General features: G+C 45.4%; 2 protein-coding genes across 2 annotated transcripts in view; one reads left to right on the top strand and one right to left on the bottom strand.

Annotated features, from left to right (window-relative positions):
- The window catches only part of PLCG1 (phospholipase C gamma 1), a gene marked incomplete in the record, with an annotated part of 173,941 nt that extends 168,926 nt beyond the window's left edge, over positions 1–5,015 (top strand). The window contains 1 exon segment of the mRNA XM_073606385.1: positions 4,418–5,015. Within this exon segment, the coding sequence (XP_073462486.1) occupies positions 4,418–4,460 (43 nt within the window).
- Positions 5,016–22,764: 17,749 nt separating this feature from the next.
- Positions 22,765–55,536, bottom strand: ZHX3 (zinc fingers and homeoboxes 3). The gene is made up of 3 exons (XM_073606384.1): positions 55,381–55,536; positions 28,427–31,308; positions 22,765–23,228 (listed from the first exon to the last, which is right to left on the bottom strand). The coding sequence occupies exons 2-3, from the start codon at positions 31,173–31,175 to the stop codon at positions 23,218–23,220; spliced, it is 2,760 nt and encodes a 919-aa protein (XP_073462485.1). The 5' UTR covers positions 31,176–31,308; positions 55,381–55,536; the 3' UTR covers positions 22,765–23,217.
- Between the last annotated feature and the right edge of the window lie 16,553 nt (positions 55,537–72,089).

Here is a 72,089-nt window from a genome sequence, read left to right as displayed (position 1 = left end):
AGCTCTACACTTATCCCATGTGGCTGCAGGCACTGTGGAGCGGACCATCCCCAAAGTTTCCCTGCAGTCTTCTGGGACACATCTCAGGTCCCAGAAGACTGCAGGACTATTAACAAAGTGCAGCAGGCATCCGGCTGTGAAGACGAAAGCAGCATAGCCGGCTGCCCACAGTTAGGATGCTGGCACCAGGAACTGGAAAGCTTGTGAAAAACTTGCCCAGGTGAGGACGGGGCTGGATCCCTGGACAGGTAAGTGTAATTTTATTAAAAGTCAGCAGCTACAGGATTTATAGTTGCTAACTTTTAATTTTTTTTTCTCCAGAGTGAACCATTTCTGGACCACCCGCCTTCAATGGCAAAGCGACCTGCTAATTGGCTGTGTCCAATCACAGCCCAGGGCCCTGTGTTGACCGCGCAATTACCAGTTAAAGTAGTGCAATGCTCAATAGCAATAAAGAGGGTAAAACCTTCCGGAGCTGAGGTGGCTAAGGAGTGCTGTAAGTATGGCAATTAACAGGGCCAATAAAATATCAGTGCCGGTGTTCTATCACTAGTAGGGTACAATACCCAAAAAGCAGATTAAATAAAGCATGTTTATGCGCCTTTTGTGAACTGAGATTTAAAAGATAGGAGCTACATAAGGTGTGGTATTAAAGCGGAGTTCCACCCAAAAGTGGAACTTCTGCTTTAAGTCCTCCTTACCCCCTTCTATGCCACATTTAGCATGTAATTTTCTCATTCATTCATTGACAGACACAGCCTTCTTTCTATCTTCATAACGATAGGGTTATATCGCCTCCGCAGGAGTAGGACTAGGCAAAACAAAAAAAAACACTTGGCCACTCCCATGGGCTGTCCACTATATATATATATATATATATATATATATATATATATATATATATATATATATATATATATATATATATATAGTTTCTACACAGACTTTCTCCGATTTCAGTAGGCGTTTATACTATCGGAAGTCTGCTTTGGTCCGGACAGAACGTTGATTTATCTGAGCCTGACCGGGCTTCAGCTCTGGCCAGCGTGTTTCTTCCCCTGGATAGACTCCAGAAGTGGCATGCGGCGTTTGTTTCATTTACTATCCGGCAGGTGGGCTCCTCTGCGGATCCACATGTGGATGTCGGGTCTGATGATATCTACCCTTTTTTGAGGCAAGGTCATTTGCACAGTTCCATGTAGGCTCCCTTCGGGGAAATCCTGGCATAATGGGTCAAATACCCAAGGTCTCTGAACAATCGGATTCAGCTGAGTCAGGAAACCAGAGGTTTCCTAGTCTGGGGGCTTCGTTCTCCGGTTCTTCAGTGGGGAAGATCCTTTCTCCCCTTATATTGAACAGGGTTACCACCAATACCAGTCTGTCCGGGTGGAAAGATGTCCTGGGACTGAGCTCGGCTCGGGGTCGTTGGACAGTGGTGGAATCCGGACTGCCCGGAACTTCAGTTGATCAGACTAGGTCTGGATCACGGACGGCTCAACTTCGGGGGGCTCCCAGTATGGATCCAGTCGGACAAGGCAACAGCGGTGGCTTATGGCCCTCACCAGGGTGGACCAAAAAGGCTGTTGGCGACCCTGGCTGTGGCTAGTATCCTCCTCCGGTGGGCAGAACGTCTAGTTCCGGCCCTCTCCGACGAACGCATTCCAGGAGTGGAATGCGGTCAGATGGATACCTCAGTTGGCTAGGGTTGGGCCGGGGGTGGGCCTTTCTTTGGGCCGAGTTTCATCAGACCTTGTTCCTTTTAGGTGGCTCCGTTTTTCCTACCTTCATTTATGGAGGGATGAGCAGGAATAGGCCTTGAGTACCATAGAGGGCCAGGTGTAGGCCTGGGCAGTCTTCTTCAGCGTCTCCTGATCTCGCACTCCCTGGTGCGTGCCTTTTTGTGCTAGGGGTTAGACATCTGTTTCCACCGGGGTGGTTTCTTCCACTGCTGTGGGATCTGAACTTGGTGTTTTTCGGTTCTCCAAAGGCCTCTCTATCTTTCTCTCAAAATATTCGGGAGGTTCCACTGCTTACTCTGTCTCGACCTCTTGGTGGCTATCGGCTCTACTCGCAGGGTGTCGTGAATGGTGGAGTTATCTTGTCGTTCACCTTACCCAGGTTTAGGTGATGCTTCGTCCTTTCTTTACATAGTTCTGTTCTTGGATTTCCATTTGGATAAGGACATTGGGTTGACTTCTTGTGTCCCTGGTCAGCACATCCCAAGGAATTGGCTTTATCTGGCCGGGATGTGTTTTGGGGGATTTGGATGTATTTACCAGCCACTAAGTCTGTTGGTCTGGATGGATCGGACAGATGATGTCTTTGGGCTATCCTGTCAGGGATCGGTTTCGTCCTTTCCCGGTTAGGGCGCATCCTTCTTGGGCAATTGGTGCTTCTTGGGCCTTCTGTCATCAGGCGCAAGTTGGCAAGGCGGCCACTGGTCATCGGTGTACATTTTCACAAGTTCTGCGAAGTGGATGGTTTGGCATCTGCAGATGCCTCTTTTGGCTGTAAGTTTTTTTGCAGGCCTCTGTTTAGAGGGTCTATTCCCTCTTGAAGGGGTATGGTTCAGATTGGGTTCCAGCGTGTCCTGGGTGAAGTTCCTGTTACCTGGTTGGCTCTTGTATTAGCCTTGCGATTTTTTTATTTTCCCACCCCTCACGTTGGCACTGCTTTGGGACGTCCCTATGGTTATGAAGATAGAAGGTTGTGTCTGTCAATGAACGAATGAGAAAATAGGATTTTTTTATTTGCCGTAAAATCAGTTTCTTTGAGTTCATTGACAGACACAGCACCCACCACTCTATGGAGTTCTTTTGATACTTCTATTACTGCTTGCTACTAAACTGAATACCTAGAGCATGGAGGGGGTTATATACTGACTGTGGACGACCCATGGGAGTGGCCAAGTGTTTTTTGTTTTCTTGTTCTGCCTAGTCCTACTCCTGTGGAGGCGATATAACCCTATCGTTATGAAGATAGAAGGCTGTGTCTGTCAATGAACTCCGAGAAACTGATTTTACGGTAAGTAAAAAATCCTATTTTTTTGGGGGGGGAGCAGGTATCTAATTTTGAGAGGTACCTATCTTCCACTTCTGCTCGGACTGCCTAGGCGACTCAAGCGGAAGTTCTCCTCTTCCCCTCCCTCCCTGCAATCTTCTGGGACACGTCACAGGTTCCAGAAGACTGCGGGACTAGTAACAAAACGCTGCAGGCAGCCGGCTGTCAAGCTGAAAGCAGCATAGCCCACAGTTAGGATGCCAGCGCCAGGAACTGGAAGGTTTGTAAAAAATTAGCCCAGGTGAGGACTGGGCTGGATCCCTGGACAGGTAAGTGTAATTTCATTAAAAATCAGCAGCTACACTTTTTGTAGCTGCAGACCTTTAATAAACACAAAAATTACTGGAACTCCGCTTTAAGGAAATAACTGCTGATTATGCCCAGCCATACATGGTGCAAATTTCTTTCCAGCAATCACTGGTTGCTGGAAAGAAATTTGCACAATTCCCCCATCAAGACTGACAGGTGAATCCCTCCAGCCGGGTCATTGTCTGCTCCTGGGAGAAGTCAGTTAATATTGCTAGCAGCCGCTAGCGATAATCTTAAGAGAATCCAGCAGGCTGGTTGTGTACCCAAATTGATCAATCAACTTGGTGCATTCATCCCGCCCATTAACGGTTCAAATTTTTTCCAGTTCCTCCTGATCCGGCCGAGATTAGTATATGGCCAGCTTAAAGCGGGGGTCCACCTATCTATCGTGTTTTTTTTTTTTTTTGAGTTCATTCACAAACTTTTCTTATCAGCATTACATACTCACATATTGTGTGTAATATGTCCGCCTGTGTCAGATTTCATCGGAAAGAATAACTTATATTATTCACTGCAGGTGGTTTCCATTTTCATTGTGGGCATTTGAAGCCCACAAGCATTTATTTCCTGGATGTGGTGAATGCTGTGCTCCCAGCATTCACTGCTCGTTCCCGCACATGCTCAGTGGCATCCTGGGAAGCCTGAGACTAGCTCCCAGGAGTCTGGGAGAGGCTAGAAACACGCCTACTCCCACGGGAGGAGAACCAGGCAGTGCAAAGAAGAATAGAAAAATAAAAGGTAATTACAGCAATTTACATTTTTTTAAACGGCATGTCAGCATCTAGGCAAGGAAGAGAATACATACAGATATTGTTCAAAATTTGGGTGGAACCCCGCTTTAAGCGGAAAGCAACTGAGAAACTGAGCCCTTTGTACCAAAGAATGCATTACTCTTAACATTGTATTCACACTGTCACTTACCGGCAATCGAGCAATTCAGTCTTACCTTGCTGCTCTGTTCTGTGCAAAACCTGCCGTTGCTTTGGTTTGAGTTAGCAAATATTGTTGCCTCAAATATTTACAACCATCCTCTTTCCTATTGTTGCAGAATGCCACGGAAGACGCGCCTAAGTGGAGATAACAGATTGTAGGCTGGTGGTGAACGGAGTGTTAATGTTTATGGAGGTCAGCAAGACTTTTCTATGGACAGAATCTGGATTCTGTCTACCCTTCGCCCAGGCGGAAAAAGTGCCTCAGTCGGGATCTCTGCTGCATGGAGATGTGAACTTTGCACATTCAGCAACACATACTTTTCCTCTAAGATGACCCCCCAGTGGGTGTTTTTTCGTTCAGTATCTGATGTTTCCGCAAAGGGAACTGTTTATCTGCAGTACAAGCTGTAGGAGCTTTCTATATATAATGCCTTGTATATGCGTGGGGCTGATTGCGAAAGCCAAGTTTTCTGTCAATCCATTTCAGAGCTTTGGGCAGCCTTTTTCTTCATATTCACTCATCTATCAACTGTGAAGAGAGGAAACTGAAGCGTTTTATTGTCCCCGACGTCACCTGTCCTGTTATTGCCGAGTACATTCCAGAGTGAGAGCCACGTTTTATGGACCATTTTCAATGTTATGTACGTTGCAACATTATATTTCAGGTTCCGTTTTTACAGTTTTGGTTTTAAATAAAACATTCTGCCTTTAAAAGGGGTCAGTTCGGAGTAATACAGTTTTGGGAAGATGATGGTTGTATCTTGACATCTGTTGGTGGACAGTCTTAAGATTTGCTTGAAAAATTAACTGTTGACTTTTTTTCTAGCCACTATGAAGGGGCTTTTTTTCTGCCTCCTGGGGGTCTTACAGAAATGAAGGAAACGGAGTTTAGGGAGCAAGGGAATTATAGTGGACCTGTCACTTTGCCCTTAATCTGTATCCACAACAAAAGCTGGGAAGCTATAGAGGACAGATGATCCTTGTACGAAACAAGAGCAGGTCCTATAGCAGCTAATTGGATCCTCCATCTTCAGGTCTCAGTGGAGGATGAGGAATGGTAGAGATCTACAGACAATGTGAATTGTCACTCTCCTTACAGGCTTCATGTTTTGATAAGAACTCTCATGAGGGCAAATCCCATCGCTTCTACTTTTTGTCCTATTTCTGAAAATGCTAGTTGCTCATCTTGCTGTACTCTGACTTGTATTCTTTCCGAATCACTGATTCAGAACAAGGAGGCATGCTTGATGTAGGTCTTAACATAAAATATTTAAGTAAGCTCACCTTAGAGGTCTACTTTTTAAAGCAATAAGTTTATTTTAGCAAGAGAGCCCCACCAGCATCCTATGCTCAGTTTTCCCTTCAGCTCTTCTTTTGCAACCTGGAGTAAAAATACCTGGCAATGCCCTCCCATGGAACAGTGGTGGTGCTTAGGAACCCAGTGTTTGTCTTATAGGGAAGGGGACATAGTTCTCAGCCCTGCCTAAGCTCCCATTCACAACTGCGAGCTCACGGAGTGGTGGGGAAAAATATAAGTGGCCATATGAGCAAGCATTGAAGTAAACCTGTTGCTTTGCCCACATGTGCAAACTTTTAGATTCGCCTTAAAGAAACACTGTCACTTTGACTATTTAGGGGAAACTGACAGTACCTCCTGGTAGCCCACTCCAGCAAAGTAATATGCACGTGATTCCCAAGCTTGATCATCAGGTGTGATCCCCAGACCTGATCATTAGGTGTGATCCCTGAACATTTGCATGGGTTATGATGTCGCTCAACTAGGTAAGTGCTAACAGCAGAGCTTAAAGTGTTACTAAACCCACAACAGTAAAATCAGTCTGTATATGCAGTAAAGCATGCTTGTTATAATCGCTGTGGAACCTAAGGGGTTAGTCCTCTGCATGGTGTAAAAAGACTGTTCCTCCCCTTCTTGCACAGTCCCCAATCCATCTGCTGATGGAACAGGAGCTAGGGGGCACTCTGCACATGCTCAGTTTTGTGTGTTGCTTGTGTTTTTTCTTTATTATTTTTTTTCTTGGGAGGATGCACGTGATCAGCACAGGGCCAATCAGCACTGTCCAGACAGAGGGTCAGGGGTCCTACAGCCTTAGAGGGCAGGCAGAGGAGAATGCAAACTCTTCCTACAAGCTTTAACCAGACACTGATAGAATTCACAAGACTGCTCTAACTGCTGATGAGAAAAGGCAGTTTATATTTACTAAAACTATTGCATTTCCATGTTCTGTGTACAGTGGGAGACCAGATATGGTAAATGCGGGGTCCTGGATTTAGTAACACTTTAACCTGGGAAGGACTCCTGGGTAAGTTTACTTTGCTGAGGCTATCAGAAGGCACAGTTACTCTGCCCTAGGTGGATAGGAGACTCTTTTTAAGCCTTGGCATTTTTGCGCTTAAGGCCTCATGTGCACTGCTGCTGCTAAACGGACGTGTAGGAGCAGTTGGGCATTTCTTTCAACTGCTTCTGAACTCTCCTCTGTTATCTGATCAGTACATGTACACAGGGTCGTTTACAGTCCTTTCTAGGCAGTTGAGTTTAGAGGCTTTTTTTGGAACGCAAAAATATCGGTTCAGAAGCTGAGTTTAGAGGCATTTCAAGCATTAAACGTGGTAATTTGCATTTAGCCACGTTTCGTTTACAGCCGTTTTTAATTTCTGGCTATTTTTAAAAACTCTTCTAAACACAAATGCGGCAAAACGCTGCTAAATGCGGCATGTAAACATGGCAAAACTGACATTTTTAAACATGGGTTGCTATCTGTCAAGTTAAATCGCCCAGGAGAAGTTGTTAAAACGTCCCATGTACATGAAGCCTAACAGTGCTACATCCAGTACTTCACTTAGGCCCAAAGCCCAGGTAAAGTATTGGATTTCCCATCCACAACAGTAAAATCTGTTTGTATATGCAGTAAAGCATGCGTGTTATACTCACTGTGGAACCTAAGGGGTTAATCCTCCACATTGTGTAAAAAAAAAAAAGCTGTTTGTTCCTGTATGCACAAATCCTGGATAAGACAGAGTTTGTGGAGTCAGGCTGCACATGCCCAGTGTGGTGTGTATTACTAGAGTTTTTTTTGTTGTTTTTTCTTGGGAGAGTGCATGTGATCAGCACAGGGCCAATAGGCACTGTCCAGACAGAGGGTCAGGGGTCCTGCTAGGACAGCCAGTGCAGTATGAAAACTCCTCCTACAAGCTTTACCAAACACTGATAGTAGTCACAAGACTGCTATATTATACAAGTAAAAAGGCGCAATGCTAAAATACCTCAGTATAATGTTCCTAATAGTCCAAAGGGCAGGGATAAATATATATAATATATATATTGATTAATCTGTCAGGGCTGCCACCGAAAAGACCAGAAGCGGGTTCCAGTAAGCTAGGAGAAAAACAAGGAAAGGGGCGCCTCTGAGTATATATCAAAAAACATTTATTAAGAAAACAATATCCACTCACATGGGAGACTGTGGAGTTGAGTTCAGATACATCTCTGGGCTGAAGAGAAGGGGAGGTCTATAGGTCAAAGCGAGTCCAAGTGTTGCTGGCACCACATCAGATCCGCTGAGGATAGGGTGGGATGGCTGAGCACAGCAGATTCTCCTTCAGCTATCCAGCTATCCTTTTTCAAGCAAATAGGAGCGTGGCTATCTCTACACCAATAGCAAGCAAGCTCAGAAACGCGCTGCACAGCTGTGACGTCACAGCCCAGCGCCACGCTGTTTGCGTCTCAAGCCTCGTTTTGGCTCCGATCACACAGCCGTGTCGATTACCATACTGCGGATGCTGGACGAGCCTTGTGGACACCATAGCATGGCCAGCCACAGGCTCTGGCGTCTGACCTCCCCATACTACCACTCCGGGAACCCACATCTGGCTTGACTGTCTCTTCACTGGCCCCATACAATCTTGATGTGTCATCTGGATAGCAGAAGGAGAATCTGCTGTGCTTAGCCATCCCACCCTATCCTCGTTGGATCTGATGTGGTGCCAGCAACACTTGGACTCGCTGTGACCTATAGACCTCCCCTTCTCTTCAGCCCAGAGATGTATCTGAACTCAACTCCGCAGTCTCCCATGTGAGTGGATATTGTTTTCTTAATAATTGTTTTTTTATATATACTCAGAGGCGCCCCTTTCACAAGACTGCTATATACTGCTGATGAGAAAAGGGTATTTAGCAGTTTATATTTACTAAAACTATTGCATTTCCATGTTCTGTGTACTGTGGGAGACCAGATATAGTGAATGCAGGGTCCTGGGTTTAGTAATACTTCAACCTGGGATGGACTCCTGGGTAAGTTCACTTTGCTGAGGCTATCAGAAGGCACAGTTACTCTGCCCTAAGTGGATAGGAGACTTTTTTTTTTTTAAGCCTTATTGTTTGCTTAGCAGTGCCACATCCAGTACTTTACTTGGACCCAAAGCCCAGGTAAAATACTGTATGTGCCGTCCAGTGTTAAGCTAAGATGTCTCTTGAAACAGCTACAAGTACACCCAGTCACACTTTCATGGCAGTTACCCCAAAAGCTTTTCGCTTCTATATTGTATGCATTATGGGTCACAGCTGGAACAATCTAAGGAGGTCACAGTGAAAAGTTTTAGCAATTGGGAAGAATACTTAGAAGGCAGACAGACACATATCCAGAGCCCACTTACAGGTTGGAATAGTCTGGTCACGTGGCTGCCTGGGAAAATATGGTTTGTATTTTAACCCCATATATGAAAGACTGCTTAAAAAATATATGCTGTTATTATACAACCCTTACCACTGTGTAATCCCCCAACCCATGTCCTTCTGAGCTGTTATGGTATAAAATGATCCCAGCTTACAGAGGGGGAGACTCCATCTTCCCAATGGCCAAACACAGTCAAGCCAGCTGTGACTGAAATGTTCTGTTTATTGTAAAACTGTTTATCTTGTTTGACAAAAAAAGAAGCCTCACTATCTTAGTAATAAAGCACATATTTATAGACCTTTTGTGTACATCTGCTTACCTTATGAAAATACATAAAATCATTAGTTTTCAGACTAAAGCCTTGGTCAACTAAACTGGCTGCTTAATCAATTGGTGGACTCTGTCAATTTGTTGGAGGCAAGGTAAGCTCTGGACTTTCCCTTTGTGTTCATGTCTATGTAATGAGGTATCCAGAAAAACACTATAATTTACAATATTGAGAAGATGAGCCTACACAGTGTACAAACACTCATCGGGCACTTTATTAGGTACAACTTGCTGGTACAGGGTTGAACCCTCTTTTGCCTTCAGAACTGCCTTAATTCTTCATGGCATAGATTCAACAAGGTGTTGGAAACATTCCTCTGAGATTTTGGTCCCAAAGGTTCTCTATTGGATTGAGATGTGGTGACTGCGGAGGCCATTGAAGTACAGTGACCTCATTGTTGTGTTCAAGAAACCAGTGGTGAGATGATTTGAGCTTTGTGACATAGTGCATTATTCTGCTGGAACAGAGTTTCTCCAACAGTGTGCTGCGGCAGAATTACAGGTGTTCTGTAGGAAGCGTCAGGAGGGGGGGCTGACCTGGGCTATAGCGAGCCCCCAAAAAGCCTCCCGGTCTTGTAGTGCTCGTTTTACATTATTAGTCCCAAGTCCAGGGTGGCAGGCCGATCCTCCGCTGGCCTCTACTGTGGCCCCCGCACTGTTTGCTAGGATCGCCTGGTGTCTAGCAACCAGTGACGTCGCAAGGAGAGGGTGAGGCCGTTATTCAGAGGTATTCAGAGTGGAGTTGGATTTAAAGGCTACGTGCCTATTGACTCAATTTTGGCTCCACCCACCCTCTTCTCCAGTGCTACGTGGCTCAGCCCGAGGGAAGGGAGCAATGAGCACCACAAGTCAGAGATGAGCCTGCCCAGTGTCCACCGGCCTGTGTGAAGTGCTGCTGGGGAGGGAGGAGTTAACAACACTTGTCCCAACTCTATACGAGGGGTCATGTCCAGGCTTTGGGATATTAGGTAAGTGGAAGAAAAATTTAAAGTGGATGTAAACCCTCACATATAGCCAGTGAAGTGAACCGCCTCAGATGACAGACAGATGAAACAAATCTCCCCACATAATTTTTACATGTATATCGGCTGTCTTCAGCTTGCTATAGTCTTTAGAAAGTGAACATTGTGTTCTAATTATTTCTTCCTGTTTCAGCAGTGGCAGGGGGAATCTGGGCATACTCTGTGTGACAACTGATTGAAGGAAAGGCACACATGGTGTGGACTAACAAGGGCTTGATACGTATTGCTGAAATGTGCGACCATAAAGGTATCTTATTAAAACAAACCCTACTAGATAAATACCAACTTCCTAACTCAGAAATGTACCATTACTTCCAGATGTGCATCATCAGAAGACTCTACAGCATACAAATGATTTAACAACTTCCACCCCAATATCGGTCATATCTCAAAAATATATAGCATCTTCTCCTCGGAAAAATAGTTTTATATGTACAAATGGGAACAGGATATAGAGGTAATTTTGGAGATCAATAAATGGGTTAAAATGGCACAATTCGCCTCAAAATCATACATTAATACCTCACTGATCGAGGCAAATTACAGTTTTGCTGTGATGGTACATGGTACCAGTGAGAGTGGTGACATATGTCCTAGGCACTTCCCCTCTGTTTTAGGGGCTGTGGCATAGAAGGCACAGTATACCATAGATGGTGGACATGCCCTAATGTCAGGCGATTTTGGATTCACATCTATAATTTTATCTTTTCACTAACCCAGGTGAATTTAATCAAATCACCACAGCAGGCACTACTAGGATGCCCAGTGGAGGGAGTGCCAGGACACACGAAGAAATTTATATCATTCATCTTTGCTGCATCCAGGATAGTGGTAGCTAGATCTTGGAGAGTGCCCATGAACCCCTTCGACTTGGTGAGAACTAAGTTGTCGTAGATCATGATCAATGAATGCCTTTCAGCGATATTACTCAATAAACAGCCAGTCTTTGCTAGAGTCTGGGACCCATGGATAAAATACTCATCCGAAGGCTTATGAGACACCAGGACAGTTAAGCTGAGACTGACAGGGGTGCACACCCCCCCCCCCCCTTTTACCTGCCCCTCCCTAATCTCCCCTTTCTTCCTTCCTCTTGCAGGCTTTTCTTTTCTTCCTCTGCATCCTGTTTGAGAGACCAGTAAGTGGAAATTGGCCACATGGTATGGATTCCTCCTCTTCATAAAGCCTAAATGAATGACAGGGATCCAAGAATGTGCTAATCCTTTCCTCCATTTTTTTTTTTTTTTTTTTTATTTGTTACAGGTTTTTCTTGTAGTTCATTAACTTGTAGTATACAGAGATGAGCGATACAACAAGCACCCTTGTCAGGGTGTACTATTTTGCTCATACCTCAAGCATTTCTGTATACAAAATAATGTCTTATCTCGTGTAAACAATATTTTGCCTTGGAATTTGATATATACAATTTTCAATAAAAATGATTAGAAAAGAAAAATCACCAGAAAACTCTCAATCCTGTGCAACAAATCTCTTCAAAGAAAAAGAATAGATCAGGTTAAAAATCATTCCATAGGGCGACCACAGCATCCACTGTGAAGGCTAGTGGATGTCTTGGGAGACAAACCTACACACTTTGTTAAACCTGTGAGCCATGAGGTCCATGTCCAGCATCCAGCACCAGATGTCTTGGAAACGCCTTAGGGTGAAGAGACCAGACACTGACAACTGAGGAATTCCATTTCCAAGTTTTTAATTTTTAATGGGATGTGGCATTCTACCCAAGCAAATATGAGATGTTTTGCTACCAAGACCTCCATACACACTATACCAGTGATTGCGAACCTTGGCACCCCAGATGTTTTGGAACTACATTTCCCATGATGCGCATACACTCTGCAGTGTAGTTGAGCATCATGGGAAATGTAGTTCCAAAACATCTGGGGTGACAAGGTTTGACATCACTGCACTATACATTTGTTGTCATATTTCCTTTAGATTTACCAAAACCATGTAGTGCAAGGGCCTGCCCGATTGGATATAAATTGAAACTCTTAAGGTTTGACCTCATATTATATGGTTTTAATAAATCTGAAGGAAAAAAATCTACAGAAAACACCCTTTGATGAAGTCACATGTTCAGTGACGCAACGTGTCACGGAGGAGCCAAGTGTCGTCACTTCCCGTTGCGGCCGAGACCGTAAGTACCTTATATAGCTGTACATACGATTCTGAATTGTAAGTTACTACTTTTTTTTTTTTTTATAATCGGATTGAGTTACTACACTATGGAGCGCCCCCCCTCTTTATTGCATGACTATACTGCATCTGATGAGCCTGAAATTCATCTTAATACCGGCATTGGTGGAAGGTCGAACGATTGCTGAGGATCCAGTGTATATCTATACCAAGGCTTGATTTGACCTGTAGGGGCCTTTTTATGAGGTGAGAGGCTGGGGCAAATGAGTGGCGCACCACGGATGGTGATACTAATTGGATGAAATGGATTTTGTTTGGCTGCTTTTGCACATGCACTTTTTCCTCATGAACTGTCTTTTTGGAGTTTTTTTTTTTTTTTCTTCCTTTTGTATTGGACTGTTATTGCACTTTGGAATATTTTTTTGCACTTTATTAGTTTCTTTTTGCAATATGAATTATTATCACCATTTATGTTGAATATTGTTTGCATTTGATTTTTCAGAACACAGCTTTAGCACGGTCTTGGATGTACTATCCATATAGTGTATTTTACACGTTAATTATTTTTTTTATTTCTGAGTCAGAGACTCAGCCACATATCTTTATATACATATGAGGAAAGATTGCAAGCACTGAACCTTTTCTCGCTGGAGAAGAAGACGCTTGAGAGGGGCTATGGATTCAATCTACAAATACCATACTGGTGCCTCCACAATAGGGATAAAACTTTTCCACGGAAGGGAGTTTATTAAGACATGTGGCCACTCATTAAAATGAGAAGAAAAGATGTTTAACCTTCAACTGCATAGAGTGCTCTTTTCGGCAAGGATGTGGAATTCCCTTCCTCGGGCGGCGATTTCAGCGAGGAGCATCGATAGTTTAAAAAAAAAACAAAACTATTAGATAAGCACCTGAATGACCACAACATACAGGGATATACAATGTAATACTGACATATAATCACACACAGAGGTTGGACTTGTGTCTTTTTTCAATCTCACCTAGTATGCAAGGACAGTAGTACAATCTAAGGCATGCTGAGAGTGGTATGATACTGGGATGTGCTTACACATTTGCTTGTCACTGTCCAGTCTCCTAAAGGCAACAGCATAACCCAGTTTTCCTGAACACTTCATTCTATGTCCCTTAATGTTTGATTAGGAAATAAATTAGCTATTTAAAGCCCATCTCCAGGAAAAAAAAAACATTCCCATGCAGTGGGAATCCAGCAGTCTTGAGTTGTGGACTTGTTCCTGATGTTATGATGACCAGAGCAGGCTCCATAGACCAGGAACAGTCCACCACTGGAGTGTGGGGAAGTGCTTGTTTTGGTGGAATGAGGGATCGGGTGAGTATAAGCTTTTTCCTCAGCCCTAGACAAAATTACCAGTTGACCTATGCAGTGCAGGCACAGCCCAACTGCATTGGAAAACTTTTACCTGGAGGTAGGCTTTAAGGTCATCCTCAATTATTTATTTTTTTATAACCAAAATCTGTCAACATGCTTTTATCCTATAAAGCCAACATGTGTCCCCCAAGGCCAGCACACACTAATACACCAATATTAACTGCACATTAGAAGCTGTTGTCCCTTCCAACGCCCCAGTTCCTCACTATTAAGGGTGTATTGATGAGCTTGTTTTTGACATTACTTGCGATACTTAAAGCAGAGCTCCAGTCTTTTTGGCAATATTTTCCAAAAAGCACCTCAGTGATTCTCCTAAATTGTACAATATACGTAGGTTACTGTTGTAAGAGTAACGGCCCATACACACGATCTGACTTTTTGACAACAAACATGCAAATTAGCTGTTTTAAGGCAACATCCGACCGTGTGTACACTCCATCGGACAAATGTTGGCTGTGCGAACAGACAAACTTGCCGGCAAGTCCGATCGTGTGTACACAAAACCATCGGACTTTAGTACAAACATGCATGCTCAGAACTAATGCAGAAGTTGACCAAAGGGTGGCACTGGAGTATTGAATGTCCGCTTTTGAAGTGTCCTCATTACGTTTGTGTTCATTGCCTAAAAAGTCCTACCGTGTGTATACTTAACAAGTTCACGGCCAACGCCCTTTATACAAAAATCCACGGAAGTTTGTATAAAGTTTGATCATGTGTATGAGGCTTAAGCCTTCTTACTTAACCATTACTCACACAATCCCGGCAGGCAGCAACCATTGATGTGGGCAGCTGAAGCCTGTTCCAATTTGCGTTTAGAGTTCCATGCAACTGCCTCACGTCTGCGCAGTAATGACACTGCGCAGAGCACTATGTTTTTTACAGGTTGCCATAACAATGGCGGAATGTTCCACCCAGTTGTTATGGAAATCTGTCAATCCACACAGTACTTAAAGTCTTGAACGATCGCAAGATTTCACTATTAGGCATGCCTAGGACTCCTAGAATAGATGACGAATTATGAAGAAATTGCCTAGGCAGCCAGGACAGGAAGTGCAGACTGCATAGAGAAAAATAAGGTAATTATAATTAAAAGAAAAAAACATTATTGCCATTATAGACAGGCATAGTCTTGCACGGGGGAGAGAAGGGTGGAACTCCGCTTTAAAACCATTCAAAATTAATTACAGGTGCATTTGAAAGTCTTTGAGCTGCTTTTGCATCCCCATTGACTTGCATGGGAAAAAATAGCAGTTCTCTTGTGAGCAAAAGCTCGTTAACACTGGCCCCAAAGCTGTCCATCACAGTGATGTATCAATAGTAAGGCGGGGGTGTGGGGCAAAGCAGTAGCACCCTAGTTGTAGTCACCTTTTACATACCAAAATCCAGGGCACTTTGATCACTGTGGTGAAACATTCCAGACTGGCCCAAATAAATAAACATTGCAAGTCCATCTTAGCAGAACCAGTGATAACTGCTGTGAACTCTAGTATAGTTACTGACATAATAGGGGGAGCCCACAGAGTGTTGAATACAACCACTAAACAACATTGCGACACTTTACAGCATGTTATCTTGCAAAATACTAACCAGTTTTTATTACGATGGCTAGAAATTCAATACAAAAATTATCTAAAAACATGACAAGCCATTCTCTCACTGAAAAAAAAAAAAATGGTACAAACTTCAGCACGATTATTTACAAATATTTTTTTGAAAGTGCTCATGTTCCCTTGAAATAATATTTTACAATTCAGTAGCATTTCATACTTAGCTGTCTTTTCAACTGTGTACTATCATTTTGTAGGCCATGTTAAAGTAAACCCTGACCTGCATTGCCGGTGGCAGCATAAAGCAGGAATTTCAGGTCAGCCACAGGCTGGGGCCTGTAAGTTGTAATTTATTAGCAGTAACACACGTGAAGAAAATTGGTGCAATGCGATGCCATTCATTATGAATGACACACAGTCACACATTGTCGACAAATTTGCATTACTGGGCAGTCATAAAGTAGTGCATGCATCATTTTCTTGGCAGCGCACCACATCTATGTTACTCTACACTAAAACGTACATCCCTTGGTAGAAGCTTTAGGGTGCCATTCTCTATGAATGGCACTGCATCGCACCAACACAGCATGCAACACATCTTCATTTTAGGCAAGATTAGGGAGGGTGTCATTTTTGAGACTTATTGTAAAGTAAAGGGGGGGGGGGGGGGGGGGCAGATTTACTAAAAGCAAACAAAACAGAAGACTGCATTCACTTAAAACATTGAATCAATTACAGGGAAATTGGAGCTCTTAACTTCATTGCATTATTTCAGCTTACTTTCCATTTTAGTAAATCTGGGCAGCTTTCGATTCAAGCAAACCTGCCTGTTTGCACTTTTATGTCATTGTAACAGGTTCGCTAGATAACATACTCCCTCCACAGCAGACACCTTTCCTGCAATTCCTCCCAGTACCTATAGATACAGCAGAGCATCTGCCACCTTCTCTTACTCCAGCCTTGTGGTGCCAAGAGGAAGAGTCCATAGTCCTGTGTAATCTACAACCCCCAAATGTAAACACATTTCTCTTGGATCTCCAGTGGAGACACTGAAGGGGTAGGTCGGAGTGGGTAAGGTGTCAGCAGGGCAAAGAGTGGGCAATCAGGGAAACCAGTTACTATTCTTCACTCTTTAGCTTTTCCTATCTGCTGGCAGTTTTGGTATGGAGATCTTCACACCAAAATTGCCAAGACTCATGCACTTAAGCTGGCCATGGATGGAGGGATGGATCAAATCTCAGCTGGTTCGATCCATTTATGGGCAGGCTAATTGTATCCAAGTCGATCCATTGATTGACTTGTGTGCAACCAGCATGTGGGATTTTTGCAAGAGTAATGCCAGCGATAATCATTGTGTTCGACAACCAACCCCCCCGCCAAGAGAACACAATAGTTCCCGTTAGAGAGAGTTTCCACGGAAGACAGGTCTAATTTCTGGAGCCCCAGAAGAGAAACTGGCAGACATCCAGAACTAAAACTTTTTTCTTTATCTGGCTATATGTTTGCAGCAAGGTAGTTGCCACGGATATATTTGACTCATTGATGCAGCACAGGAATAATTCAAGCTAATGTACATTCAACTTCTATGCTAACTGTATGGCTTAATAGAATTAACAGAACGTACATAATCACTGCACATTTTTCTCCATGCTGAAATGTGATTTTTTATATATATATATATTCAAAATTTCCAGAAACTGTAGAGATGAAGGATTCACTCGTCAACCAAGTGAGAGCTGGCGTGTGTGCCTTAAGCTAGCTATACATTATTCCATTTTCTTGTACAATTTTGTTTAGCTTTACCTTCAACTATGTAGTGCAAGGGCCTACTAGATTGGATACAAACTGAAAGTGTTTTTTAGGTTTGACCTCATATTATATGGTTTTTGGTAAATCTAAAAAGGAAAATTGTACAAGAAAGTTATAAAATGCATGGTCAGCCTTACTCAACATTATAGCATTTGAACTAGTGCATTTTAAGACAAATCACAAAGTAAACAAGCAAAGAACAAAAATGAACGATTGATTATTACATAAACAAATGTGGGGCTTATTTAGTAACAGTCCCATGCACCTTCAAATGCCCCAATGAAGATGGGCGCTTTTACAACCCCAAAGCGCACTGATCTAGTACAGTGGTCATCAACCCTGTCCTCAGGGCCCACTAACAGGCCAGGTTTGCAAGATAACTTAAATACATCACAGGTGATATAATTTGCTGCTCAGTGATTGCAGTATTATCATCTGCATCTCCCCAAGGTAATACATAAAACCTGGCCTGTTAGTGGGCCCTGAGGACAGGGTTGATGACCACTGATAGTAACTTGAGTCATCTTAAGGATTAATACACTAAAGCTGCCAGCACACAACAGATGAAACGCTTTATTCAAAACAATGCACAACATGCATGTTGCTGTGCTCTACTGTACAATATGTTGGGGTGCCATTCACATTGAATGGCACTGCAACACATTACACATGGCAAAGGTGAATTATCATGCATTGTGGCATCACAATAACCCTTGCGCTTTAGCATGTGTTTCCACACCACTTCTGAACTGTACAATTGGTGGGGCATTTACTTTGGGTTTTTTTCTGAACCTTTGAATAGCTAGTGTCAGCTTTTTACCGTTCAGAAACCGGCCGAGATTCAAACCATGTATGGGCAGGACGATTGTACCAAGTTGATCAACTTTTTCTTGAAAATAATAATAAAAAAAAAAAAAAAAAAAAAAACACATCATTTTTTTCCCTGCTCTGTGTAGTGGTTTTGCACAGAGCAGCCCCAATCTTCTTCTCTGGGGTCCCCCGTTGGCACTTCTGGCCCCTCCTCCTTGCCAAGTTCCCCCGAGAACAAGCTGCTATAGGACCCACAAATGTTGGTTAAGTCCCGGCCCCTGCTCTCTCCTCACTGGCTGTGATTGACAGCAGGGGGAGCCAATGGCTCTCGCTGCCGTGTCTCAGCCAATGAGGAGAGCGAGTCCCAGGGGAGCCTTGGCTCTCGTGGACATCGCTAGATCAGGCTGAGGCAAGTATTAGGGGGGCTGCACACTGAAGGTTTATTTAGAATGCACTAAGGGGGAAAGGAGAAAAAGAAAAAAAAAAAAACACACACACACACACACCTATCTTTAGAACCCCTTTAACTGCTGCAGTATTTACACAAATGGTCACTAGTCTCCATAAACATAAAATCAAAATGTCACCTTCCCAAAAATAAGGTCACTACCAGCATTAACATTTACTGAATCTAACATAGTAGAAAACGAAACCCCATTGGTCACCAAAAATTTATTTGAAAACTTTGCAAGATGGTGTATGCAGACAATAAATTCCTTTCAGCACACATCAGCCAGACTATTGAAATTTCTTCGCTCTATGCCAATGCTGTTAAAGTGATTGTAAAGTTTTTGGGGGGTTTTTTTGTTGTTAAAACGAGTTAAACTTCCCTGCTCTGTGTAATGGTTTTGCACAGAGCAGCCCCGATTCTCCTCTTCTCAGATTCCCCACTGGTGCCCCTGGCTTCTCCCCCACTCCAGTGCCCCCTATAGCAAGCTGCTTCTTATGAGGTCACTCGTGCTTGCTTGTACCCATGTCCTGCCCCTTCATCTCTGGCTGTGATTGACAGCAGCAGGAGCCAATGAGGAGGGAGAGCGCCTCTGCTCTCATGCACTGCGCTGGATCGAGATCGGGGTCAAGTCTAAGGGGGGCTGCATACAGAAGGGTTTTTACCTTATTGCATAGAACATAGTAAGGTTACAAAAAAAAAAACTTCTGCCTTTACAACCACTTTAAAAAGAGTACTTGTTTGCTTGGGAGTGTCTGGTAGTTATAGGACTAGACTGGCAACATTCAATTCTGGTTAAGCAAGCATTTGGTAATATACTGTGATGACTGCTATGCAGATTATGTGAACACAGTACAAAAAAAATATATATTTTTATATTATTTCTTGAAAAGTTATTGTTTGAAAATAAAGAATAGTTGGTATTATTAACAGGTGATTAAACATTACAGAATAAATACATTTATGGCTCAAAGTGATGACTGATGCCTAAAGCCATCACAGGGTTCTTCATACAGAGTTTGCTTTTCAACATTCCAGCTACAATTAGACAATGATCAATTGAAATATTAAAATAGCTATTCTTTCAATCCCAAGGTTTTCCACTCAGCTAACTAGCTTCACTTGGATCAATTATAGATCAGAACTTTTAAAGAGAAATGCTGCTGTAACATGAACCTATTGGCCATAAAAGCATATACAATGTGCTAAAAAAAAAAAAAAAAAAAAAAAAAAAAATGCCTTCATCAACTAGAAATCCTCCTCCTGTGTGCATCTGATTAAAATTTTCCTTTTTAGTGGGGTCTAAATTCCTGACTTTTAAAGTAGCATCACTACAAATGTTAAAATCCTCACACAACCCTCCAGGAGACCTTGTGCATGGAGAACTTGGATCCATTCTGATCTTTGCATTAGTGCTAGGCAATGTCGTTGACAGTGGCCACACCACTCACTCACTCTCTCTTCCAACCACACTAGACACATTTAGCGTTTGAGCGTTCATTCCAATGGCCAGTGTAAATATTTTGGCCAATGGAATCCATTAACCTTCAATGCATCTAAACATGTAGACAAAATGCAGCTTTAGGGGTGTGTTTTTTTTTTTTTTTTTTTTCCCCCTCTCTCAATGATTGTAAAGCATCACTTTTTTTTTTTTTAATAAAAACACACTACCATATACTTACCAGCTCTTCTTAGGTCTCTAGCCGGCACTTCTGGTTCCTACCCCGCTGCTTGCTATGCCAAACCGGCTGTGTCCATAGGCAAAGCGTGGCCCATCCGCACTTCTTCCTCACTGGCTATGATGGACATTCAAGAGAGCCACTGCTCTCATGCGTATCGCTGGATCAAGATGGGACTCAGGTAAGGAGTTAGGGAAGTTGCACGCAGGGCTTTTTTTTTTTTTTTTTTTTTTTACCCTTATTGCATAGAACCACTTTAAGCAGCTTTTCTCCCCCAAGGAGAAAAGGCATTCAAAGGAGCTGAGCAAACCCTCAGTGTGCTTGAAGCCTAAAACAGCATTACTTTAGAAAGATTGATGATGTTGTGACCTTTCTCCCACTTTGTCTTCACTGAAAAAATACAAGGAATTCTGTGAATAGCAGTGGTTCAGAGTAAGCAACCCCCTGTGGTCAGTATGCAGTGGAACAGCACTCAGCACGGGACCCAGACAGCAATGATGATCACTGTAGTAGTGGCGACTACAGCTTTAATGACCTCTGAGATCTTATTGGACAAAGAAATAGCAGTTGACAACCTTGAAATCAAACTTTAGTGAAAACTGCCTAAAAGAGGCACAGCAAAAAGTTTTTTTCTGTTAGATAAAAAGGTAGTAGACATACCATGCCTGGCCAACACTCCTGGAAGCTGGAAACCACTGAAGCAGACACCGCTACTTCAGTGAACTCCACCAACTTCTGGACCTCATATCGAGTGGCTGCTTTCTCCTGCACTGTGAACACAGGAGAGGTCAGCCGGTCAGCATGAGCGCCATTCATGCTCTCCATCCCAGCGAACACTTTGCATTCATTTTTTTTAAATGGAGAGTGTTTTCTGAATGGTGCCAATGCCAAGCAACCAACCTCTTGTGGCAACAATGAAGCAGAACAGCCACTCAGCACTGGACACAAGTGGAAATCACTGTAGTGGTGTCTACTTTAGCGATTTCCAGCTTCCAGGCACAGTTTATATAGAGTTCCATTGGTCAGAGCTAGGCCAATGTAACTTTGTATTCTTTAATATGGCAAACAGGCTTGCTTTTATCAATGTCAGTAATGTATCAAGTATCCAATGCAGTCCCAAATAATACACAACTTCTTTGCATATAAATGCAGTCTCCAACTAAGTCCATATAGTGTTTACATCCTTTGGTGCTCAGGAGTCTGTAAAGGGATAATCATTAGTCACTGTGATCCAACCAATCACTATCACCACCTTCCAGAGAAAAAACTCCCTTCCTTTTGGAAAGGAGAGTCAAGAACACTGGATGAGGTGAGCTATGCATCACATACATACAGGTAAGCCAGCTGTAATCATATTCATGCATTAACAAGAAAAAAGAAGCTCAGTTTCTAAAATGTAAAAAGGATAAAACTACGGCTGTAATCAATTTCCTCAAAAAAGTAATGACACTGATGGGATGCAGTTAAAATAGATTGCCTGCCTCATTAATAATATTCTGTTTGTCCTCCTTTGCTCCGCTGTGGAGATTACCATTAACATAAAAAAAGAACACTAATATTTCTAAAAGTAGAACAAGATGGACTTGTGTCTTTTTTGAACCAGACTATGGGTTTTTTTTTTTTTTTTTTTTTTTTTTTATGAAAGGCAAATCCACTTTGCACTAGAAGTTCAAAGTGCACTTGAAATTGCACTGAAATTGCACTTGGAAGTGAAGTCACTGTAGATCTGAGAGGACATGCAAGGAAAATAAACAGCATTTTAGCTTGCACATGATTGGATGATAAAATCAGCAGAGATTCCCCTCATTTCAGATCTACCCCTCAGATTTACAGTGACTGCACTTCCAAGTGCAATTTCAAGTGCATTTGTAGTGCAAAGTGGATTTGCCTTTCCTAAATAACCCCCCCCCCCCCATGTTACTATGTAAACTCTTAAAAACTATAATTATTCAGAAAAAAAAAAATCTCCAGTACCATCAACCACAGTGCCATATTCCCCTGTAGGCAAAGCGGTACTGCAACTTCCTCATTCCTATGATATATTAGTCCTTTGATCAATCTACTGGAATAGATCGATTAACAGTACTAAGCATATTAAACAAACGTGCCATTGAATAGTGTTCAACTGGTTCAATACCATTTGCTGTACAACTCTGGCAACAAAATATAGGATCTGACCGAGAAATAAACACTCAAAAAAAAAAGTTTTGCCTTCATATGACATATTAGTACTTGCAGGTATTTTATATTTCCCTGAGAAGCTCTGCTATGTGCATCACTCAGCAAACACAGTGCAACATGGAGAAATAGTAAAAAGGACAGCGAGAAGCACACCTGCCTGCATACACTAGTAGATCTTCCCAGCGAGTACAGGAGATCAGAGTCACTGTCCTAGTACAGCCCCCTGTTGGCTGGGATTGCCAAGCTCGGCATACAATAAAGCTCCTTGGGCTCACATACCGAATCCCTGGTGCCCATTACCCTTACCAAATACAAAATATGCATAGAACACAATCACATTTCTGTATCAAAGAACAAGGGGAGAAAAGGGAAAAAAAAAAAAAAAAAAAAAACAAACAAATCTTTATTTACAAAGCATTAGTCCAAGCAGGTTTCCAACTAGAAAGTTTTGTATTAAATCAGTCTGTGAATACGAAATGGTTATATTATTCTGACATTATATAAATAAGCGCCTGTACCAATAAACACAGTGAATAGGACAGGAGGGGAGGGTCGGAGAGCACTAAAAGGGGGTGAGGGGTCAATGGGAGGAGGAGGGGCAAAAAGTTGAAAACCTGCATTTTGGTATATACAACAAGGGAAAGAGAACGTCTATTGGGCAGAAATTGCATCAAGGCAACAAGGTCCCATTATTTTCTATGTAGTGCTAAGATGGTCATAAGGTCTTCCTGCCACCTAGCAGGGAGAAACAAAACACTCCAGTGCCATCTGAACCCCTAAGAAGGAGACTGGGGGTATTTTAGTCCTCTGGGTTAACAGCATCTTGTATTTTGCTGGTGCTCAGTCCGTTTCTAAAGAAAATAAATAAAATATTAAAGTGTATGTCAGGTAAAATAAAAAAAAAAAAAACAAAAAAAAACACATACAGAAATAATAAATGTGCACATCTCCCCATATTTGAGTCCTTTAACAAGGGATCTGCAAGTACAGATACCTGTTAATGTGCCCGAAATGCTCTCAAACCACACAATTACTGTGGGGGAAATTTACTAAAACAGGAGAGCGCAAAATTTGGTGCAGCTTCCAGGTTTTTTGGCCAAAGCTTAATTGAACAAGCTTAAGTTAGAAGCTGATTGGCTGCCATGCACAGCTGAGTGCTCCAGTTTTAGTAAATCAACCCCAGTGTGTTGTCAGCCCACATCAGGGCATACAAGCCGAGTGATCATTGTCAACCCTGCCCAATGGTCTTTTGCTAAACTACGCATACCCACCCACTCTTCCCATCTCCACATAAGACACTAATCAATCTGTAGTCCCAAAAATAGGATTTTTATAACAGCTTACCTGTAAAATCTTCTTTTTTTTTTTTTTTTTTTTAGGTACATCATGGGACACAGAGCTTCAGTAATCACTGATGGGTTATAGGGTATCACTAGGTGATTGGACACTGGTCACACCCTAGACAGGAAGTTCAACCCCCTATATAACCCCTCCCCTTACAGGGGATACCTCAGTTTTGTAGCAAAGCAATATAAGTGTATTAGAAGAGGGGCGGGACCTCTGTGTCCCGTGATATACCTCAAAAGAAAAGGATTTTACAGGTAAGCTGTTATAAAAATCCTATTTTGTTTCTCGTATATCACGGGACACAGCTTCCATAATCACTGATGGGATGTCCCAGAGCAATGCTATTTGAGGGGAGGGGACCACACAACGTACGGTGTATTCAGACTCAAGGACCTAGTACCGCTGCCTGCAGCACACTACACCCAAAAGGCAATATCCTCATGCCTTCCCACATCCACCTGATAAAATCTGGTGAATGTATGGACTGAAGACCAGGTTGCGGCCTTGCGGAATTTTCTGTTTCAAACCGTAAGCTTGAATAATCATTTGATCGATTGCATTTTGAAATGGTAGCCTTTGACGCTGCCTGTCCTCTATTGGGAGCTTCTGGCAACATGAACAAAACATCCGTTTTGCGAATTTGAGCAGCTGCCTCCAGATTGGATGTAGTAAGAGCAGTCAAAGCCTAAGAATGTAGTGACCTTTCTTCCATAGAACAGGGATCTGGAAAAAAGTAAGGTAGAACAATATCTTGGTTTAGATGGAAATCTGAAACCACTTTCGGTAGAAAGCTAGGATGAGGGCGCAATACCACTCTATCCTTATGCATGATTAAATAAGGCTCTTTACAGGAAAGGGCTGCTAATTCTGATACTCTTCTAGCAGAAGAAATGGCTATCAGAAAAATTAACTTTTAATGTCAACAAGACCAAGGGAATTTGACGTATTGGTTCAAAAGGCTGTTTCTGTAAAACTGACAGAACCAAATTCAAGTCCCAGGGGTTTAGGGGCGCCTTAACCGGAGGATTAAGACGCATCACCCCCTGCATACATTTTCAGACTAAAGAATGTGAAGCAAGTGGCCGTTGAAATAACACTGATAAGGCCGAGACCTGGCCCTTGATGGTACTCAAGGCCAGCTTAATTTCTAATCCCATTTGTAGAAAGTCAAGAATTCTACCTATGACATTTTCTGGGATGCCAACCCCTGGCTTCACACCAGGATACATAAGTCTTCCAGACTATGATAAACTCTGGAAGCTGGCTTCCTTGCATTGATCAAGGTAGCGATTACAGGACCTGAAAGCCCGCGATTCTTCAGACGTGGGTTTCAATAGCCAAGCCGTCAAATTCAGCGTTTGTAAGGCAGGATGGAACACTGGACCTTGAGATAACAGGTCTGGATGTGACAGTAGGGTCCACAGGGAACCTACTGTTATCCTTACCATTTCTGCATACCAAGCTCTCCTGGGCCAAGCTGGGGCCACCAGAAGTACCGACTTCTTTTCCTGCCTAATCCTGCGAAGGAGTCGTGGCAGTAGCAGAATAGGAGGCGAAAAAACTGAGGTATCCCCAGTAAGGGGAGGGGTTATATAGGGGGTTGAACTTCCTGTCTAGGGTGTGACCAGTGTCCAATCACCTAGTGATACCCTATAACCCAACAGTGATTACTGAAGCTCTGTGTCCCGTGATGTACGAGAAAAAAATAACGAATTAAGACTCCCTCAGATAACATAGGCAGAGTGCACAGGTGATCTCTGAATGTCACATGATCAACAGATATATTTTGCACTTGAATAGAAATAGCAAAACTCGTTTATTGTTCCATGTAATAAAACCAAAAAGGTAGCAAATAAGAGAAGTTCATTGTTAGAATTTATATACACATTGTTAAAGGGAATGTATAGTAGGTAAACATTCTTTTCTTTTTAGTCAGATAAGGGCCAGTTCACATAGCAGTGGTTAAAGGGGAGCTCCAGGCTGTAGCTGCTGGCTTAATAGAAGCACACTTACCTGACCAGGGATCCAGCAATGTCCTCAACCAAACTGATTCTTCAATCAGCTCCAGGACCACACGTCAACATCTTAAAAAGGAGTTGTTGAGGCAGAAGGTTTTTTTATCTTGATGCATTCTATGCATCAAGATAAAAAACCTTACGTGTAGCAGCCACCCCAGCACCCCTTAATTACCTGAGCCCCATCCCTCCTCTCCAGCAATGTCCATGATTGTCTAAACCGCCTGGGACACTCCTGATTGGCTGAAACACAGCAGTGGTGCCATTGGCTCCCGTGGCTGTCAAAGTCAGTCAGCCAATCAGGGCCGGGCCAGGGCTCTGTGAATGAACACACGGAGGTGTGACTCGGTTCAAGTGGCCCCATAGGAAGCTGTTGACTGTGGGGGCACTCGATAGGAGGGGCAAGGAGCAGCAAAGAGGGACGCGAGAAGGAGGATCTGGGCTGCTTTGTAAAAAAAATTTTAAAAAAATAAAAAATAAAAAACAAACACTGCACAAAAAAGGAGGCAAGTTGAACTTTTTTTTTTTTTTAAACAAACAAGACTTTACAATCACTTTAAGGGAAAGAGGCTGTGAAGCCTTGTAGCTTCATAGCCAGCTTCCTATTGCATATGCACAAAGCATGGTGCGCTTTGTAAATGGTCCCAGTCTTCTGGGACCTGTGATGTGTCCCAGAAGGCTGCAGAGTGAAGTTCCACTTTAAAGCCCTGTTCACAAGTGGAGTTTGGGGATCGCAGGCAGAATCACGATTCTGCCCGCGATCCCAAACACAACTGTGGCAAAAACACACCATTGATTTTAAATGGCACTAAAGCGCGATGCAGTTTTACCGTGGAATATTGCGTGATAAATGGCACAGTACACCACCGGGAGCTTCTTTTGAGCAACAAGCTTTGCGCAATGTGGTTTGCTGCAACTGTAGTGCGATTTATCATGCAGCAAGACTGCACCGCATTTAAGTGCCATTGAAAATGAATGGCATCCAAACACAAGTGGTGCGTTTTGCCACTACTGCACTGCCTGAGATCCCAAAACGCCAGATGTGAACAGGGTCTTAAGCCGGCCATAGACGGAGTGAAAAATGCTCGAAATTCACAGCGTTGATGGGGGAATCCTTCCTGCTGAGCCATTGTGTTCTCTCAGTGGAGGGTAGCCATCCACGCCAGGAGAACGCAGTGACTAGTGCCAGTAGCTATAATTAACCACTAGCAATAATCGCATGTAAAATACGACAGGCTGATTGTACCCAAGTCGATCAATCTGCTGAACTGGCCCAAAGGCGAGCCGTTTATGGCTGGCTTTAGTGTCTGATAGATGAGAGCTGAAGGTCCTGGGACATTAGAACAAGACCCGCTGTGTGTGAACAAGTGGCAGTCTCAGTCTAGACCCCCGCCAGGTCACGCCCTCAACACGTTTCACTCCACCCACCAGCGCTTACACATGGGCATGGCTCTTTCCCAGCCAGCACTCACAGCAGCAGGCACAGGAGTACACTTCCTTGCAGCCTGAGCGGCTCACATGCACACCATGGCTTTAGTGTCAATGAGCCAGTGATGGGGGGGGGGGGGCGCGGTGTGGGGTGCATTACACACCTCCCTTTTTTTGTAGGAACTTTCTTTGAAATGCACAAAAGTGACACTTCATTCATGTCACTGTACAGCAGCATGGTGCACTACACTGCTGTACAGTGACGTGCAATCCCGCCCAGTGCACTGTGATAAAATGCAGCATGCCTGCATTTTATTGCAGTTCACTGCATCTCCAGGTGTGCTGCACTGTAAAAAGAACACATAGAAAACGGTTTTCTATATGTCCTAGCGGTGACATGCATTCTTCTAGCACGGTAAAACATGTCACTACACTGTGCGCAAGCACAGCCTAAATTAAATATGGCATACAAGTATTTTCTATTTTCATATGCTGCAAGCAGTTAGTGCTTTTAGCATTTTTTACATTCGTATTGAAAGAAAAAAAAAAAAAAAAAAAATTTTATAACAACTGTTCAACACACAAAGTGAACATTCATTCAGCATAGTTGATAATGTAAATTTATGTTTATTGTGAGTATCCTATTGGGTGCTAGAGAATTTTTAGGGGGCGGATGTGGCCCTTTGCTTACTTTTATCTGGCTATTGGGGCACAATTCCACCAATAATGGAGCACAATTCTTATGGTTAACTATGGGGCACTATTCTTCTTATTAAAACCAACGATGAGGCACTGATGCCGGGGGAATTTTCTACTCATACTGGCCACAGGCTGCCCCCCCAAAACCTTGAAGGACAGAAAGCTAGCCCTTTGCTTAGAAAGTTTGGAGACCCCTGCGTTAGTTCATTAAAAAGTGTCAAATATTGCACTAGTATGTTGCCCTTTTTTACTTTTATAATAAAAATGACAAAGAAAATTAAGTTTTATTACTCATAGGTTCATTATCTATATCAGTGATCGTTAAGGTGTGATCTGCCTTTGTACTCATTAGCTCTCCTTATTGTTAGTGTATTTTATGTGCTGCCCAAGACAATTTCTCCTCTTCCACTGTGGCCCAGGAAAGTTAAAATGTTGGACACCCCTGTAGTATAATATAAGCTAGAAAGAGCAAAAGCATGCATACAAATCAGCAAAATCTAGTGCAGACAGGCTTTTATCACAATTAGCAGATAACTTTATACAGTAATATCATTTCTTACCAAGTGGTATAACCGATGGCGGCTGTTCTGGCGGTGAACCAGTGCTGCACTCATGCGTCATCGGCTCACATGATTCACCGTTTTCAGATACCTTCGATAATGAATATTGCGCTGTATTCTGGTTTTCAGCCGTGTCACCATAGTTGCAATGGGCATCATCGCTGCCCTCCTCAACTCCGCCTTGTTTGACTTCCACCAGCCGTTCTGAAAACCAGCGCTGTATTTCATCTGAGGACATGCCAGTCTGATCACACAGATCACTAATGTCACTTTTACAAAGTTTTTGATGCTCGCCATAATAGTCCAAGAGAGGCTGCAGAGTCACAGGCTTAGATTCCGAATACGTTTTTTTGTAGCCCTCATACCATCTTAAATTGCCAATTTTAAAAGAGTACCTGGCGTCCCCAAACCAGCGCACGATTTCTGGGCGTGGCAGTCCTGTCTGCTCTACCAGATAATCGTACTGTTCATGGGATGGCCACTGTGTCTTCACAAACAATTGTCTTAAATGATCCCGTTGCTGGGCAGTCTTTTTAACAGATCTAGTTTTCTGAGGAGTACAGGGCCTACTACCACTATCGTTGTGATTATTGTGATCATCCCTAAAGCTGTCTGTGTTGTTACCTGTATCTGTCACCCGAAGAGCTTTTAGATTAATCTTTATTGGGTTTACTTTTCGCTCCATGACTGGAGAACTAGGAGCCTTCACGTCTTCAGCAGTCTTGACCTCCGAGTTCTCCGTTTCTTCATGGGAAACTTCATCATGCTTTTCATGCCAAGCCTTTTCTCTCTTGAGTTCTTCAGCAACCCTTTTGCGTTTCTCTGAGAACCAGCTGTCAATTTCACGCCTTGTCATCTTGGTCTCGCTTCGCAACCTGGTCACTTCGTCATCTGAAGGGGTGTCATTTTTTGCAAAGCTACTTTCCAGAGCTCTCAGCTGCTCTGGAGCCCTCTCCTTATATCTTGTGGTTGTGAAGTCTGGAGCCTGATGCCATGACTGCCTCCTAGGGGTATGGGATGGCGTATGCGATGGTGTATGGCTGCTTGCTGGAAGCGCAAAATCGGTATCATGCTCTTTTCCCACAGAAAACACAAAATCTGAATGGAGATCAAGTAGCTGATCGTTGGGGTCTAATAAAGTGGTTGGTTTGTTGCGGAAGTGATACCGTTTATCACTAAACCATTTTCTAACCTCCCTTGTTGCAAGGCCCGTAATTCTGGTCAGTCTCGCAACTTCCCCATGGGAAGGAAACTGACTTTTGCCAAAACTGTTTTTAAGGGCGCTCAGCTGCTGTCTTGACTTTTTAATTCGAATGCTTTCATAAAGATTTGATAATGGAGGGGAGTTTCCATCATCAGCTGTAAAGGACTCTTGACCAAACTCATTTGATTGACTAGTGGAAAGTGGTGCTACTCCTAAAGACAATGAAGTAACAGCTCCTTGAATTCCATTGGTAATAATAGGCTGAGTTACTATTAAGCCACCGGTCCCTTGAGGTTGATTGACAATCTGACTAGGAAGGGTTGCATGGATGAGATGCTGAACATTATTTGCATTGGTTACAAGAGGAGCATTCAAAACAGTTATAGTAGGCTGCCGCATGGGTTGGGGGATGGACTGGATTATAGTATTAAACATCTTCTTTCTAGAGTCCTCAATCTCCTCTGGTGACCAGCTGATTCCCTGTTTAAGTCTTTGAGCAGTAAACCATATTTTAATTTGCTCTTCAGGGTATTTTGTCACAACTGTCAGATAGCAAAGTTCAGCCTTTGTGGGGTAAGGGAATTTATTGAAAGAATTTTTCAGAAAACAATTGGAATCCATTGACAAATTATATGTCGGAATGCTGCTCAACGGAATCATTACTTTAGGGAGAGACTTTTCATTGGGAAGCTGGTGACTATGAGACTTTTGTGCAGACTGTTTGGGCAGCACTGGCGTTAGAATAGTTGCAGGAATCTTTGGCTGTATTACAGGCTGAGAGGAGTTTATAGATACCAACTGGGTGACCCCAGTTTGCAAGACAGGTACTGTTCCTATTATGGGGCCATTTACTATTGAAGAATTGACAATGTTGTTGGCTACTTTGCTTATCAGTGCTGTTCCGCTCCTGGTGACTGGACGTCCTCTTCTATCATGCTCCTCGCCTACACTATTACCGTTAGCCTTTATGGTAATCATTTTTTTTGTTTCCAGCTTATTTTTCAAATTCTTCATTATAGGGGTTTTAGTAATAGCCACTTCTGAGTAGTCATCGACAAGTTCGTCACCATGACGTACAGGTTCATCATGGTCAATACCTTGGCCACCAAGACTCTGTTCCACAACAGTGTAGCTCTCATGCTTGGCCACAGTCCAGGAGAGATCTGGATCTCCAGGATGAGAATCTGCATTGTGAGCTTCTAGTTCCTTAGGATCTTTCACCAAGAAGCTACATGCGATGCAAACATACGAGGAATCGTCTCTAAAGTCAAGGTGTTTCGTATTCATGTGTTCCACAAAAGGGCTTGTTTCCTGAGAACCAAAATTACAATATTTACAAAAAAAACTCAGACCTTCTACATTTTCATGTCCATTAGAGAGCAGGTCATGACCGTCACCCATAAGGTCTGCAGCTGGTAGTATATCTTGGTGCTCCTCTGTAGAACTTTGGTCCTTGTCTTCTTCTGCAATGTCTGTGCCACCATCGAGGGATAGAACCTTGAGTGGTATCATGCAAGGCGTTGTAGACTTCCGTTTGCTTGCCATGATTTCTGATTTTCTTCTTCCCACAGAAGGAAGGAAGTGGTGTGCGTTTGTCTTAATTCAGAACGACCACCGATAAGGCATTACTCTTCGAGCATGTTGATCTACAAGACTTTGGGCTCGACTTGGCACAGATCTAAAAAAGGAGAAAAATAAAAATCAGATTACTTTGTGAACAAATATGTTGTTCAGGGTTTTAGAAATAGAAAACACAACAAAGCCTTTAAAATTACCAGTGAGGCAAGAAGAATATTAAAAACATAATTTGAACTTTAATAAAAATGTAGTAGCAGCACAAAAAAATAAAGTGGAACTCAAGCCAAAACTTTAGGACACCATTTGTCAAGTTTAACTCCTGCGCTCAGTCCAGCGCTGGAGGTTCTGCTCAGGCCAGACTATCACTCATATCATTCTGCCCACTTCCTGTGAGCCCAGCCTGCAGTCATCACACAGGTTGAGCTTGCACTACTCCAGGAGTGAATGATGCTCACACACTTCCTGCAATAGAAGTGGTCACTGGGACAGAAAGTAAGGTGAAGATTTGCACAACAGAAAGCAGTAATATTGTGGCCAAGGTTCAAATCCTTCCCCAAATGTTTGGGCTGCAAACCTACTTTAAAGTGCAACACATTACATATGTTTCAGTTTAACTATCCTTATACAGGGACAGCTATTTTAGATTTACAAGGTAGCAGCTCAGAAAAATATTTATCGCTTTAAAGCAGGGGTAGGCAACCTGGGTCCCTCCAGCTGTTGTGGAACTACAATTCCCTGCAGAAATTGCAAGGCTGGCAGTTACAATTACTCCCAGAGGCATAATGGGACTTATAGTTCTGCAACAGCCAGAGGGGAACCCAGGTTGCCTACCCCTGTTTTAAAGACTGTGGGCTACCACAGATTACCATCCTATCCAGCAAGTAAAGGGAACCTGATAGTTCACAAGCTAATGCCTACACCCTGTGATACCTCCACTGCGCTTCTGAATAAGTGAAAAAAGTATAATTTAAATAAACTATAGCTGCCACTTAATATGTAACAAATAAGTGAATACGTGACTGAATTTAAACCTCTAGAGATATATATACATAAAAACACACATTTGAAAATCAGTCACAATATGAATGTGATCTGACAAAAAAAAAAAAAAAAGTTATTGGTGAACACTGTGAGCAAACACATCCTATCACATATGTTCAAAACAACACACCCTGTGGCAGATGTGAAAATGATAAATGAAGTCTTAGAATATATTCACATATGAACTTTATGTTAAGACTTCATTTATCATTTTCACATCTGCCACAAGGTGTGTTGTTTTGAACATTATGTGATAGGATGTGTTTGCTCACAGTGTTCACCAATAACTTTTTTTGTCAGATCACATTCATATTGTGACTGATTTTCAATGAGGGTATTATTGTCAATATTCACACATATACTTTTACTGTTCATTTAGATTGATCATTGCTTTCATTAGCACATTTTTATTTTTTCATTTTTTATTTGAGCGCTTATTCCACTCATCTCTAGAGGTTTAAATAAAAGGGAACCTGTCATAAGTGATTATTCCTGGGGGAGAGGACATTTCAATAATCATATGGCAGATGCCACTTGACTGCAGAGCTGTACCACTAGCTACAGAGATGTATATGATTCAGCAGCTGAACCATCAATGGAGGATTGAAAAAAAAAAAAAAAAATGGGAGTAGCAAACACAAAATGCACAATGTGACACAAGCAGCACTTAAAGTGCTTGTAAGTGCCGGTTCACACAGAGGCGGCACGACTTGCAGGTCGCCTCAGCGAGGCGACCTGCAAACGACTTCCGAGGCGACTTGCAAAACGACTTCTGCATAGAAGTCTATGCAAGTCGCCCCCAAAGTAGTACAGGAACCTTTTTCTAAGTCGGAGCGACCTGCGTCGCTCCTATTAGAACGGTTCCGTAGCACAGAACAGGAGGCGACTTGTCAGGCGACTAGGTCGCCTGACAAGTCGCCCCTGTGTGAACCGGCACTTAGGGTTCGTTTGTTTATAAAAAAAAAAAAAAAAAAACCAAAAAAAAAAAAAAACAAAAAACAAAAAAAAAAAAAAAAAAAAAAAACACAAACCCATATGCTTCCCTCCACTGTGCAGCTCGTTTTGCAAAGAGTGACCCCAAACCTCGTCTTCTGGGGTCCCCCGGCGGCTCTCGCGGCTCCTCCCCACATCCGATAACCCCCTAGGACAGTGATGGCGAACCTTGGCATCCCTGATGTTTTGGAACTACATTTCCCATAATGCTCATGCACTCTGCAGTGTAGTTGAGCATCATGGGAAATTTAGATCCAAAATATCTGGAGCGCCAAGGTTCGCCATCACTGCCCTAGGAGAAGCGCTCTCTCTCGGGGGTTACCTTGTGAGCAAGCTCCCGAGTCCAGCATTTGCGTCCATAGACACAAATGCCAGGACTCGGCCCCGCCCCCCAGTGCTCGAGTCATTGGATTTGATTGACAGCAGCAGGAGCCAATGGCTGCGCTGATATCAATCTATCCATTTAAAGTAGTTGTAAACCCAAGAAAAAAAAACCCTGCAAGACAAAGGCATAATGCGCTTATATACATAGCATACTAGCTCATTATAAATTACTTAGCTGAGATCGAAACCCCTGCAGCAGTCCTAGTTTACCGCTCCGGCCACATCGCTCCTGGAGTTACTTCCGGGTATTGCGGGCTCTGGCACTGTGATTGGCCGGAGCCGCGATGACGTCAATCCCACGCATGCACACAGGAGTCGCTGGTAATGGCACATTCACTGAAGCAACGGCACGTACGTGCCATTGCTTCAGTGCGCATGTGCCGATGATGTCAGCACATGCAAATACTGGGGATATCGCCTAAACCGTTCAGGTTTAGGAGATATCCAGGGTAACTACAGGTAAGCCTTATTATAGGCTTAACTGTAGCAAAAAGTGTGTTTGAAGGGTTTACTGTACAACCACTTTAAGAGCCGGGACCCCTTGGAGAGAGGGAGAGCTTTTCTCCGCCGACAGAAATACGGGGCTCAGGTAAGTAAAACGGGGGGGGCCAGTCACTGCCAGGTGATAGGATGCATAAAGGTGAAAAAAACACGAGGGTTTACAACCTCTTTAAAATATGCTCCACTGCACCCATCTCCCCTGCAGTGTGTTGGGAGGAGGAAATATACGTTGAAATGCAGCAAAGGTTTCAAAACCTACCAAAAAAAAAAAAAAAATTTATGAAAATATAAACTTTTTTTTTCCACCCTCAATGTAAATGGAGATCCCGGGCTCACATATTTACATATGCAGGAAAAATGTTCAGGCAGTGGAAGTTGTGATTATGGGTTGAATAATTAAATACTTCTGGGCATAGCACCAAACAATGATCTTCACTCTGATCATAGCCTTTTTTCCATAGAGAAACAGACTCACCAAAGAGCAAGGTTTAAAGTTCAACCGCAGCAGGGCAGACTAATGCCCAACAATCAGCAACACTTGCATTAGGTGAATTGTTTTTCAGTTCCAATTTACAAAAAAGAAGCTAAAAAGCTTCACAATTGACATATTAACACATATAGATAGAGTTCTGAGCCTTAAATGTCGCAGGGTAAAGGCTAGTATACACTAGTTTCTTTTCGTGCAACCCAGCAGGGCTGAACGAAAAGGAAAACTGACAGCTCAGGAGGAGCTGATGTACTAACTATCCGGCATTAGTTCAGCAATCTTCCTTGCTGTACGCATTGTGTTCTTACAGGGGTACAGCCCCCCCCCCCCCCCCCAACCCCCCCACCGCCAGAACACTCCGGTTAGTCAGTCAATCAGCAGACTTTTCGGTCATGCCCCTTCGACAGAAGCAGGCCGAACGGCCAGTTTCTGTCGGAAAGACTCCAGTACACGAGCCAAAATGTTGGTCATTTTTTTTTATTGAACTGGCTGATGCTGCCTGACATTCGCCCCGTGTGTGCTAGGCTTTAAACCTGCAGGCCCAAAAGCAAGCCAAACTACACTAGAACTTTATGCAAGTTGAGCAGCTACATTAGTAGTTGAATCATTTATTCAACAAAAATATAAAATAGATGTAATGGTGTAATGTGGATAAAGTACACCTGTGGCATGCATTGTTGGTATTGCCCCTGTAGTAGAAATTACTTCTTGTTCGGCATTTTGTATACAGTGGGGAAAATTTGGTCCACTGCAGATTTTGGAAATTTGCCCGCCTTCAAAGAAATGAAGGGTCTTTAATTCTTCATCATATTTTAAATGCTAGAGACCGAATATCAACCAAAAATCCAGAACACACACACACACAATACAAATGTTATAAATTGAGTTTCAGCTCAGTGAGTAAGTATTTGATCACCTACAACCCAACAATAATTCTGCCTTCCACAGACAGCTTAGTCCTGTCCATTTAAGAAGGTGCTTCTAACGTCAACTTGTTATGTGTATAAAAGACATGAATGAATGAATGAATGAATAATTTGTAAAGCGCTACAATTTGCGAACTGAATCGCCTCAAGGCGCTAGATGTATTCTCTGTAGCCAGCTTCTAGAAAAGGAAGGTCTTTAGTTTTTTCCTGAAGGCCTGGTGGTTTTTTTCCATGCGGAGGTTGGTTGGGAGAGCATTCCATAGTCGAGGTCCTTGGACTGCAAATCTACGTTCTCCTTTTGCTTTGTAGCGGTATTTGGGAATGAGGAGGAGGTTTTGGTTAGCTGATCGAAGACTGCGATTCGGTGTGTAGTGTTTTATTTTTTCCCGGAGATATTGCGGAGCGTTTCCTTGTATGCATTTATGGGTGAGGCAGAGGGTCTTGAATGTGATCCGATTCTTCACCGTTAGCCAATGTAGGCTTTTTAGGGATGGGGAGATGGATTCCCAGGGCTTTTTCCCTGTTAACAGCCTTGCCGCCGTGTTCTGCATGAGTTGCAAGCGCGCAAGCTGGTATTGGGGTAGACCTACGTAGAGGGAATTTGCGTAGTCGAGTCGGGAATTGATGATCGTTCCCACAACTGCCGCTTTGTCCTCTTCTGGGATGAAGGGGATGAGTCTGCGAAGCAGGCGGAGGAGGTGGTGAGATCCGCTCACCACCGATCCTATTTGTGCATCCATTGTCATTCCTGAGTCAAAGATGACTCCGAGACTCTTGACTTTGGTGCTGGGGGAGATGGTCTGTCCGAGGATGGAGGGTGGTGTCCACGGAGTCTCAATTTTGGAATTTTTGTTGGCTTGCAGGAGAAGAAGTTCTGTTTTTGATTCGTTAAGTTTGAGGGAGCTAGCGGTCATCCAGTCATTGATTAAAGTGAGGCAATTCTGTAGTTGCTGATGATGATCTTTCTGTCCATTAATGCGAAAGTAGAGTTGGGTGTCGTCTGCATATGAGTGGAAGCAGAGGTCCGTTTTCCTGATGATATTGAGAAGCGGGCGGATGTAGATGTTAAATAGCACTGGTGACAAGGGTGAGCCCTGAGGGACTCCACAGGAGACTGCCCGAGATTCCGAGGTGAATGTTCCCAGTTTCACTGTCTGAGAGCGATTCTCTAAGAAGGATGTAAACCATTTTAGGGCAGAATCTGTGGCTCCTGCAACTTCTGCGAGGCGGACAAGTAAAGTATTGTGGTCCACTGTATCGAATGCTGCGCTGAGGTCTAACAGTACCAGGAGACTCGGTTCCCCGTCATCTGCTGCTTCAAGGGCGTCGTCCCATATTTTGAGAAGTGCTGTTTCTGTGCCATGGCCTGGGCGGAAGCCTGATTGCAGAGGGTCCAGGATGTGGTGTGTCTCCAGGTGGTGTTGTAGCTGCTGTACTACTGCTTTCTCTATAATCTTGGAGATGGTGTTGAGGCTTGTTATTGGTCTGCGGCAGTTAGGGTCTTTAGGGTCGAGATTAGGTTTCTTTAGCAGGGGTTTGACGATGCCTTGCTTGAGGGAGGTTGGCACAGTCCCTTCTTTGAATGATTGATTTATGAGATGTGTTAGGGTGGGGGCCAGGATGTCGGAACATGCTTTGAACAATTTGGTGGGGATGATGTCGTTCGGTGATGTGCTGTCGCGAAGGCTTCTGATGATGTTTTTAGTCGTGTCCGTGGTGATTGGGGACAAAGAAAACTTTGGTGGTTGAGTGATGTTCGTGTCGATATCCTCTTTTTGCATCGGTTGGGTGAGGTTGGTTGTTATTTTCTGATGAATTGCTTTCCGAATGTTGTCGATTTTGTTGATGAAGAAATCTGATAACTCATTGCAGAATTCTTGAGTATCGTTTGCAGGGGGCTCTAGGCAGGCCGGGTTCATTGATTGAGCAACTATTTTGAAAAGTTCCCGTGGGCGGTTTAAGGCGGATGAGATGGTGTCTGCAATATGTTCTTTTTTGGCTTTGAAGATTGCCTTGTGGTATTTCACCGTGAGTGCTTTGTAGTTAGCATGGTTTTCCTTGGTGGGGTTTCTTCTCCAAGTTCTCTCAGCTCTTCTGCGTTCTTGCTTGAGTAGGGTGAGAGTGCCATTAAACCAACTCGAGTTTTTTGTGCGGACGGGTGTTCTGCGTTTTGGCGCCACGGAGTCTGCTGTTTGTAGTAAAGCATTGTTTAGGGAGTTGAGTGTTTGTTCCGTTGAGAGGTTTGGGTTTAGCGGAAGAATTTTGCTCGATAATGTAGTTTTGAAGAGTTCAGAGTGTAGTTTCTTCTGAGATCTATTCCAGTGTGTTGCTATTGCCCGTTTCTGTTTTTGGAGAGTGGTGTTGGTGGTGATTTTAAATTTGATAGCATGGTGGTCCGTCCATGGTAGTGGGGTGATGTTCAATACGTCGATGTCCATATTCTGTGATGGGGTGATGTTCAATACATCTGTCCACATAATCTTTCTTCCATTCAAACCTCGACATCATGGGCAAGACCAAAGAACTGTCAAAGGACGTCAGGGACAAGATTGTAAATCTGCACAAGGCTTGAATTGGCTACAAGACCATCAGCAAGAAGCTTTGTGAGAAGGAGACAACTGTTGGAGCCATTATTTGCAAATGGAAGAAATACAAAATAATCATAAATCGCCCTCGGTCTGGAGCTCCATGCAAGGTTTTGCCTCATGAGGTAAGGATGATCATGAGAAAAGTGAGGGATCAGCTCAGAACTACACGGGAGGAGCTTGTGAATGATCTCAAGGCAGTTGGGACCACAGTCACCAAACAAACAATTGGTAACACAATGCGCCACCATGGATTGAAATCCTGCAGCGCCCACAAGGCACCCCTCAAGAAGGCACATGTACAGACCCATCTGAAGAGTGCCAATGAACATCTAAATGATTCAGGGAGGATTGGGAGAAAGTACTGTGGCCAGACAAGACCAAAATTGAGCTCTTTGGAGGAAGAAAAATGCTGACTATGAACCTAAGAACACCATCCCTACAGTCAAGCACGGAGGTGGAAACATTATGCTGTTTCTCTGCTAAAGGTACAGGCTGACTTTGCCACATTGAGGGTCGACTGGACGGGGCCATATATTGTAAAATCTTGAACGAGAACCTTCTTCCCTCAGCCAGAACACTGAAGATGGGTCATGGATGGGTCTTCCAGCATGACAAGGAGCCAAAACATACCAACAAGGCAACAAAGGAGTAGCGTAAGAAGCACACTAAGGTCATGGAGTGGCCTAGCCAGTCTCCAGACCTTACTCCTATAGAAAAATGTATGGAGGGAGCTGAAACTTTGTTGCCAAGAGACAGCCAAGAAACCTTAATGTGGAAGTCCATGCTAAAACTATACTCCCTGCATCTATAGCCACCAACATTCTAACACCAGCCTACCTAGCCTTGGGAAAAAAAAAAAAACACAAAAACACAAAAAAACAAAAAACACACACAGTATACATACCTTTTCTGCAGGCAATCCGATCCGATCTACAGCGGCAAAAGCTCTTATCCCATGCTGAGCTGTCAGCCACAGCTTCGCTGTTTAGGCGGGTGCTGATGACACATCCGACAACACAAGCCCCATAGTAACCCTATGGGTGACATCACTCCCCATTGATTCCACAGCAGTTGTGGGACGTGTACTAAGCAGAGCTTCCGCCGCTGGAGATCGGGTTGGCTTCAGAAAAGGTATGTATACTCATTTTCTCTTTACAGAGCTAGATAGGTTAGTGTTAGAATGTTGGTGGCTATAGCTGCAGGGATTTTAGTTTTAGCATGGACTTCCACTTTAAGGATTTAGAGAAGATCTGTAAAGAGTAGAACCAAAATCCCTCCTGAGATGAGTGCAAACCCGGTACCCAAATACAAGAAATGCCTCATCTCTGTGCTTGCCAACAAGGGTTTCTCCACCAAGTTATGTTTTGCTTGGGGATCAAATACTTATTTTACTCACCAAACTGCAGCTCAATTTATAACATTTGTATCAGGTGTTTTTTCTGGATTTTTGGTTGATATTCTGTCTCCATCATTTAAAATACTCCTATGATAAAAAAATTATACAGAGCTAAGATGCAGAAAGTGCAGGGTCTGAAGGAGGACCAGAGGAGGGCTGGAGTCAGCTGCCAGAGTCTGCTAAATGCAGAGAACAAGGGAGGAGGAGACAAGGGGGTGTTGAGGCTGCACAAAGAAGCGCAGGATCTGGCAGAGGTGTTCTGTCGTCCTCTCTGCTGCTGAGACAAGGTGGGGGCGGAGATGAAGGGGGGTGCCACCGCTGCAGGAAAGGCCACATGAAATTGCCTGGAGGGCCAGATCCGACCCACAGGACTTGTGTCTTGACACGTGCTGTAGATTAAAACTGGTTGCAAATAAACTGCAAGAAATCAAGAGCCCTGAAATGCAACAAAAAATGAAAGGGGGGGGGGGGGGGGGACAAAAACAAAAAAACTGTATTTTACAAAAGGAAAAAAAAATTGCAATTGTTTGTGATACAATGCAAACTAGCACTATAAACACATAAGTTTCCCTATTTGTAGTACAAATCAAGAAAACTGCTCCATTCAGTCAAAAACAAATATATGTCCCTATGTTCATTTGTACGCAATCTTCAAAAACACCAAGCTTCCTTTTACATATCCCAGTCACCAAACTGGGAAGAGCCTGACATTGAGCCAAGTGACACCAGAACAGCGTGTTCTGCCATCTGCAGAATTTGCCTGGTTCAGTCAGTGGAAAAATACTGTGCAGAAAGAAGCACTGTCAGAGCGCTCTCTTTCCCAGTACATATAGATAGCATTTAACTGAACGGAGTTGCATCAGCTGCTGAACACACTGGCAATCACAGGTAGGCAACTTACAGTAAACAATCCCGTGCTTACGTCGTGTGCTACGTCCTGCACACAAAATGACGCAGTCTAACGGATCCACATGCCTGGTGCAACCTAATAACGCAGCAGGATTTTTTTTTTTCTTAGGTCCCCCAACAGTTTTATTGGAACCAGAGAAAGCCAGGCAGCTAACTATTTCAGCAGGACGACGGCAATAGCAGCCTATTTAATATTTACAGATTCCCATTAATTCTGATAAGAGAGGGTTTAGATCCACTCTAAACACCTTCTGCTCTCTCCTCCCATGCTCAAATTGAAGATTTCTCCAGAGCCTCTCTCCTCCTCAAACTCCCTACCCCTACCTATATGGCCTTCCTATCCTGTCTGCCTTTTGGCAATCTCTGAAAACTCATCTCTTCAAGGAAGCCTATCCAGACAAACAAGTCAAATTTTACCTTCTCGAACATAGCATCCCTCACAGTTACTAACTTTTGCATCACTTACCCCTTCCCTTTTAGAGTGTAAGCTCTCATGAGCAGGGCCCTCCACTCCAACTCTCTTGTCTTGAGCAGTTTTGGAATTGTTCTGGAAGTTTACTGGATCCCTTTATTTTTTAAATCATGTATAATATAGTAGGTTTTTAAATGTAAACATGGAAAAATCACATAAGTATTAGCCCTCATGCACACAGGCTGTTAAAAAAACGTTATGAAAACGCCAGTATTTTAGCAGTGACTTTTTTCAGCGTTTTTGTAATAGCGGTTTTTAGCGTTTTTTGAGCGTTTTTCCGCGTTATCGTTTTTGAGCGGTTTTTTTTCTTCAAATTTTTTTTTTTTTTTTTTCAATGGATCAAAAACGCTAAAAAACGTTGGTGAATGACGTTTTTCAGCGTTTTTCAGCGTTAGAGTGTTTTTACAGCTGAAAAACGTCTCTCAGAACCCACTGGTCCTGGGTTTTTTTTACAGCTTAAAAACGCCTATGCCACTTGCAGCTCAAAAACGCCTAGGTGGGCATGAAGCCATAGACTAACATAGACAGGCCTTTTTAAGCTGCAAAAAAAGCTCAAAAAAGCAGCTGTAAAAACGTCCGTGTGCATGAGGACTTACAAAGATTACGGTACTTCGCAACACCCGAAAAGCTCTGGCTGACTAAAAAGGCACTGAATGGACCATTATAGAACAAACAAGCATAGTATGGACATGATGATGCCATTTTATTTAAATCCATTTCGGCGAAGTACTAAGCATTTAAGACCTCTTTTCAGCCCGCAATGTTATAGAGATGTAGATAATCCCATGAGTGCAGCATGTCCCGACCTAAACTGTTGCTATACTCATGGGGTTAGAAGTGCAGGTTGTGTTTTTCCATTCTTTGCCTGCAACTCTCACAGTATAAAAAATAAATAAATAAAAATTACAATGCGCATGATCAGACTGCAGCAGGAGACCGGCAAGTACTGAAGCGTGCATAACATCTGACCCACAATCAGCCTGGCAGGCAAAAGAAAAGAGTGAAGCAGAACAGATTGGGGGCTGGCGGCCATCGAGCGTTTATGAACTTGGAGGCCCAGTTTTCAAAGTTCCACAAACAGAGGGAATCACACGTGCACTTCTGCAGCACTGACACTTTAAAAAAAAAAAAAAAAATCACCAGCTAATATTGGGCAACTACACTTATAAAAAAAAAGTACTGCTCACCCAGCAAACAACCTTGATAGGCAATACTTCCATTCAACAAAACAAGAACTCAGACTCCACTTTAAAACCTTTAGACAAACTGTAAAGCTCTGAAATTAGCAATGCACTAGCTTACAGTCACACACCCAGCTGTTGGACACATGCCACTGTGAAAAACAGCAGCAAAATACACAGGACAACATTTTTGAGAATACAAGCTGCCAAGAATGAAAACTTAGGAGGCAGATGTTATGGCTGCATAGAAACTTTCTATTAGAACTTTGCCATCATCTTACACCAGAGCTTTTTGCATTATTTTTTAAAGAGATCGTAATCTAGAACTCCATGGTTCCCTTCATTTAAAAAAAAAAAAAAAAAAAAAAAAAAAAAACTTTATTGGGGCAGCTCAGTTCAAATGAATGCTTACTGTTACAGATCAGTCCACCCGCTGTGGAGGTTGTACAAGGCATTGTCCGATTGGCTGAGGTGCAGGATGTGACATAATTCACCCGTATCTTCACCTTGGCCAATCAGAGAAATGTCTTATATTCACTGCTTAAAAAAAATAAAAACACACAAGTCTGTTTCTGAATGGCTGAGATGCCGAAGGACTGACTGTTTCTTTCCAGATGCAGAAGGAAAAAAACAGTACAGCTTACTATATGCAGCACAAGCTACTGTAGTGTATTACAGCTTCCAGATCACTCCAACAGACAGAATTAATCATTTCAACCAATAAAACATTACAGTGACAGGAAATATGGGGTTCTGGTTTAACCAAGTGTGGTCCACATAAATTTATAATATTATCCACTCTCAGTGGATAAGGATGGAAACTTGCGTAGGCAGATGGTCACACGATTTTTAGAGGATGCACTCAGTTATTCTGTGTCCCAGAAGACTGCAATGAATAGTGAGGTGCTGGAACCCCTACACAGGCTGCAGGCTCCCCATTCTTACACCACAAACAAGTGATGTGAAGGCAGAGCTCAGGAGTGCAATCCAGATATGGTTCCTCACTTTTTGGGGACCAGTGACACCAAGTGCTAAAAATATGCACGGTCACTGTACTAATGACACTGGCTGGGAAGGGGTTAAACAGCTAGGGCGATCAAAGGGCTAACTGTGTGCCTAGCCAGTGTTTGTGTGTACTATATTTGGTGCTTTCACTAAAGGGAAGTGATGGATTTTAGTCCCCGATTTTACACCCCTTCCCCCCTCAGAACGAAGTTCTGCCTGTTTTACACAAGCAGAGCTCTGTTGTTGATGTTTTCCCGATGATCAACGGGTGCCAGACGACAGCTATTTGCCAGCACCCGCTGATCAGCTTCTGCTGTGACAAATCACAGGAGAAGCAGCACGCTCCCTACCTGAGAGGCGCTAGATCACATACAAGGTACGTGATCCAGCGCAGAAGAGCGTTGCATTGCCGCCGTACATCCTTGTGATGCGGTCGGCAAGAGGTTAATCGCGTTTCAGGAGGCTGTAACTTCACCCTCTTTATTAGGGCTTAAAGACAATAAAACAACGTATTACAGACTCAGCAGCCATGTATTATTGAGAGTTATGACAGTAAGGCACCTTTCAGAAGAGCATTCTATCAATCCCTTTTTGACCCACGATTACGTGTCAAAAACAGAAAGCAATGTATCCCTGTGGGTGGCCAGATTTAAGTGGGCGTGCGTCCGCTTGTCTGCAGATAAAGTCGCCAACCACTAGAGTTAGCCGTTATACTCCTTAAACAAAATAAAGAGAAAATTTTAAGAAAATTTTACTTTCTCACCCGGTTGCTGACTTTACCTACATGGAAGGACTCTTGTGGCATGGCGATTGGACACAGAGAGCTCTTGCCGGCCCCAGATTGCATGATTGGGCTGCAGTGCCATTATCTTGCATGTATGTTTGTGTCTGCCTATAGCTGGGTCAGTCCAGGTTTGTCAAGTCGAAGGGAAAAAGTTTGCATCCATGTCTGCTTTTGCTGACTTTAAATCGGAAGTGGGCAGATAAAGGCGGATGCACGTCTGCTGACATCCAGCAAGCCACAGGGATTACATGGGTCCCCCTTTCTTCCACCACAAGACAAGTAGAAAAAAACTGAACAGACAAGGCTGTCAGATATGTGATATACTGTATATTAATATAGAACCCAGAGAAAGAAAGAAGAGCAATTGTGTAAATGGGGCCTGAGTGGGTTTGTACGGCACTGATTAGCAGCTGGCTCTGGTAGCATTTTTGCTGCTAGAACCAACTGCTGAAGAGTGCTGTACAAACCCACATATTGTCATAATACCTGACCAGTCTTTGATTTTTTGAGTCCCAATATAGTGTTCCATTGTCTTTAAGCCCTGATTAAGGGGCAGTTACAGCGCTGAAACATGTTGGCTTTGTAAACTTTTGGTTATTGGAATAAACTTGTATCTGGAGTTGAATTTTGCTGTGTGGTACTTTTGGTCCAATTTTCAGATTCTCTATATTTACACCACCACCACCATACTATTGGATGAAGGTACACACATACTCATTTACCTGGGGTTCCAACACACCCAACCCAGTTTTCTAAAGATCAGTAATATGACACGGGTTTTAAAATGCCCCACCAACAGCAAGACACCCTCCGATACAGTTTCTTGCCGCCAAGACCTTTTATCATACATTTGGCTGCTACAAGTGATGAAAACTGTGTCCCATTTCCTTCACTAAAAGCCCAACTGAGCAAAAAAAAAAAAAAAAAAAAAAAAAGTTTCCCCATGCAGTGGAGCTGTGCCCGCACTGCACGGGTCAACTGATCATTTTATCCAGGGGAGAGGAGAAAGCTGTATACTCACCCCGATGCTCCACTCCACCTGCAAATTGTGCTCCCTCATAATCCAGCGGTGGACTGTTCCCAATTTGCACACAGGACTGATAGACAGTGGAGTGGAGGACTAGTCTTGTGTAGGGAGGATCAGAGGAGTAGGCAAATCTCTCTCTATTCTCAAATCCCAGAGACACAAATTGGCAGTTAACCCGTGCAGTGCGGGCATAGCCCCACTGCATGGGAAAACTTTTCTAGGAGCCCGTCTAAAAAAAATAAATAAATAAATAAGTTGGCAGGCTGCACAGAAATGAAGAATCTCTTGATTTAAATACTAAGGCCAGTATATACACACATATATTTAAACTTAGTAAAGGGCACTGCCCATCCTCTCATTTCAAGTTGTATTAAACTTAAAAGCAAACATATTGCAGCTTACCAATTCTTATATGTGATGGCTGTATTGGTTTTCTTTTTTTAAGGCTCTTAATTTCACCTGGTGATCCTGCCAGTACTTCTGTTGGTATTTCAACAGAACAAGCTGTCCCGTGGATGTAACAGTTAGAGAGAGTTGAGACAAACCATTTACCACCGACAGGGGCACTTACAATGGACAGATTTTATTTAAAACCTTTACCCTAAAGGAACAAAACGGTTTGCTGTAACTGCTTGTAAATTATCTGGAATGTGGCTTTAATTTGTTAGTGTATCTAAATCTGCTAGTTTATCCAACCCCCCCCCCAGAATGACAATACTGCTGTCCAAATGTAACCCCTGTGCTCCTTCATCCAGAGTGGGGAACACAGGAGGTGCATTACTGTCCAGATCTCCAGGTGAAAACAGAGGGAAGAAAAAAGTAAAAACAAAAAACTAAATGTAGCCACCACACCTAATGATTGGTAAGGTGTGATGTGTTACCTTTTTGGGTTTTGGTTTTAATACCATTTTCAGGATTGATGATTTGCAGTCTCAGTGGGAAGCATCATTAAAGTGCATCTCTAGCCTAAACTGTTTCCGGTTTGGAATAGAGGAGGAAAGAAGTAGAACCTGTCAGATGTGAACTGTTGTCCGCATTCCCACTAGGTAAACTCAGCACCTCTATTTGTCCTTTGTCAACATGACAAACCTTAACATTTTACAATTGTCACAAGAAAGGATAGAGGGGAATCTTCTATTGTGAACACTGTTCAGAAGACAACTGTTTTAGGCCTGGTTCACACCTATGCATTTTTTAGTAAGTTTTTAGTTTTGCAGAAACATACTACAGTACATTTCCCTTTGGTTTTCTATGGATGTAGTTCACATCTGTGCATTTCATGGAAAGGGTAAGGGACATTTTTCTGGTTTTTGGTTCCATAGACTCCAATGGATTAAGAATGTGTATTGAAAAATGCAAACTGCACCTGGAATATGCAAAGTGCAACCTGCATTAGGTGTGAACCAGACCCAAGAAGAAGTTAATTGTTAGATTTCCTTTCATCTCTTGTGTCTATGGAACAGAACGTGAAGCAAAATCCCCCAAAAGGATACAGACAGCAAAAGAAAACAGTGTTTGGTTCAATAACGTCTCAGCACAAAAAATAATTCCTGAAACTGTTTGCATCAATGTCAAAAATATGTGAAACTGTCCTATCCCTTACTTTAACTGGATCATGACAGAACACCCCCAACCTAAAGAACAATCATTTCCTATTGTATATGTAGAGCTAAACTTTGTACAGAATATGAAGGATTAGAACCCCAGTCATTGAATTGCCATGTGTCCCCACTAGGTAGAGTCACCCTCTCTATTTGTCCTGCTAAACATCAAAAGACAAACAGTTACAGGAAATGCAACATTTTACACTTGTCACTAGAACAGGGTTTAAGGGGGAATTTTCCAACAGATATAATTGTTTCAGTGACAAGAGAAGAATTAGCCTCACTTTATAGAGATTTACACTTCCAGTTTTGTCTCTGTAAAAAGGAAGGGAAGGGAAAGTTTTAGGATTCCTTTCTGCATTTTCTCCTGGTGATCTGGCCAGCAGCACACTTCCAGTCTTAGGCCGGCCATACACAGTGCAAATTTATTTTCTGCAACCAAGATTTACCATCAACACAGACAGTGATGACAGGGGAATCAACAACTGTCTTCTCCCGATGGAGGGGCGGGAAAAGCCACCCCTGCCAGGAGAAGACAGCGATTACCACTAGAGGTTATAGCTGGATAAAGATAGGGGGTAAAGATAGGACTCAAGTAAGTATGGGGGGCTGCTGGAAGGGAGCTGCACCCAGTTTTTTTTTTTTTTTTATCCTTAATACATAGAATGCATTACGGTTGAAAAACTTCTGCCTTTAGAACCACTTTAATATTTTTAGCGCAAATATTTTCAACAACTCTACAAAGCCTGGCTGTCTCTTAATAATAATGTGTGAAGACTATCACATCGCTTTACTGAATCATCACTGAATCACTGGCCTCTCCTGACCAATGATCCATCATGTATGGGCAGCTTTACTAAAACCGTATGTACATTTTCATATTTCCTCTTTGCGGTAGACTAGCTTTTCTCAACCTTTTTAGCCCAGGGGAATCATTAAAATTATTTTTAGGTCTCGGGGAACCCTTAATAAAACCCACTTATTGGGGTTCAGTGGGAACAATGCCACTTACTTTGGTGGTCAGTATAAGAATAGCCCCTTTACAGAGAGCTATAAAGATCATTGGTGTCATACCACTGGCTCCTCCAAGTGGCATTGGCTCAGAACTATGTAGGCACCATCAAACAGGAGGTAAATCAGCCACAGCTCAAGGAACCCCTGGCCACCACTGGAGGAACCCTGCTTGAGAATGGCTGAGGTAGACAAAGGAAGGAATACAACCCCAATAACTTGGTTCTGGTGACTGTCATTGAACAGAAAGTAATGAAAAATAAAAAAATTTAAAGAAAGAACACACACTATATATATCACTATTAAAATGTTAAAAAAAAGTTCTTACCCTTATAGCCTTAAAAGGACTACTTTAAAAAAAAAAAAAAAAAATATTGGTCGCCAGAACCAGGATTGAGGTGAAATTTTCCAAAGGGGACACATGTTCCAATGACAATTAAAAGGGGGTGGCTCTCATTTTGGGAGATTTCCACTTACTTTCAGGTGCCTCTCCAGGACAGGAAGTGGAGAAATATCCCCTATGGGACCCTGACAGAAAAATTTAATATAGACAAGAGCTCCAAAATTGGAAAAAAAAAAAAAAAAAAAAAAAAAAAAAAAAAAAAAAAAAAAAGCTATAGCAAAGTTTCCGTAGCCATTATTATTTCCATAGGTATGATTATGTCAAATTTTTGTGTCTCAAAGCAGTACAATTGTTTTGCACAGAAATTTGGCGTTTTATATTCTGTATATTCAGCAATTCTAAGCAATAACACACTTAAATCGGTCCAAATGAGACATCCCAGGTATGATAAAAGTTTGAAACAAAAAAATCATAAATATAATAAATAACTATAAATTATAAAAAATAATAATGTAATAAAATGAATTTCCCCACGATTCAATTCTGCAAGGGTTCTAGCTTACTAAAGCTGTTTCTAGCTGGTCTAAAACCACTTTTGACATAAAGGGACACTTTTTAGTTGCTATGGACAATCTCAAGTTTCAACTTTTCTTTAGTTTTGGATAGAATGGAGAGGGATTAGAGCACCTATCAGGGTTTTTATTGCTATCTGAGCCCCTGTTAGAGAGATTCACCCTCTCTATTTGTTCTGTTTAACATCATCATTGAAAGTGAAAAAAAAAAAAAAAATTCCCAAATTTTGGGTTGTACCCAGAACAGTAAGATAGGAAATCTTCCAACGGGGATCCTAGTTCTGGTGACAACTACAGACTTCCTTACTTTGCATGGATTCCCACCCATTTCCTGTTTGGCTAAGGTACAGGAAGCAAAGGAAAATCTCCCCAATGGGACACATGGCAAAAAAAAAAAAAAGTGAAAACTCCACATCCACCTGGTTCTCATTGCACTTACCTCTGTAGATAATCAGCTGTCACTGCACACATAGTTGGGCAGGGTTCCAGGGAATTGCAAGCCATGACCTTCTTCCGGCACAGATCACAGCAATACGGAATGGTCTAAGTGGTAATGTGCCAGCTTGCCACAAATCAGAATCACCCTGATCCACCCCGACATCCCTAAGGAAAGAAGACTGCGGCTTTTAAATCCCTGGACCGATATACCGGCTGTGTAGGCAATGGCACCCAATCACCCATAGGGGTAAGTATAGGAGGGATTGGTAGGGGTTGAGGTTACCTAATTTTTTTCTGAAAAGGAGAACTTACATTTTAGGGCCCATTTACACAAACGGACAGCTGCTGCACAGTGAACCGCATTTGTTTATTGCGTGGCAGGTATTTGTTCCAACTGTAATGTAATGGAGGCAGGGGGCGGCGTGATGCGTGTTTCAGCACATCACACAACTCCCTTTTTATACCCTTTTCCTCCATTCAACTTTATTTGAAGTGCACTTTATTCACAGCGCTGCACAGTGACATAGAATCATGTCCAGTGTGCAGCAATAAAATGCAGCATGCCTGCATTTTAATTGCAGATCACTGAAGCACAGCTCTGGGTTGCAGAGTGAACAGAACACAGAAAACAATTGTTCTCTGTGTGTCCTAGTGGCAACTGGTGTTCTTCCAGTGTGGGAAAACGCTGATCACATGTACCCTCAGGCTGAGTTCACAATGGTGCGACGTGGGAAACCCTGCGATTCAGTGCCACTTCCTGCATCGCACCTGAATCGCACACTGGTTCACACTAAGATCTGTGAACTGCTGGGGGTGTCAATGTAAAGTTAATGACACCCCCAGATAGTTCGCAGTGCGAACTGTCAAATGGTGCAAGAATCAGATTGCATAGGTGGCTGAGTTTGCATCGCACAGATATCGCATGTGATCTGAACAATGTAAAACACATGCAATGTCTGATCACACATGTGTGATCTCAGTCTTAAAGTGATTGTAAAAAAAAAAAAAAAAAAAACAATCATGTTATACTTACCTGCTCTGTGCACTTATTTTGAACAGAGCAGCTCTAAACCTCCTCCTCTGGGGTGCCCTGTCAGCGCACTTGGCTCCTCCTCTGCTCTGAGTGCCCCCCACTTGTGTGGGCTTGGCCCCAACCCCCCCCCCCCCCCTCACAGGAGACTCGGCAGCAGCAGGAGCCACTGTCTCCTGTTGCTGTTAATCATAGTCAGTGAGCCAATGAGGAGAGAGAGGGGGTGGGGCGAAGCCAGGGCTTCGAGTCTGAATGGACACATAGCAGCGGCTCAGCTGACCCCATAGCAAGCTGCTTGCTGTGGGGGCACTCAGCAGGGGCCAGGAGCATCCGTGCTGCTATGTGCTAAACTACTGCACAGAGCAGGTATGACTTTTTTTTTTTTTTTTTTTTTTTTAAACCACTTAACCGGTTCCCGACCACGTCACGCAGATAAACTGCGGCACAATGGCTCTCCTGGCCGAAATCCCGTACGGGTACATCCTACCCTTTTCTTGGCCACCAGAGGGCGCGTGTCCGCTGCACGGCGGGGGGCCCTGATGAGCGTGGATGATCACGAGCGTCAGCATGGGGATTTATATGTGTAAACAAACACAAATGGAGAGGAGCCATATTGTTTCTTCCGAAGTAGGAAAAACGATAGGTCTCCTCTCCTAGTCAATCCTATCCCCATACAGTTAGAACACACACTGAGGGAACACACAATTAACCCCTTGATTTCCCCCTAGTGATAGCCCATTCCCTGCCAGTGACATTTACACAGTAAATCAGTGCATTTTTATAGCACCGATTGCTGTATAAATGGCAATGGTCCCAAAATAGTGTCGAAAGTCTCCGATATGTCCTTCGCAATACCGCTAAAAATTACAGATCACCGCCATTACTAGTAAAAAAAAAAGTAAATAAAATTGGCATAAATCTTTCCCCATAGTTTGCAGACACTATAAATTTTGCGCAAACCAATCAAAATACGCTTGCGATTTTTACCAAAAATATGTAGAATATATATTGTCCTAAACTGATGAAGAAATTCGTTTTTTTTTTTTTAATTTGGGGGATATTTATTATAGCAAAAAATATTTTTTTTTCCTTTTCAAAACTGTCGCTCTTTTTGTTTATAGCGCAAAAAATAAAAACCGCAGAGGTGATCAAATACCACCAAAAGAAAGCTATTTGTGGGGGGAAAAAAAGACGCAAATTTCATTTAGGTACAGCGACGAACGACTGCACAATTGTCAGATAAAGCGATGCAGTACCAAATTGTAACAAGTGCTCTGGTCAGGAAGGGGGTAAAATTTTCTGGGGCTGAAGTGGTTAAAGCGATTGTAAAGCTTGTAAAGCCTCCCGTATCACATAACCCCCTAGTAGAAGCGCTCTCCCGGGGGTTGCTTTGCGTTCCTGAGTCCATCATTTGGCGTCCATAGATGCAGAATGTAGGACTCGGGGCCCCCCTCATGTCATAGGATTTGATTGACAACAGCGGGAGCCAATGGCTGCGCTGCTATCAATGTATCCAATCAAGAGCCAAGAACCCCGGGCAGAGGGACAGCATATCTCCGCCGTGGGAAGTTCCAGAGCTCAGACAAGTGAAACGGGGGGGGGGGCACCTGTCACTGCCAGGTGTTTTTTCACCTTAATGTATCCTATGCATCAAGGTGAAAAAACACGAGGGTTTACAACCCCTTAAAGGACTGGGCCTTTTTTTCAAAAATGTTGTTTACAAGTTAAAATCAGTTTGTTTGTTTTTTGCTTGAATAATACTGAAAACAGCCAAAACGTTTTTTATTTTTTTTTTTTTTCAGACACCCTAGAGAACAAAATGGCAGTCATTGCAATACTATGTCACATTGTATTTGCGCAGCGGTTTTACAAACGCAATTTTTTGGGAAAAAATACTTAAAAATAAGAAGACAGTAAAGTTAGCCAATGCTTTTTTTTTTTTTATATTGTGAAAGGTAATGTTATACTGAGTAAATTGATACCCAACACGTCACGCTTCAAAATCGCGCCCCGCTCGTGGAATGGCGACAAACGGACATTTAAAAAATTTCCATTGGTGACATTTAACAATTTCTACAGGTTACCAGTTTTGAGTTACAGAGGTGCTCTAGTGCTAGAATTATTGGTCACACTAACGATCGCGGCGATACCTCGCATGTATGGTTTGAACACTGTTTTCATATGCGGTCGCAACTTACGTATGCGTTCGCGTCTGCGTGTGAGCACGGAGGTACGGAGCGTTTAAAAAAAATAAATAATTTTTATTTTTTTTACACTGTCCCTTTAAAAATGATTTTTTTGGATGACTTTTATTCCTATTACAAGGAATTTAAACATCCCTTGTAAAAGAAAAAAGCATGACAGGACCTCTTTAATGTGAAATCTGAGGTCAAAAAGACCTCAGATCTCACATTTACACTTAGATGCAATAATAAAAAATGTCTCTTTAAGGCTGTTGAGCGGAAGTGACGTTTGACGTGGCGGGGGGGGCCCATCATTCCCTCACTCGACACAGTGCCTTTGAGGGGAAGGACCGGAATGTCTCCGCCGCGAAACGACGGCTCCAGTAAGCGGCGGAGATGACTGGAAGGAATCTGCCGCAGAGACCACTTTTATCTCGAAGCGGACCGCCTGCCGTTTCAGAAAATACCGTGGTTATGGCAGCTATACCCCATTTTTTAACGTCAAAGTACCGATGTACAACGACCAGGGCAGGACTTAGGGTGGTGGGGGCTCCTGGGCTTGAGTCACTTTCGGGCCCTACCCTTCTATACATATGCACAGCTCTATAAAACAGAAATAGAAGGACAAGGTGCACCAGACTCAGTGCAGTATTAAGGAACTTCTGTTTAATTGGACAAGACAAAACAACCAAATGGCTACTCACAAAAGTAGATAATATATAAGCGTACAAGTGGGGGATACTGTACTGGTATTCATCCTGGGTCCACGATTAATAAAAGCAATAAAAATGGATAAAATGATAATTACTGTATTTATCGGCGTATAACACGCACCCCAAGTTTAGGAGGATTTTTAAGGAAAAAAAAAACTTTCATTTAAATGCCCATCAATGCAGCCTCGTCAGTGTCATTGCAGACTTGTCAGTTGCAGCCTTGTCAGTGTAACCTTGCCCCAGTGTCAGTGTAGCCTTGTCAGTGTCAGTTGCAGACTTGTCAGTGTAGCCTTGCTCCAGTGTTATTGCTGCCTTGTCATTGCAGCCTTTCAGTTTAAAAATGGCGCCGTCGAGATACAAGCCGGATGTCCTGTGTATCTTGGCGGCTTTCAGCTGCTCTTTGCGGCTTTCGAAACGGGCGGGGCCCCCTATTGGCCGGGGCCCATGGGCTTGAGCCCAGTCAAGCCCAATGGTAAGTCTGGCCCTGACAACGACAGTGGGTGGTCTGTAAGTGGTTAAACGAGCAAGACTTTAGTATCGCTTTAAATCTGCAAAGGGTGAATTGACACTATATGCAGTAATCAACGTTTTATCTCCACCCCCTTCCTGCCCGCTGTCTTACTCAATCTAGGTGGCAGGTATCGGCATCGGGCAGGCATGTCCTCTCGCCCATCACGGCGGGCATGCGTCTCCTCCTAGGCGTCCAATAGGATCATCTGTCCTTTCAGCCAATCAGGTGATGGGTTTCACAACCCGCTTCCTGATTGGAGGAACAGTGTTATAATAGCGAATATTTATTCGCTATTGTAACACGCCTGAGTGGGTTCGGAGCGCATTCTCTGCGCCCCAAGCCCACCCTATTTAAAGTGGATGTAAATCCCAAATTTTTTATTTTTTTTTTACATCATACTGTAAAGTATAAGATTTCCTATCATTTGAGCCCAGTCTTGCCACACAGAGTTAATCCATCTCTGAGCAATCCTCTTTTATTGTTCAGTGAGATAAATCTTGACAAACAGAAAAAAAACTTTGTCAAATCCTCCCCCTTGCTGTGAGTGACAGGTGACTTACATATCTTGTGCATTAGCCTAAGACATGCATTATTTTTTAAATTTCCTCCCCCACTCTTTTCTTCAGCAGCTCTGCAAGGATTGGCTGTTCTACACCTCAGCATGATTTGGCATGCTGAAGTCATGTGGTTCCATTCCTGTCTTTTCACTGGATGTTAGAGATCATAGCAAAAGTTCAGTGTTAGAAATACACAGGAGAAAATGCATATTGACAAGGGGAGTGTAGAGGTGGGCGGGGAGTCTGACATCACGACTCCACCCACCGAGCTCCAGACAACAGACCCACCCACAGAATCTGCAGTTTTTCGGGTCTAATAACAGACAGAGGGGAGACATTTGACAGGTAAAGATACATGCAGGAGGAATGTATATCCTTATAGATAACCCCTATGGCAGTAGTTTAGAAAGGATGACATTGGGTTTACATCCACTTTAAGCCTCTGGCACTAATCCGGTACTTCAAAAAAAAAAAAAAAAAAAAAAAAAACACACACACACACACACACAACACAACAACCCCCACTACAACCCATGCATCCTGAAAGTGGCTGGACGCATGGATAGTGGGGCAGCGCCCGTGCACCCGTAATGGACGGGGCGCTCCCTGCTCAAATCACACTGCAAGAAATCGCATGCGATGTGAACAGGAATGTGGTGCGATTCCTGTCTGAATTGCATGCTTTTACCGGCACCGCTCCAGTGTGAACTCAAGCTGAAATCACTAGGACGAGCCTGGGTTCACACAGGAGCGGCGTGGGAAACCGCATGCAATTCAGACAGGACTCCTGTTCACATTGCACGCAATTCTTTGCAGTGCGATTTGAGCCCATTCATTTTGCACAGGCTCAAATCACACCGCAAAAGGTATGACTTCTGTGTATGGGCGAGTACTTCACCAAAAGTATCGGGGGATCAGCTTCTATTATAATGGTGGATCGCTTTGGCTCTGGAAGCCGCAAACCTCAGGCTCTCCACCCACCGCGTCCCGTTGCGCTCATCTACGCTCAGACCTGGTGACGTCACTTCATCATTGTGTGAGATCTCCGCCCCCCTGGCGCTCACTGAGAAATGCTGGACGTGAGGTCAGAGGTCACATAACCATAAAAAGATAAAGAAATACAACATTCTAACAGCAATTATTATTATTATTTTTACAACACAGAAATGAGAGAGAAGACGCTGAGAATCACGAGGGAGTCGCCAGGAGTTCGTTTTCCCATCTCCTTCAATCCTTCTGGAAGTTATTCATACTGGAAGGTGTTATGACTTCACTGGGCACATGCTTGTCCACCCAAGTCCCTTAGTGCGCATGTCCTCCCATGTGAGGGCTCTCCAGGCCTGCCTATCCCCCCCTCACACCCAGCACTGAGGCCCCAATGCACCCCATTCCTCTCCACTACCCCCTTCATACACACTGCCCCCCCACCAACACCCATGGAGGACTCCCCCCTCAGATATAAGTAAGCCCCCCCACCTCCCTGACCGGCCAGCACCGTGTCCGTGCCGTCACTTACCGCCACACACCGAGGCCGGGCCTCCTCCGTCTCCGTCCCCGCTCTCCACACTTTTCAGGGCCCGGGAGCAGACGGCGACGCTCTGGCTCTGAGAAACCAACGCGGAGCTCCGATTGGCCCGCTGCGCGCCACGTGACAACCTTTTGCCTGGGCGGGACGAACTCAAACCAGCGCCAACCGCCGCCAGTGAAACACCAACACGTGACCGTCATGGAGGGGAAGGGGGAGGGGCGTAAAGAGCTGTGGAAGTGCTGAATGAAAAGTGTATCATTGGCCCAAAATAGAGTTCTGTTGCCCATAGCAACCAGTTTAGTTGTCACAGTAGTGATTGGTGGGAGGAGGGAACAAGAATGCTGAACTGTTGCTATAGGCAACCATGCTGAACTGTTGCTATGGGCAACTTTTTCATACATAAGCCCCTTATCTATATTCCCAATAGGCACCATACACATGCCTATATTTTAAGTGTATGGTGTAATGAACAATCGTTTTTCAGTCTTCCAATTGTATAGTAAATCAAAACTATAAACGCTTATAAAATCATTTCATGTACGGCCATTCGGCCACCATTAAAGTGTAAGTTCACCTTTTCAGGAAAAAAAAAGTGACACCCCACACCCTCCCAGGCCTCTTTGGTTCCCATTGCATTTATTTAATTACCTGTGCGGTTTGATCAAAGCAATCGAATCCGCAAACAATTGAAGAGCCATAACTTCCGCTTGCTTCAGGCTCAATTTCGAGCTGAGTTGATCAGCCAAAATGATTGTTTTAAATCAATCGGCAGCACCGAGATGAAGAGGATCATATTTTGATCTATTAGGTTTGGAAATGACATGGTGGAAACAGAGATGGGATCCATAAGGCCCCACTCACACTTGGCGATTTGGAATCGTGGGTGGATTCACAGCGATTCCGCCTGCAATTCCGAATCGCGTAAAAATCGGTGCAAAGCACCCAACACACGTTTGGGTGCTGTTCATTCTAAATGGTACCCCCAAACTCGGTGTGATTTTGTCGAGATCGTCGCGACTGCAATCGCGACTAAACACGACTTTTAAAATCGCATGAAGCTTGTCACTCAAAAAGGAGCAGGAGTTTCTTTTGGGCGACAAACGTGCATAAGGCAGCCCTTTGACGTGAATACGTGACACACGGAATCGCATGAAAATCGCCCATACTAAATCGCGAGCGGGATCACGAGTTCCCGCTACACAAAGGCCCCTTTCACACTGAGGCGCTTGTAAACTGCCAGTAAAACACTGAGCACTTTGGGAGAGCTTTTCAAGCGCTTTTGAAGAGATTTTCAGGCGCTTTCGAAAGCGCTTTCCATTCATTTCAATGGAGAGGGGCTTTTTTCACCACCTTGAAAAGCGCCTCAGTGTGAAAGGGGTCTAAATGATCCAACTTATCTAATAAAACATTGAGCGTTTTTGCGGTGCTTTTGAAGCGCTTTCCTTTCATTTCAATGGACAGGGGCATTTTTAAAGCGCTTTTTAGTCTACTTTCACACTGAGGCGCTTTACAGGCGCTACAGTGCTAAAAATAGCGCCTGTATAGCGCCTCTCCTGTCTCTCCAGTGTGAAAGCCCAAGGGCTTTCACACTGGAGTGGTGCTCTTGCAGAATGGTCAAAAAAGTGCTGCAAGCCGCATCTTTGAAGCGCTATAAGAGCGGTGTATTCACCCCCCCTAAAGAGCCCCTTCCCATTGAAAACAATGGGGCAGCGCCGCAAAAACCCACCGGCAAAACGCTGATGCAGCGGTGCTTTGCGGGCGGTTTTAACCCTTTTTCGGTCGCTAGCGGGGGTTAAAACTGCTCTGCTAGCGGCCGAATAGTGCCACTAAAATGACGGCAAAGCGGCGCTAAAAATAGTGCCGCTTTACCGACGACGCCTGCCCCAGTCTGAAAGTAGCCTTAAAGTGCTCCAAACATGCCCCAAAGATGCTGCTTGCAGGACTTTTTGCACCGCCCCAGTGTGAAAGCATCCATTGAAATGAATGGGAAGCAGTTTTTTTTTTTAGTGCAAAAGCACCTGAAAAGCACCTTAGTGTGAAATGGGTCTAAACGATCCAAATTCAATCCCCCACATATGGCAAATCAATCAAACAAGTTGTCTGCTTTAGATTACTTTTATTGGAAGATATGAATCGGGAAATAAATTGATCATTTATTTCCAAATCTAATCAATCAAAATACAATTGTGTTCATCTCGATCAATTCAACAGTGGTGTAGTGGTTAGCACTTTCACCTAGCAGCAAAAAGGGCTTCTGATTCAAATCCTGACCATAACACCATCTGCCTGGAGTTTGCATGTTCTCCCTGTGCCTGCGTTGGGTTCCTCCGGGTACTCCGGTTTCCTCCCACACTCCAAAGAAATGCTGGTAGGTTAATCGGATCCTGTCTAAATTGGCCCTAGTATGTATGAATGTGTTAGGGACCTTCGGTTGTAAGGGTAGGGATTGATGTGAATGTTCAATGTATATGTGAAGCGCTGCATAAATTGACGGCGCTATATAAGTACCTGAAATAAATGTAAAAAAATAAATCTAGTTCAGTGATGCACAATGATAACAGCGCAGGCCTGTCAAATGTGTTTAAAATTAAACTATTTGGGGCTATTTACTAAAGCTGGAGAGTGCAAAATCTGATGCAGCTCTACTTAGAAACCAATCAGCTTCCAGGTCTTATTGCCAAAGCTTAAATGAACAAGCTGAAGTAAGAAGCTAATTGGCTACCATGCACAGCTGCACCAGATTCTGAGTGCATCAGTTTTAGTAAATCCCCCCCCCCATTCTATGCTAGTAGAAGTTTTAAAGCTAGGCATACACAATACAATCTGATTGTACCATCTCTTTTAGGGATCATTCACACTAGCTCTGTCCTCTGAAGAGCGATTTGCATTGGGATCACTACTCAGAGAGCATTTGACAGGCAGGGAGGAAGCGTTCTATCGCCTACAGGAGGAGCAGTTGGGGGGGGCTGTGATAAAAGTACAGCTAAACTGTGGGGTTTACCGCCCCCCAACCACAAGTGTGAAGAAGTCCTGCCAATGATCTACCATTAATTATGTAGTGCAAGGGCCCAACCAATTGGATACAAATTGAATGGATTGTTTAGGTTTATCCTAGCCCCATACACACTATTAGAGTTTCTGCAGATTTTTGTCTTCATATTTACCAAAACCATATAATATGAGGTCAAACCATAAAGGGGTTGTAAACCCCCATGGTTTTTCACCTTAAAGCGGGATTCCGGCCAGCAAAAATTTTTTTATAAAGTCAGCAGCTACAAACACTGTAGCTGCTGACTTTAAATAAGTACTTACCTGTCCTGGGTGCCCGCGATGTCGGCTGCCCGAGGCCGACCCGTCCCTCGGCTCTCAGGTCCCGGCACCGCCATCCTAACTAAGGGAAACAGGCAGTGGAGCCTTGCGGCTTCACTGCCAGTTTCCTACTGCGCACGCACGAGCGGCGTGGCGCTCTGTGAATGGCCCCGTGGTTTTCTGGGAACACACACAGTTCCCAGAAGGCAACGGGGCCGCTCACCGAGGAGCAGGACACGCCGCGGAATAGGAAGAGGCAGATTAGGAAGATTGCCTAGCAACAAGAGTTCAGGTAAGTTTAAAAAATTTTTTTTTTTTCAGATGTTTTTTTTAAAGATTTTTCATGCTATTTTTTATTTTAGAGTGGCCTTCCACTTTAATGCATTCTATGCATTAAGGTGAAAAACCTTTTGTAGTGCTGCAGCCCCCCTCCCCCGTTTTACTTACCTGAACGCTGTCATCCTCCGGCCGGGAACAAGCACACCAGATCTAGCTGGTGTCTCATGTCCTGATTGGATAGATTGAAAGCCATTGGCTCCCACTGCTGTCAAACGCACGCCGCGCCGAAAAATGGGTGTGGGTTACGTGAAATAATGGGCGTGGCTTATATGGGCGTGGTTCAAATGGGGGTGTGGTTAGAGTCTGAGATGAATGAGAGATAGAGAAAGAAAGGGGAAAAGAGGGAGGGAGGGAGAGAAAGAAGGAAAGAAGGAGTAAAGAAGGAGGGAAGGAAGGAAAGAGGGATGGAAGGACAGCAGGCCCAGATCCTACACCACAATAGAAATGTGTATTCCAGAGTTTAATAAATCAGCAGATAAAGATACTCCAAACACATCAATCATCCCGGCACCATGGTTGTTGTGGTGTCAGGTTGATTGAAGCGCATTATTACTATTATTACATTGTAATATAGAATGAAATCATTCAACTTACCATAATGCAGAATCAGTGGGACCCCTGAGCGTGTCACCTGCCACCAGATTCCATCAGGTGCCCCCAGCAGAGTCTGTCCTTACATCAGGTGCCCCAACAGAGTCCGTCCTTACATCAGGTGCCCCCAGAAGCAGAGGCCCTCCTTACAGATCTGTGTCCTTGGCAGTGGAGCCCCTCCTTGCATCAGGTGTCCCCAGGGGAGCCCCTCCCTACATCTGGTGTCCCCAGCAAAGCCCCTCCTTACATCTGGTGTCCCCTGCGGAGCCCCTCTATACATCAGCTGTCCCCAGCAGAGCCCCTCCTTACATCAGGTGTTCCCAGCTGAGCCCCTCCTTACATCTGGTGCCCCCAGCAGAGTCCGTGCTTACATCAGGTGCCCCCAGAAGCAGAGGCCCTCCTTACAGATCTGTGTCCCTGGCAGTGGAGCCCCTCCTTACATCTCGTGTCCCCAGCAGAGCCCCTCCTTACATCAGGTATCCCCAGAAGCAGAGGCCCTCCTTACAGATCTGTGTCCCTGGCAGTGGAGCCCCTCCTTACATCTGGTGTCCCCAGCGGAGCCCCTCCTTACATCTGGTGTCCCCAGCAGAGCCCCTCCTTACATCAGGTGTCCCCAGCGGAGCCCTCCTTACATCTGGTGTCCCCAGCGGAGCTCCTCCTTACATCTGTGTCCCCAGCGGAGCCCCTCCACACATCAGGTGTCCCCAGCGGAGCCCCTCCTTACATCTGGTGTCCCCTAGCAGAGTCCCTCTATACATCTGGTGTCCCCAGCGGAGCCCCTCCTTACATCAGGTGTCCCCAGCGAAGCCACTCCTTACATCTGGTGTCCCTAGCGGAGCCCCTCCATACATCAGGTGTCCCCAGCAGAGGCCCTCCTTACATCTGGTGTCCCCAGCTGAGCTCCTCCATACATCTGGTGTCCCCAGCGGAACCCCTCCTTACATCTGGTGTCCCCAGCAGAGCTCCTCCGTACATCAGGTGTCCCTAGCGGAGCCCCTCCTTACATCAGGTGTCCCCAGCGGAGCCCCTCCTTACATATGGTGTCCCCAGCGGAGCTCCTCCTTACATCAGGTGTCCCCAGCCCCTCCATACATCTGGTGTCCCCAGCGAAGCCCCTCCATACATCAGGTGTCCCCAGCGGAGCCCCTCCTTACATCTGGTGTCCCCTAGTGGAGCTCCTCTATACATATGGTGTCCCCAACGGAGCCCCTCCTTACATCAGGTTTCCCCAGTGGAGCCCCTCCTTACATCTGGTGTCCCTAGCGGAGCCCCTCCATACATCTGGTGTCCCCAGCGGAGCCCCTCCTTACATCTGGTGTCCCCAGCAGAGCTCCTCCGTACATCAGGTGTCCCTAGCGGAGCCCCTCCTTACATCAGGTGTCCCCAGCGGAGCCCCTCCTTACATCAGGTGACCCCAGCGGAGATCCTCCTTACATCAGGTGTCCCCAGCCCCTCCATACATCTGGTGTCCCCAGCGGAGCCCCTCCATACATCAGGTGTCCCTAACGGAGCCCCTTCTTACATCTGGTGTCCCCTAGTGGAGCCCCTCTATACATATGGTGTCCCCAGCGGAGCCCCTCCTTACATCAGGTTTCTCCAGTGGAGCCCCTCCATACAACTGGTGTCCCCAGCGGAGCCCCTCCATGCATCAGGTGTCCCCAGCGGAGGCCCTCCTTACATCTGGTGTCCTCAGCAGAGCTCCTCCATACATCAGGTGTGCCTAGCGGAGCCCCTCCATACATCTGGTGTCCCCAGCAGAGCTCTTCAATACACCTGTGTCCCCAGCGGAGCCCCTCCTTACATCTGGTGTCCCCAGCGGAGCCCCTCCTTACATCTGGTGTCCCCAGTGGAGCCCCTCCTTACATCTGATGTCCCCAGCTGAGCTCCTCCATACATCAGGTGTCCCCAACGGAGCCCCTCCTTACAGTTGGTGTCCCCAGCGGAGCCCCTCCTTACATCTGGTGTCCCCAGCGGAGCCCCTCCTTACATCTGGTGTCCCAAGCAGAGCTCCTCCTTACATCAGGTGTCCCCAGCCCCTCCATACATCTGGTGTCCCCAGCGGAGCCCCTCCATACATCAGGTATCCCCAGCGGAGCCCTTCCTTACATCTGGTGTCCCCAGCAGAGCTCCTCCATACATCAGGTGTCCCCAGCGGAGCCCCTCCTTACAGTTGGTGTCCCCAGCGTAGCCCCTCCTTACATCTGGTGTCCCCAGCGGAGCCCCTCCTTACATCTGGTGTCCCAAGCAGAGCTCCTCCTTACATCAGGTGTCCCCAGCGGAGCCCCTCCTTACATCTGGTGTCCCCAGCGGAGCCTTCCTTACATCTGGTGTCCCCAGCGGAGCTCCTCCTTACATCTGTGTCCCCAGCGGAACCCCTCCATACATCAGGTGTCCCCAGTGGAGCCCCTCCATACATCAGGTGTCCCCAGCGGAGCCCCTCCTTACATCTGGTGTCCCCTAGCGGAGCCCCTCTATACATCTGGTGTCCCCAGCGGAGCCCCTCCTTACATCAGGTGTCCCCAGCGGAGCCCCTCCTTACATCAGGTGACCGCAGCAGAGCTCCTCCTTACATCAGGTGTCCCCAGCCCCTCCATACATCTGGTGTCCCCAGCGGAGCCCCTCCATACATCAGTGTCCCTAGCGGAGCCCCTCCTTACATCTGGTGTCCCCTAGTGGAGCCCCTCTATACATATGGTGTCCCCAGCGGAGCCCCTCCTTACATCAGGTTTCCCCAGTGGAGCCCCTCCATACAACTGGTGTCCCCAGCGGAGCCCCTCCATACATCAGGTGTCCCCAGCGGAGGCCCTCCTTACATCTGGTGTCCCCAGCAGAGCTCCTCCATACATCAGGTGTGCCCAGCGGAGCCCCTCCATACATCTGGTGTCCCCAGCAGAGCTCTTCAATACATCTGTGTCCCCAGCGGAGCCCCTCCTTACATCTGGTGTCCCCAGCGGAGCCCCTTCTTACATCTGGTGTCCCCAGCGGAGCCCCTCCTTACATCTGGTGTCCCCAGTGGGGCCCCTCCTTACATCTGATGTCCCCAGCTGAGCTCCTCCATACATCAGGTGTCCCCAGCGGAGCCCCTCCTTACATCAGGTGTCCCCAGCCCCTCCATACATCTGGTGTCCCCAGCGGAGCCCCTCCATACATCAGGTATCCCCAGCGGAGCCCCTTCTTACATCTGGTGTCCCCAGCGGAGCCCCTCCTTACATCTGGTGTCCCCAGTGGGGCCCCTCCTTACATCTGATGTCCCCAGCTGAGCTCCTCCATACATCAGGTGTCCCCAGCGGAGCCCCTCCTTACATCAGGTGTCCCCAGCCCCTCCATACATCTGGTGTCCCCAGCGGAGCCCCTCCATACATCAGGTATCCCCAGCGGAGCCCCTTCTTACATCTGGTGTCCCCAGCAGAGCTCCTCCATACATCAGGTGTCCCTAGCGGAGCCCCTCCTTACAGTTGGTGTCCCCAGCGGAGCCCCTCCTTACATCTGGTGTCCCCAGCGGAGCCCCTCCTTACATCTGGTGTCCCAAGCAGAGCTCCTCCGTACAGCAGGTGTCCCTAGCGGAGCCCCTCCTTACAGTTGGTGTCCCCAGCGGAGCCCCTCCTTACATCTGGTGTCCCCAGCGGAGCCCCTCCTTACATCTGGTGTCCCAAGCAGAGCTCCTCCGTACATCAGGTGTCCCCAGCGGAGCCCCTCCTTACATCTGGTGTCCCCAGCGGAGCCTTCCTTACATCTGGTGTCCCCAGCGGAGCTCCTCCTTACATCTGTGTCCCCAGCGGAACCCCTCCATACATCAGGTGTCCCCAGCGGAGCCCCTCCATACATCAGGTGTCCCCAGCGGAGCCCCTCCTTACATCTGGTGTCCCCTAGCGGAGTCCCTCTATACATCCGGTGTCCCCAGTGGAGCCCCTCCTTACATCAGGTGTCCCCAGCGGAGCCCCTCCTTACATCTGGTGTCCCCAGCGGAGCCCCTCCTTACATCTGGTGTCCCAAGCAGAGCTCCTCCGTACATCAGGTGTCCCCAGCGGAGCCCCTCCTTACATCTGGTGTCCCCAGCGGAGCCTTCCTTACATCTGGTGTCCCCAGCGGAGCTCCTCCTTACATCTGTGTCCCCAGCGGAACCCCTCCATACATCAGGTGTCCCCAGCGGAGCCCCTCCTTACATCTGGTGTCCCCAGCAGAGCTCCTCCATACATCAGGTGTCCCCAGCAGAGCCCCTCCATACATCTGGTGTCCCCAGCAGAGCTCTTCCATACATCTGGTGTCCACAGCAGAGCCCCTCCATACATCTGGTGTCCCCAGCAGAGCTCTTCCATACATCTGTGTCCCCAGCAGAGCCCCTCCTTACAGTTGGTGTCCCCAGCGGAGCCCCTCTGTCAGAGAGGTTACCTGGTTGGGCGCCGGTGCGCGCCGGGGCGCGTTGGTGCTCGTGTCCCTGTGCGTGCTGGGGCGCGTGTTCCTGGGGGCGCCGGCGCGTCTGGGCTGAACGGCCGTGGCGTGCGGGGTGGCGTCCGGGCGTTCGTGCGTACGCGCGTCCGCGCTAGCGCGCGTCCGCCTGTGGGCGCTGCCTTTGACATGCCCGGTAGTGTGGGCGTGCGCGCTGGTGTCGGGGGCGCGCTCGGGCGCGTGCGGGGGCGCGGCGCGCTTTGGCGAATCGGCGCACGCACGTGCGCGGCGTTTGGCGCCAATCAGCCTATTTGAAGCCTGCCTCTACACTGACTCGGTGCTGCCTGATCAAACAGCTCTGTGTCTTGTTCCGTGATCATCCTGTGTTCCTGTATCCCTGTAGTGTTTACCCGTTGTGACCCGGCTTACCTTTGGACCTTCCTTGACTGCTGCCTGAACCCGACCCCGGCTTGTTTGACCTCGTTTCTGCCTTCTCCCTTGTACCGTTGCCGCCAGCCCGTTGCCGACCCCTGCCTGTGTGTGACCAAGCCTGATTAACTCCTGCTCAGCATCTGCTCTACCAAGTATGAAGCTCTACCGGTTGCTTGCCAGACCACCGTGCTCCAGGACTCTAACTTCAGGCCCTCATACCATTCCGCACTCGCGGGCCTCCTGTCTACTCTACCAGGGGCCCCGAATCGGATACGTAAGGGAGCCTACCCTCTGCCCAAGTGGACTCATCTGTCTGGTAAGTGTGGGACCTGACAGTATCAGGCAGCCATGACTGAGTCCGGGCAGGGGGCCTCCCCCATGGATGAACTGTGCAGGCACCTAGAGGGCCTTACTCAAGCCGTTAAAAGCCTACAGGAAGGCTATACCAGACTGGAAGGGCAGGTCCAGGCCCTTTCAGCCTCTCCTCCAGGAGCAGCTTCTGCCAACCCTGCCTCAGCGCCTTCTGTAGTGATGCTTCCACCAGAGCCCAGGGTACCTACACCCGAAACGTTTTCCGGAGAATGCAGTAAGTTCCGGGCGTTTCGTAACGCATGCGAGCTCTACTTCGCTTTGCAACCCCGTACGTTCTCCCTGGAGGCTACTAAAGTGGGGTTCGTCATATCCTTGTTGACCGGCGAGCCTCAAACCTGGGCCCACCATCTATTGGAGCAAAAGGCTCAATCTCTTGACTCCCTAAGTGACTTTTTCCTAGCTATGTCTCAGCTGTATGAGGACCCCCAGCTAACAGCCACGGCAGAAGCCGCTTTACATTCCCTTCAACAAGGCCGCAGAGCTGCTGAAGATTACGCCGCGGAGTTTAGGCGTTGGAGCTCAGATACGGATTGGAATGACGCAGCCTTGCGTCACCAATATCGGCTGAGGTTGTCGGATCCCCTAAAGGATGAACTAGCACGAGTGGGGGTACCCCAGACACTAGAGGAGCTAATCAATCTGTCTATCCAAATTGACCGCCGCCTCAGGTAGAGACGCTCTGAGAGATCTGTTGGTCACCCACGCCTCACCTGGATGTTGCCTAGGGCCCCTAGTGCCCCGAACCAAGCTCCGCTTGTCTCATCTACTCCAGTCCCGGAGGTCCCTGAGCCCATGCAGTTGGGACTGCTCCGTCCCTCTCTGACTCCTGAGGAGAAGACACGCAGACGCACACTCAACCTGTGCTTGTACTGTGGGGAGTCTGGTCACTTTGCAAGAGCATGCCACAATAAAAGACGTAAGTGTCTTCCTCGTTGTGTGCACCTGTCCTACCTAGTGCCGGTAACCATTTAACTTTTTCCATTGTATTACAGTTACCTGGAAGGAGCATCCCAGTACCGGTCATCATTGACTCGGGAGCATGTAGTGGATTCATTGACCGGACCTTCGTCGAAACCCATCATATTCCCATTCAAACTAAAGCCCAAGGACTGGCAGTTTTTCTAGCGGACGGCTCCACCCTCCGCTCCGGACCCGTCACCCAAGAAACGGTTCCTCTTTTGGCCACCATTGGCCCGGAACACCAGGAACTTTTACGCCTAGATGTCATCTCCTCTCCTCTCTTCCCAGTCATCCTAGGAATACCTTGGCTACAGGCTCACAATCCTAGTATCAACTGGTCTACAGGCAAGATCCAGTTTTCTTCTGAATATTGCAGACAACACTGTTTACGGGGGACCCCATTAACTTCCTCCCAATGCCTGTGCATAGACTCAGAAACTAAGCCCTACCAAGATCTTCCCGAACCTTACCGGGATTTCCTGGATGTGTTCAGTAAAAAAGGGGCAGAAACCCTTCCAGTACATAGACCCTATGATTGCCCAATAGAACTTTTACCAGGTACCGAAGTCCCTTTTGGGAGGATCTTCCCTCTAACTGAGCAGGAGCTGGGCACCTTGAAAACCTATATAGATGAAAACCTGAAGAAAGGGTTCATCCGTCCCTCCACGTCTCCAGCTGGGGCAGGTATCTTTTTCGTGGAAAAGAAAGATCACTCCTTACGTCCCTGCATTGACTATCGGGAGCTCAATAAAATCACTATTAAGAACAGATACCCGCTACCCCTGGTTCCTGAACTATTTCAGAGATTGGGATCTGCTACCGTTTTTACTAAGCTAGACCTCCGTGGAGCCTATAATTTGATCCGCATAAGAGAAGGAGACGAGTGGAAGACGGCCTTTCGTACTCGATTCGGACATTACGAGTATCTCGTCATGCCTTTTGGTCTGTGCAACGCACTGGCGACATTCCAGCATTTCGTCAACAATGTCTTTCATGACTTACTGGACTTATATGTCATCGTTTACCTGGACGATATCCTGGTTTTCTCTGCCTCCCTGATGGAGCACCGCAAACACGTACGAAATGTACTTTCCCGGCTCAGACAACGCCAAACTTGAAAAATGTGAATTTGAGCTCCAATCTATCCAGTTCCTGGGCCTGATCATTTCCCCTGACGGCATCAAAATGGATCCACAGAAAGTATCCGCTATTCTGGATTGGCCTGCACCGACTGACAAAAAAGGAGTACAACGCTTTATTGGCTTTGCCAATTTCTATAGGAAATTTATTAAGGGATTTTCTTCAATCATAACTCCCATTACAGAGCTTACTAAACAAGGATGCCGGTTCTGCCGGACCCCTGAGGCACAAGAGGCCTTTGAAAGACTCAAGGCGCTGTTCACGTCAGCCACTATTCTTAAGCATTCCAACCCTGCCTTGCCTTTCGTCTTAGAGGTGGATGCTTCTGAGGTTGCAGTCGGAGCTGTACTTTCACAGAGACAGGGTGCCAAAGCACTCCTGTACCCTGTGGGATTCTTCTCACGTAAACTCTCTCCCTCCGAGAAAAACTATGACGTGGGTGATCGGAAACTTTTGGCCATTAAAGCGGCTCTGGAGGAATGGCGTTATCTCCTGGAAGGCGCAGCACACCCCATTTTGGTCTATACAGACCATAAGAACTTGGAATATCTAAGAACAGCCAAGAGATTGAGACCCCGGCAGGCCAGATGGGCACTTTTTTTTTCCCGATTTATTTTACATATTACTTACAGACCCGGATCCAAGAATGTTAAATCTGATGCCCTTTCCCGGATGTTTCTCGATTCTGAAAGAACCGTGTCCCCAGACACCATCCTCCCCTCTGGAAATTTCCTAATACTACAGGAGGATCTAATTTCTCAAATCAGACGTGCCTCTATGGGAATGTCTCCACCTGTTGAAGCCTGTACCAAAGATGGACTGTTCTGGTTCAAGAATAAGATTGTGGTCCCTGAGGAGTTAAAGGTACGGGTGTTAAGCTTGTGTCATGATCACAAACTTGCTGGCCACTTCGGCACTCGGAAAACAACTGACCTTGTCCAACGCACCTTTTGGTGGCCTCGTCTTACTAAGGATTGCAAGGAATATGTGGAGTCCTGTAACACGTGTGCCAGAAACAAGACTAGCCGGACAAGAGCATGGGGCCTGTTGAGACCATTGCCAGTCCCAGAGAGACCATGGGCCATGATTTCAATGGACTTTATTGTTGAGCTTCCACCATCAGAAGGTTTTTCGTCCATTTTTGTTGTGGTAGACAGGCTGTCTAAAATGGCCCATTTTCTCCCCATGAAGGGCACCCCTTCAGCCATGGAGACCGCTTCCATCTTCATTAAGGAGATCGTCAGACTGCATGGAGTCCCGACCAATATAGTTTCAGACAGGGGCGTCCAGTTCACCTCCAGATTCTGGAGGGCCCTTTGTGGCGCGCTTGAAATCGAGTTGTCATTCTCTTCGGCTTACCACCCTCAGTCAAATGGACAAACCGAGAGGACGAACCAAACTTTGGAGCAATACATCCGCTGTTCCTGCAGTGTCCAAAACTTTGGATTTCTTCGCTAACAACAATAAATTGCTGCAGGAAACCATGACCAAGGCTCAGGAAGATTACAAGAAGATCTTTGACAGGAAGAGACGGGGGGAACTTGTTCTTGAACTGGGCAATTCTGTCTGGCTGTCTACCGCTAACCTCAAGTTGGCCTGCCCATCCAGGAAATTGGGCCCCAAATACCTGGGTCCTTTCTTGATCAAAAGGAAAATCAACAATGTGGCATACGAACTTGACCTTCCTAACTCCCTGAGGATACATCCAGTATTCCACGTGTCCCTCCTGAAGCCGGTCACCCCCAACTTCTTTTCTGGTCGCAGCATTGGTCCACCCAAACCTATTATGGTTGATGGCGAGGAGGAGTTCGAAGTGGAAGCAATTCTAGATTGCAGAAGAAGGCACAATCAGGTGCAATATCTGGTAAAATGGAAGGGCTATGGACCCGAAGATAATTCGTGGGACCCGGAAAGCAATTTACATGCCAGAGAACTCCTGCAATCCTTTAAAACCTCTCATGCCTCAAAGATGGCCCAACTGGGCATCCAGAGTCTGCCCTTGAGGAGGGGGCACTGTCAGAGAGGTTACCTGGTTGGGCGCCGGTGCGCGCCGGGGCGCGTTGGTGCTCGTGTCCCTGTGCGTGCTGGGGCGCGTGTTCCTGGGGGCGCCGGCGCATCTGGGCTGACCGGCCGTGGCGTGCGGGGTGGCGTCCGGGCGTTCGTGCGTACGCGCGTTCGCGCTAGCGCGCGTCCGCCTGTGGGCGCTGCCTTTGACATGCCCGGTAGTATGGGCGTGCGCGCTGGTGTCGGGGGCGCGCTCGGGCGCGTGCGGGGGCGCGGCGCGCTTTGGCGAATCGGCGCGCGCACGTGCGCGGCGTTTGGCGCCAATCAGCCTATTTGAAGCCTGCCTCTACACTGACTCGGTGCTGCCTGATCAAACAGCTCTGTGTCTTGTTCCGTGATCATCCTGTGTTCCTGTATCCCTGTAGTGTTTACCCGTTGTGACCCGGCTTACCTTTGGACCTTCCTTGACTGCTGCCTGAACCCGACCCCGGCTTGTTTGACCTCGTTTCTGCCTTCTCCCTTGTACCGTTGCCGCCAGCCCGTTGCCGACCCCTGCCTGTGTGTGACCAAGCCTGATTAACTCCTGCTCAGCATCTGCTCTACCAAGTCTGAAGCTCTACCGGTTGCTTGCCAGACCACCGTGCTCCAGGACTCTAACTTCAGGCCCTCATACCATTCCGCACTCGTGGGCCTCCTGTCTACTCTACCAGGGGCCCCGAATCGGATACGTAAGGGAGCCTACCCTCTGCCCAAGTGGACTCATCTGTCTGGTAAGTGTGGGACCTGACACCCTCCTTACATCTGGTGTCCCCAGCGGAGCCCCTCCTTACATCTGGTGTCCCAGGCAGAGCTCCTCCGTACATCAGGTGTCCCCAGCGGAGCCCCTCCTTACATCTGGTGTCCCCAGCGGAGCCTTCCTTACATCTGGTGTCCCCAGCGGAGCTCCTCCTTACATCTGTGTCCCCAGCGGAACCCCTCCATACATCAGGTGTCCCCAGCGGAGCCCCTCCATACATCAGGTGTCCCCAGCGGAGCCCCTCCTTACATCTGGTGTCCCCTAGCAGAGCCCCTCTATACATCTGGTGTCCCCAGCGGAGCCCCTCCTTACATCAGGTGTCCCCAGAGGAGCCCCTCCTTACATCTGGTGTCCCCAGCGGAGCCCCTCCATACATCAGGTGTTCCCAGCGGAGGCCCTTCTTACATCTGGTGTCCCCAGCAGAGCTCCTCCATACATCAGGTGTCCCCAGCAGAGCCCCTCCATACATCTGGTGTCCCCAGCAGAGCTCTTCCATACATCTGGTGTCCACAGCAGAGCCCCTCCTTACATCCGGTGTGCCTACAGCGGAGTTTCCGCCGACATTACCGTATATTATTAGTAGCAGGCCGAGGTAATCAAGAATGAGGCTGAGCCGGCTGAGTGGCTTCAATAGAAATTGAGCTGTGGCGCCACAGCTCAGTTTCTATTGTCAGCCACCCGGCCGGCTCTGCCTCTTGTTCTTGGTCTTTGGTAAAATGGCGGCTGGTGGAGATATTGTCTCCGCCGGCCGCGGACCTGTATCGGAGGTGGCGGAGAGCCGTGAAAAATCGGGAAAAAAGGAATTTCCCGGGACACTTCACAGATAACGCTAAAATCGGGGAAAAGGTCAAAATCCTGGGAATGTCCTGGGAAATTCAGGACAGTTGGTAAGTATAAGCGCACAATTCTCTTCTTCTTTAATGGGATAATAATGAAGCTGCTTTGCTGGTGATACTGATGGGGTTATTGTCAACAAATTTTCAAAGGCTTTTTTTTCTAGTGATATCAAGAATAATATTATTATGTTTTTTTTGGGGGGGCAAGTTACCACAGCACCATTATCCTGTAGTTTTTAAGATCAAAGATACAACTATGTTGGTGTCCCTTGTTAACCACTTGAGCCCCGGACCATTATGCTGCCTAAGGACCAGAGGTCTTTTTCCAATTTGGCACTGCGTCGCTTTAACTGCTAATTGCGCGGTCATGCAATGCTGTACCCAAACGAAATTTGCGTCCTTTTCTTCCCACAAATAGAGCTTTCTTTTGATGGTATTTGATCACCTCTGCGGTTTTTATTTTTTGCGCTATAAACGGAAAAAGACCGAAAATTTTGAAAAAAAATGATATTTTCTACTTTTTGTTATAAAAAAAATCCAATAAACTCAATTTTAGTCATACATTTAGGCCAAAATGTATTCGGCCACATGTCTTTGGTAAAAAAAATGTCAATAAGCGTATATTTATTGGTTTGCGCAAAAGTTATAGCGTCTACAAACTAGGGTACATTTTCTGGAATTTACACAGCTTTTAGTTTATGACTGCCTATGTCATTTCTTGAGGTGCTAAAATGGCAGGGCAGTACAAAACCCCCCCAAATGACCCCATTTTGGAAAGTAGACACCCCAAGGAAATTGCTGAGAGGCATGTTGAACCCATTGAATATTTATTTTTTTTGTCCCAAGTGATTGAAAAATGACAAAAAAAAAAAAAATATTTACAAAAAGTCGTCACTAAATGATATATTGCTCACACAGGCCATGGGCCTATGTGGAATTGCACCCCAAAATACATTTAGCTGCTTCTCCTGAGTATGGGGATACCACATGTGTGGGACTTTTTGGGAGCCTAGTCGCGTACGGGGCCCCGAAAACCAATCACCGCCTTCAGGATTTCTAAGGGTGTAAATTTTTGCTTTCACTCTTCACTGCCTATCACAGTTTCGGAGGCCATGGAATGCCCAGGTGGCACAAAACCCCCCAAAATGACCCCATTTTGGAAAGTAGACACCCCAAGCTATTTGCTGAGAGGCATATTGAGTCCATGGAATATTTTATATTTTGACACAAGTTGCGGGAAAGTGACACTTTTTTTTTTTTTTTTTCATAAAGTTGTCACTAAATGATATATTGCTCACACAGGCCATGGGCATATGTGGAATTGCACCCCAAAATACATTTAGCTGCTTCTCCTGAGTATGGGGATACCACATGTGTGGGACTTTTTGGGAGCCTAGCCGCGTACTGGACCCCGAAAACCAATCACTGCCTTCAGGATTTCTAAGGGTGAAAATTTTTGATTTCACTCTTTACTGCCTATCACAGTTTCGGAGGCCATGGGATGCCCAGGTGGCACAAAACCCCCCCAAATG

Source organism: Aquarana catesbeiana, linkage group LG12 (assembly GCF_042186555.1).
Source record: "Aquarana catesbeiana isolate 2022-GZ linkage group LG12, ASM4218655v1, whole genome shotgun sequence".
NCBI lineage: Eukaryota > Metazoa > Chordata > Amphibia > Anura > Ranidae > Aquarana > Aquarana catesbeiana.
Note: the sequence above shows the minus strand (reverse complement) of the source record. Positions and strands in the feature narration are given on the sequence as shown.

Coding starts and splice junctions, on each gene's coding strand:
- ZHX3 (XM_073606384.1), bottom strand. CDS start 31,175: ATGGCAAGCAAACGGAAGTCTACAACGCCTTGCATGATACCACTCAAG.